Consider the following 72,089-nt stretch of genomic DNA (forward strand, 5'->3'; position numbering starts at 1 on the left):
CCCTTTGTACACATCGCCCATCCCTCCTATCGATTCAATGATCTGGTGAAGTGTTCAGATTGTGTCGAAAATGGTGGTTCACCTCCATCGACGTCATGAGAAGTTCATTGAACCTTATCATTTAGAGGAAGGAGAAGTCGTAACAAGTTTACCGTAGGTGAACGTGTGGTAGGATCATTGATAGTAGGGGTTTTCTTTTTTGGTTTGGGTTGGTTGGGTTTAGATTGCAATGTGGGACTGTGTGGTGTGTCTCTGGGGGAGTAGGCTTAGTGTTTGACGGGAACATTGTTGGTTGCTTGTCTTGAGGTAACACTTGCTTTTTCATGTGCCTGCTTATAAGCCATGCTTGTGAGCTGTCCCACCCATCCTTTGTTTTTCTTTCCCCCAATGTGTTTCCGTATGGGGTTCAAAAGATTGTTTCTTGGGGGCCCTTCCGACAATCCATTTGGCCGGGCATGGTTGTTGTAGTTGAGGTGCTTGGGAAATACGATGGATAAATTTAAACTCATTCGTAGCAGGGTGCTCAGTCTTTTGTTCATTGCAAGGCATGGCCAAGGGTGTAGGCCTCCATAGTTGGTTCTCTCGAAAAGGCGACGGTGGTTGATGTGTTGCTTGGGTGAGCTTTTTCGCTGGTGGTTGGGTCGAGGGAGTGGTTGCACACGCGCCTGGTAGCTCAAACCTTCCATGAGGGGAAATTGTCAAGGTGGGGTCAGTATGGGATGGATGAAGAGTGGTTCAACCTGTTGGGCTAGCCACCCTAGTCCTCCCGACCGTTCCTCGACATGCCATCATGGAAGGGTTGGGTTTCCAGCGAATTAAAAACCCTTCCCTTGGTTTGACCTCCATCAAGATCACAATTTTCCCTGCCAATGGGCATGAGGGTGGAAATCTTATCTCGCGCCTTTGCTGTCGAGGGAATTCATCATCCTCTTGTGAGCCACTCCCCTTCTAAGGGAAAAAGAAGTAGCGGGTTGTGTCTTTGTTCCTCCCTTTGGATTGTGGGTTTTTTGTGGGACTTGGTCATTTCTTTGTTTCGTGGTGTGCACTTTGTGGACGTCCCTCTCTTTAGTGGCCTTGCACCATCGATGTATTTGTGGCCCATGGCTTTCTCCAGCATTGAGTGTCGGCCCGTGACAACTCCACTTTAGAGTTTGATTCTTGACCCCAATTGACTCTCTCGTTGGAAAGGTTGTTGGGTGTTTTGTACATGGAGGGGTGCAATAGAGGGGTGGGTTTGTTATTAGTTGTCTATTTTTTGTTTGAAGCCTTGTGTCTAGTTGGCGGGTTGTTTACTTCTCAGTAACGTGCTCCAGACACTAGTCTCATCGCGACGCTTGTATTTTCTAGTGGTCAAGTTTAGGTTGTGATTTGTTTGCTTCGTTGTTTGATTGTTGTTTGTTATTTTGTAAGCTAGAAAGGGTGTTGTGCCATAATGTATGTGGGAAGGTGTGAAGAGGTGGGATGCTTTTTGATTGGGTTGCTTGTTTGATTTCTTTTTGGTTAGCGGACATCTACTTGGTGTGCTGTTGAGATTCTCTCTTTTCTTGGGATCTTTGTTTCTTTGGTGTTGTTTTCTTCCCTTCTTCCTTTTGCCCTTAGCTTTATGGAGAAGAGGTGGGATTGTTGTGGATTGGTGTTCGGGAATGATGAAAAGCAATGCGAGTTCCCGGGGTGGCCACCCTAGTCCTTCTCGATCGCCGTCCCCTGCAGTTCCACCCTTTTTGTGAAGCCACGGGGTTTGGGAAGCTTGTTCTCTGTTTGAGCCTCCCCTTGTGCTCTGATAGCCATGTGTTGATATCTCTTGCTTTCAGGTTTTTTTCTTCCCTTCTTGCTTTTGGCCCCTAGCTTTATGGAGAAAAGGTGGGATTGTTGTGGATTGGTTTTTAGGAAGGATGAAAAGCAGTGCGAGTTCCGTGGGTGGCCACCCTAGTCCTTCTTGATCGTCGTCCCCTACAATTCCCCCCTTTTTGTGAAGGCATGTGGTTGGGGAAGCTTGTTCTCTGTTTGAGTCTCCCCTTGTGAGCGGGTAGACACGTTTGATATCTCTCCTTCTTTCATGTTTTTTTCTTCCCTTCTTCCTTTTGGCCCCTATCTTTACCAAGAAAAGGCGTGATTATTGTGGATTGGTGTTCAGGAAGGATGAAAAGTAGTGCGAGCTCCAGGGATGGCCACCCGAGTCCTTCTCGATCATCGTCCCCTACAGTTCCCCCGTTTTTGTGAAGGCATGGGTTTGGGGAAGATTTTTCTCTGTTTGAAGCCTCCCCTTGTGAGTATCCCTTTCTTTCAAGTTGTTTTCTTCCATTCTTCCTTCTGGCCCCTAGCCTTACAGAGAAAAGGTGGGATTGTTGTGGATTGGTGTTCGAGAAGGACGAAACACAGTGTGAGCTCCTAGGGTGGCCACCCTGGTCCTTCTCCATCGTCATCCCCTTCAATTCCCCCCTTTTTGCGAAGGCACGGGGCTTGGGAGGCTTGTGTTTTGTTTGAGCCTCCCCTTGTGAGCCGGTAGCCACACAGATGCTTCAGATTTTTCCATAGGAGGGTTTCTTATGCAGGATGGGCATTCGGTGGTGTACGAGAATTAGAAGTTGCAGGATAGAGAATGGAGGTATCTAGTCCATGAGAAGGAGATGACTACAATCATTCACTATCTTCATATGTGGAGGCATTACCTGATTGGGAAGTCATTTGTTGTCAAGACAGACAACGTTGCATCACAACTGAAACTTTCTGCAAAGCAAGCTCGTTGGCAGGACTTATCTGTAGAGTTTGACATGAATTGTGAGTATAGACCGGGAAGACAAAATGCGGTAGCTGATGCCATTAGCAAGAAGGGACAACTTGTAGCTCTGGAAGGAGAAAACTGGGCAGCTAGGAGTAGGAGTCGAATTCAGATGTCAGAAGAGATGCAGAATAATCTCAAGGAAAGTGTTAAGACCGATACTCATGCGTAGAATATAGTGAAGCAGATAAAAGAGGGGAAGACATGAAAGTTCTTTCTACGAGATGGATTCTTGTTCTTTGGAAACCGACTCGATATTCCAAAGTAATCTGGGCTTAGGAGGCACCTTTTGAAGGAGTGCCATGACTCACTATGGGTTGGCCACCCAGGGAAACATTGTTCTTTGGTATTATTGGAGAGTGGATTCTTTTGGGAAAAGATGCGGGAGGATGTAGAGGAGTATGTACATATGTGCATCATTTGTCAGCAGGATAAATCAGATAATCAGAGGCAAGGAGGTTTGTTGCAGCCTTCACCGATTCCTGAGAGACCATGGATGAGTGTCTTGATGGAATTCATCACTTAGTTGCCATAAGTTCAGGGGTATAATGGGATAATGGTCGTGGTTGATAATTTTTCCAAGTATGTTGTCTTTGTTCCAACAAATATACCTTGTGGAGGCGAGCAAATTGCAGAGTTGTTCTGCAAGAACATAGTGAAGTATTTGGGGATGCCATTAAGCATCATGTCAGACTGAGATCCATGATTTACAGGCAGATTTTGGACCACATTATTCAAGTTAGTGGGGATAGAGTTGTTGATGAGTTTGAGTTACCATCCACAGATAGATGGATAGACCAAGAGGATCAATGCACTACTGGAGGATTACTTGAGACATTATGTGACAGTTGATCAAAAGAATTGGCTTGAACTCTTGGATGTTGCTCAGTTTAGATACAACATACAAAAGAGTTCTACAACGAGGTACAGTCCATTTGAGTTTGTGAATGGACAGATGCCAGTCACACTACATACCGTAGTGATAGGAGGTTTGTTGAGGAGTCCTCATGCAAAGAATTTCATGAAGGCTTGGGATGAGACCTTGGAGCTGGCATGGTTGCTCTTGCATGAAGCTACAAGGAGAATGAAGAAATGGGTAGATAAGGGAAGACAGGATGTACACTTCAGTGTGGGAGTTATGGTTTTCTCAGGATTACCAGAGAGTAGTTTCAGCCACCTAACGGGACTACGAGCAAACTGACATGGAAGTATGAGGGACCATTCCGAGTGAAGAAGAGAGTGGGGGAAGTTGCTTATGAGCTGGAGCTTCCACACCATATGCACATGAAGCATCCAGTTTTTCATATGAGTCAGTTGAAGAGATGCAGGCTAGATGCTGATCATCCATAAAGAGTTGAACCACCGAGAGGACTAGCCATGATTGTGGACAAGATGAATCTAGAGTTGGAAAATATTCTGAGTTTCCAAACTATAAGGATTGGTTGCCACATGAAACGAGAATTTCTTGCGAGATGGAAGAATGCACCGGAGGAAGAAAGTTGAGAAATGGAGGACTCATTTTGGATATGGAAGTGGAAGATTGCGAAGTATGACAGGAAGCTACTGAGGAGAGCTAGATTGTCGAGGGCGATAATGCTTTCGGGTGGGGGAGAATGTAATGCCTTGTGGCTGGCAAGTCACCCATGAGCACCCACAGATCAATGAAAGTAATGCGCAAGGTAGAAAGGTGACCAAAGGGTGAGACATCTCATGTGGACAAAGTTTGTTGCCTCACTTATACATGGGTGAGTTGGAGACTTGCACCGTGGGCCGACCAAGCAATGTTGTGAAATGGGTGAGTGATGGTGGGACAGTCCCGTGTGATGGGAGGGCCGACCAACATTCGAATGAGTTTTCATAACCAAGCATGAGTCAGCTGGGCAAGATGAACGAGTCAGCTAGGTGGCACGACTCGCCCACCCGCCATATGAATAGTTGGTGCGGTTGGGGAGACAAAGCATTCGATCATTCAAACACATTCACACATCAATGAACTCGTGGAGAGCGTGGAGCAATTGCAGTGAGGGTACAGATAACCACAGGTTATGTGCCCGCTCATCAGGTAGGCGGACACAGACTTCACACAAAGATTTGGTGATCGGGTGGCACAGGTCATGGGCTACACGAAGGCGCCCGCCCGTCGATTGTGTATGTGGGTGGAGGGCCGCACGAAGGTGCTCGATCGCCAGTTGGTAACTTGGGTGGAGGGTTGCATGAAGGCGTCCGCCCAACATTTGACACGAGCTTGGGTGAGGAGTTTGGGTGGAGGGCCACATGAGGGCATGCCCACCCAACTCGGGCAAGAAGTTTGTTGGTCAAACGGTGAAGTGTGGTGGTGCGACCACCGTCCAAGGCGTCCACAAGGTGGGTGCTCGACACAGGTAAAATGCAGGTGGAGCTTTGCTCCCGGTCATTTGTAAATTCTTGAATTACATAATAAAAGATTATTATTGCATATGAATGGTGTACTCTTTGTTGTTTTATGCATGTCTATGATGATGTTATAATGTTAATGGATTCCACACATTAATATTGTTAATGAAAGATGATGAATGTTAGGCATAGTTCGCAAAGTAACTTAACAATGGAACATGTTAGCTACTTAGGCCGTGCTGCACCCTTGCCAATTAACAAAAAAAGAATTGGGGGCATGACAGTTATGGTTGTGTGGGCACCCATGTAAATTTGTTTGGGCAGTTCGTTTGAGGGCGTCCGTGTCAACTTGTTTGGGTGGGTCGTTCAGGCGGGTCGGGCGAGGGTGTCTATGTAAACTCGTTCAGGCGGGTCTAGCGAGGGTGCACCCGGGCGAATGAGCTCGTATCAAAAATACTAAGTTGTGACCCGAGGTTGGCTTTGTGCACATTTGTGCAGCTTGTTTTCCTGGCTCTCCCTTGTCCCTTCGTTTCAGTCGTTTTAGTCATTTGAGGGCGTTTGTGTCAACTCATTCGGACGGGTCAGGCGAGTGCATCTGTGTAAACTCATTTGGGCAGGTCGAACAAGGGAGTCTGTGTGAACGCGTTTGGGCGGGTCGGGCAAGGGTGCACCTGGGTGAACGAGCCCGTATAAAAAATGCTAAGTTGTGACCCAAGGTTGGCTTTGTGCACGTTTTTGCAACTCGTTTGCCTGGCTCTCCCTTTTCCCTTCGTTACTGTTGTGTGGGCACCCATGTAAACTCCTTTAGTCGGTACGTTTGAGGGCATCTGTGTCAACTCATTCAAGCAGTTCATTCAGGTGGGTCGGTCAAGGGCGTCCGTGTAAACTCGTTCGGGCAGCTCAGGCGAGGGCGTGCCCGGGTGAATGTGCCTGTATCAAAAATGCTAAGTTGTGACCTAAGGTTAGCTTTGTGCATGTTTGTGTAGCTCGTTTTCTTGGCTCTCCCTTGTCCCTTCATTTGAGTCATGTGGGCACCATGTAAATTCATTCAGGCGGGTCGTTTTAAGGCATCTGTATCAACTCGTTTAGGCGGGTCAGGCGGGGGTGCGCCTAGGCGAACGAGCCCATATAAAAAATGTTAAGTTGTGACCTGAGGTTGGATTTGTGCACATTTGTGCAACTCGTTTTCCCAGCTCTCTATTTTCGCTTCGTTACGGTCATGTGGGCACCCATGTAAACTCGTTCGGGCGAGTTGTTTGTGGGTGTCCGTGTCAACTCGTTCGGGTGGGTCGTTCGAGCGGGTTAGGCGAGGGCATCCATGTAAACTTGTTCAGGCAGGTCGGGCGAGGGCGCGTGTTGGTGAATGAGCCCATATAAAAGATGCTAAGTTGTGACCCGAGGTTGGCTTTGTGAATGTTTGTGCAGCTTGTTTTCCCGACTCTCCCTTGTCCCTTCATTACGATCGTGTGGGCGCCCATGTAAACTCATTCGGGCAGGTCGTTTGAGGGCGTCCATGTCAACTCATTTAGGTGAGTCGTTTGAGGGTATCTATGTCAACTCGTTTGGGTGGGTCATTTGAGGGTTTCCATATAAACTCATTCGAGCAGGTCATTTAGTGTGAGGGTGCGCCCAAGCACACAAGCCTGTATCAAAATTGTTATGTTGTGATTAGGGGTGGGCTTTGTGCACGTTTGTGTAGCTTGTTTGTCCAGCTCTCCCTTGTGCCTTCATTTTGGTTGTGTGTGGGTGCCCATGTAAACTCCATCGGGCTGCATTGGGTTGGGTCATGTCGTGTCGTGTCATGTGAGGGCACCCATGAAAACTTGTTCGGTTCGGTCATGTTAGGTCATGTGAGGGTGCCCATGTAAACTCATTCATTTCTTGCTTTTTTTGTGAAAAGTGAGTTGGTAATTGAGACGTTTGTTTGGTTCTTCCTGAAGGATGGCCTTTGGTCATTTGTAGGGTGGCTGATTCTCATGTACTCTTCATCCCCACTCGGTAGCACCTGAGCAGTAATGTTGACCATGCTCGTCTTGGTTCCTTGGTTAGATTTTCCTGTTAAAGTTGGGTTGGTAATTGAGTAGTTTTTTTAGGCTTTCCTAAAGAATGGCCATGGGTCATTTGTAGGGTGGCCAATTTTCGTCTTCTTTCCATCCCCACTCGATAGCACATGAGCGATAATGTTGGCCATGCTCATCCTGGGAGGCATATATGAAAAATTCCCCTTCTGCTCTCCAAGTCCTTGGAGTTGTATGGATGTTGTGGTGTGGCTCCCGGGCTTGTCTTGGTCCCTCATGCCCATCCAAATGATACAAGTGACAGGTTTTCTTTCCATGTGAAAGGTTGGGGTTGGTAATTAAATTGTTTTTTCAAGTTTTCCTGAAGAATGGCCTTGGGTAATTTGTAGGGTGGCCGATTTTCTTCTTCTCCCCATCCCCACTCAGTAGAACATGAACGGTAATGTTGGCCATGCTCATCCTGGGAGGCATATGTGAACAATTCCCCTTCTGCTCTCCAGGTTCTTGGAGTTATATGGGTTGTTGTGGTGTCGCTCTGAGGCTCGTCTTGGTCCCTTGTGCCCATCCAAATGATACAAGTGACAAGTTTTCTTTCCGTTTGAAAGGTGGGTTGGTAATTGAGTTGTTTTTTCGAGCTTGCCTGAACAATGGCCTTGGGTCATTTGTAGGGTGGCCAATTTTCATCTTCTCTCCATCCCCACTTGGTAGCACATGAGTAGTAATGTTGGCCATGCTCGACCCGGGAGGCATATGTGAATAATTAACCTTCTGCTCTTCAAGTTCTTGGAGTTGTATGGGCTGTTGTTGTGTGGCTCCTTGGCTCGTCTTGGTCCCCTCATGCCCATCCAAATGATACAAGTGGCGGGTTTTCTTTTCATGTGAAAGGTGGATTGGTAATTGAGTTATGTTTTTAGGTTTGCTTGAAGGATGGCCTTGGGTCATTTGTAGGGTGGCCGATTTTCATCTTCTCTCCATCCCCACTCGGTAGCAAATGAGCGGTAATGTTGGCCATGCTCATTTTGAGAGGCAAATGTGAACAATTCCCCTTCTCCTCTCCAAGTTATTAGAGTTGTATGGGCTATTGTGGTGTGGCTCCCGGGCTCATCTTTGTCCCTTGTGCCCATCCAAATGATAAAAGTGACAAGTTTCTTTCCATGTGAAAGGTGGATTAGTAATTGAGTTGTTTTTTCGGGCTTGCCTGAACAATGTCCTTGGGTCATTTGTAAGGTGGTTGATTTTCATCTTCTATCCATCCCCACTTTGTAGCACATGAGTGGTAATGTTGGCCATACTCATCCTGGGTGGCATTTGTGAAAAATTCCCCATTCTGCTCTCTAAGTTCTTAGAGTTTTATGGGTTGTTGTGGTGTGGCTCCTTGGCTCGTCTTGGTCCCCCCGTGCCCATCCAAATGATACAAGTCATAGATTTTCTTTCTGTGTGAAATGTGTGTTGGTAATCGAGTTGTTTTTTCAGCTTCGCCTAAACTATGGCCTTGGTTCATTTGTATCATGGCCGATTTTCATCTTCTCTCTATCCCAACTCGGTAGCACATAAGCGGTAATGTTGGCCATGCTCGTCCCAGGAGGCATATGTGAACAACTCCCCCCTTCTCTCTAAGTTCTTGGAGTTGTATGTGTTTTTGTGTTGTGTCTCCCTAGCTCGTATTGGTCCCCTCGTGCCCATCCAAATGATACAAGTGATAGGTTTTATTTTCATGTGAAAGGTGGGATGATAATTGAGTTGTGTTTTCGGGTTTGCTTGAACAATGGCCTTGGGTTGTTTGTAGCGTGGCCGATTTTCATCTTCCCTCCATCCCCACTCAGTAGCACATGAGAAATAATGTTGGCCATTCTCATCCTGGGAGGCATATATGAACAATTCCCCTTCTGCTCTCTAAGTTCTTGTAGTTGAATGGGTTGTTCTAGTGTGGCTTCCTAGCTCGTCCTAGTCCCTCTACCTGTCCAAATGATACAAGTGATAGTTTTTATTTACATGTGAAAGGTGGGTTGGTAATTGAGTTGTTTTGTCGGGTTTTCCTGAACAATGGCTTTGGATCATTTGTAGGGTGGCCAATTTTCATCTTCTCTCCATCCCCACTCGGTAGCACATGAGCGGTAATGTTGGTCATGATCGCCCCCATCCCTCTTGCCAATCCGAATGATAAAAATTTTAAAAGTTTGCTCGACGCTCCTTTGAGCCTTCATTTTTGTGGTCCTAGATGGAAACCCCAAAACTTTGTCGTGCCTATGTCACTATCATGCCCCTCGGTTGTTGCGAATAGAAAATTTTGATTGGGTTGGGTGGCCATGTGTGGCTCCATTAAAATTGGCTCTGTTTATATTGTTCACCTCCTCCCTATTTGGTGGGAATGTTTTTGCTTTTCGTGTGAATGGTGGGTTGGTAATTGAGTTGGTTTTTCAGATTTGCCTCAAGAATGGCCTTGGGTCATTTATAGGGTGGTCTATTTTCATTTTCTCGCCATACCCACCCAGCAGCACATGAGTGGTAATGTTGGACATGCTTGTCCCAGGAGGCATATGTCAATAATTCCCATTTTGCTTTTAATTCTCGGAGTTGTATGGGTTGTTGTGGTGTGGCTCCATGTGATGGTTAGCCTCTTCATTGTTTGGCTATTTATGGTGCTAGTTTCTTGTGCTTGTACTCTTTCTATGTTGGAATTGTCTGTTGAGATTCATACATTTAAGAGGAACGTCAAAGGGTTTTGTTTGTAAACCACCTACCCTCCCTCTTGCTTTCTTTTTCCATCAGGTGATGTGAGGCACTGTTCTCCTTATTGTAAAGTTAAGGGTTGGCATTTCTTTCAAAGTGAACATTGTCTGTGGTTTCATTGGATTTGACGTTTTGATAGATGTGTTGGTCCATATGTTTGATCGAGTGGTCGACTTTCTCCTTGCATCTTGCATGCATGGCAAGCTTTTGCAATTGGAAATGTTAAGTCACAATGTTTATGGGCATTTGTTGTTTCAATTGTGTGTGCGCTCGTGGTCCAATGGGGAGGAGGCTTGCTACGTCAATGGTGGGGGATATCTGGAAGAATGATTTCAAGGTGGAATGCTTTGACCTCCCTCCTCTATGTGGAGGTGGCCATAGGTGAAAATTATTCATTGTCCACTTGGTAAAGTTGTGGGAAATATCCTAGGTTTCCTGTACGTAGGGTGTGTGGGGTACAAAGCTTCCTGACCCCTCCTCCTATTTGGATATGTTATTGTATTATGTAGAGAGCCTCTTGATTTGCACTTATTTCCTTCCATTGCCTTTGCATTGTGGTTGCCGCAGACGGTCAGGTGATGGAGGTCCACTGTTGCTGCTGTCCAAGTGGACTCTTAGGTGACCTCGATGCGGGGCAGGGAGGGTCAGGGGGCAGCATTTCTAAGAGATTTTGTGGACTTGTTTGGTCTTGTTTTATTTCCTTCCATTTCCTCTGAATTGAGGCTACCATAGGTGATCATGCAATCGAGGTCCATCGTTGCCGTTGTCCGGGTGGACTCCTAGGTGGCCTTTGTGCAGGGAGGGGAGGGTTGGGGGGCATTTCTAAGGGAGGTTGTGGGATTAGTTTCTCTTGTATTATTTCCTCCCCTTGCCTTTGTGTCGAGGCTACCACAGGCGATCATTCGATCAAGGTCCACTGTTGCTGCTATCCGGGTGGACTCCTAGGTGGCATCAGTGCAGGGTGGGGAGGTTTGTATGGCCATTCTATGATAGGATTTATGGTCGGTCGTACTCTTTTTATTTCCTTCCTTTTCCTTTGCATCAAGGCTGCCATAGGAGATCGGGAGATTGAGGTCCATTTTTGCTGCTAACTGGGTGGATTCCTAGGTGGCCTTGGTGTGGGGCAGGGAGGGTCAGGGGGCAAAATTGCTAAGAGAGGTTGTGGGCTTGGTTGGTCTTGTTTTATTTCCTTCCATTTCCTTTGCATTGAGGATGCCGTAGGCCATCATGCGATTGAGGTCCATCGTTGCTGCTATCCGGGTGGGCTCCTAGGTGGACTCTGTGCAGGGAGGGGTGGGTTGGGTGGCATTTCTAAGGGAGGTTGCAGGCTCTGTTTGTCTTGTATTATTTCCTTCCCTTGCCTTTGTGTCAAGGCTACCGTAGGCAATCATCCGATCGAGGTCCATTGTTGCTACTATCCACGAGGACTCCTAGGTGGCATCGGTGTAGGGCAGGGAGGTTTGTATGTCCTCTCTATGATAGGATTTGCGGTCAGTCGTCCTCTTTTTATTTCCTTCCTTTTCCTTTTCATTGAGGCTGCTACAGGCAATTAGGAGATCTAGGTCCATCATAGTTGCTATTTGGGTGGATTCCTAGGTGGCCACTATGTGGGACGGGGAGGGTTGGGGCTCATTTATAATATAGAGGTTGTGTGGTTGGTCATTCTCCATTTATTTCCCTTGCATCGAGGCTGCCGCAGGCGATCGGGAGATCAAGGTCCACCGTTGCTGCTGCCCAGGTGGACTCCTAGGTGACCTCAGTGCACAGCGTGAAGGCTTTTAGAGGCATTTCTATGGGAGTGGGTGAGTGATCGCTCATTTTCTTGTTGGTTTGGGTGTGGTTTCAAACACCAGAGTGGCCTTGGTGCATTGTGGCTCAACAGGTCTACACATTTGTTCGCCATTTCCTTGGCATGTTGCATGTGCAAGGCATAGAAGTTTTACATGATATTTTGACATCTCTTTGACTTGATGGGTGTTCAGGTTGGCTCTTGGTAAGAGAGTGCTTGGAATGCCCTTCGAAGTGGGAGGGTGTTGCTCGGTTGATCCTGCCAGTAGTCATATGCTTGTCTCAAAGATTAAGCCATGCATGTCTAAGTATGAACTAATTCAAACTGTGAAACTGCGGATGGCTCATTAAATCAATTATAGTTTTTTTTATGGTACCATACTACTCAGATAACCATAGTAATTCTAGAGATAATACGTGCACCAAGTCTTGACTCTTTGCAAGGGATGCATTTTTTAGATAAAAGGCCAGTGCAGGCTTGCCTGCTTCTCCGGTGAATTATGATAACTCGACGGATCGCATAGCCCTTGTGCTGGCGAGGCTTCATTCAAATTTCTACCCTATCAACTTTCGATGGTAGGATAGAGGCCTACCATGGGGGTGACAGGTGACGAAGAATTAGGGTTCGATTCCAGCAGGCGTGAAAATTACCCAATCTTGACATGGGGAGGTAGTGACAATAAATAACAATACTGGGCTCATCGAGTCTGGTAATTGGAATGAGTACAATCTAAATCCCTTAATGAGGATCCATTGGAGGGCAAGTCTGGTGCCAACAGCCTTGGTAGTTCTAGCTCCAATAGTGTATATTTAAGTTGTTGCAATTAAAAAGTTTGTAGTTGGATCTTGGGTCGTAAAGGTCGGTCCGCCTACTTGGTGTGCACCTGCCCTTCCATCCCTTTTGTTAGTGGCATGCTTGTTACACAGTAATTTGTCACTGTCTTCACTCCAGTCTTCCTACTGTGTCATGTGTCCAAGTTGTACATGCTAATATTAGACAAATGCTCTCTGATGCTGCCAAATGACCCACTTTTCCAAAGGTTTCTACCTCATCACATCTGTTGGCTTAATAAACACACTGAAGGGCGCTCCAAAACAGCCTGGAAGCACTGCCATCGCGGAAGTACACCTGATTCCCACGATGGTCGGATTTTATGTGCTAGCGAAACTGTAGCTTGTAATATTCCACGATGACATGACTGGCTACATTATTCAATAGCGATGTCAGTGCAGAAGGACAGTTATGTGCCCGCGATGAACCAGATTGGGAAAATTTGTTCCAACTGTCGGCCTTCCATATGACTCCAGACCTGGTTGTTGGCCTAGTTTATGTCGCCCTCCTTTCTCTAGTGGGGTTGTTCCGTCATTTGTGCTACCCTCCTATCACACGGAATCAGTCAAGGGTGCGGACACAGCTGACCTTCCTAGAAGTCTAAGACATTCTAATGACAAACAAAACAAACTGGAGCTATCCTTCTCTAAACATACATTATGATATGAGAAATCAAGTGTTTCGTTCTTACCTTTGTCCAAACGCTGTTGTAGAAGTCCAAGCTTTGTTGATCCGGATGAGCTCCTCCCGTTCTCCGAAACCTGCAATCATCAACAGTCGAACAATTCAATAGCACCTGATTATAACATAAAACAAAGCATATTCAACATATAGACCAAGGAGTACATGAAATAACCCATTAACAACAAGCTATTGAGAAGAATGGACCAATTTGAATTAAAGGTAATCAAAAGGAACCATTACAACCTGAGCCTTGGTGTTGTGCAAGCTCCTTCCAGGGTCCACAAGAGTCTTCCTCTACTTTGACAAAGCTCACCCACTTCCAAATAGAACAAGTAAGGGTGACAATCTCTCCTCGCAAACTTCTAAATGGGAGTCCTAATTCCTGTAGCATTTACCCTTAGAAATCTATAGCTTTCAACCTTCTTCCTTCTGGCTCAATGCCTCTTTTTATAGTGCTCAAGAGGAAGTTAATCAGGTCCACCATCAATGGGATAGTCCCCTCTTTGGATGGGATCACTCCCTTATTGATGGGATAAGTTCCTCTTTGATAGGAGTGCATGAACCATCTGGAGGCGCTCAATATTCATCCAATAACCTTCTAGAAAGCTCTAGAAGTGACCACAAGTAAGTTTTTGAAGATGAAACTCGCGCATTTTAACCTTTTCAGAGGGACGCACCTGCCCCTTTAGATACAGAGCGTCCTTGGACGCAGACCTTGTGAACAAAAGGTGCGTACCCGCAGGCAAGGCTTGAGAGAACCTGCGTACCCAGAGATAAACATATTTTATAAGGACTTTCTCTCTTTCTTGGATTTTGACATGAATAGCAGAGGCCTAAGACTTGCTCAAAAGGGTAGTATGACTGTTGATTGAGCCATACTGACTGTAAATAGCCATGGTGACATTTTTTAGTGTAACAGATTGCCCCCTAAAGTGCGAAGCCTGGAATAGATTAGGGTTTTGTATTATCTAGGAAGGGTGAAGCGCTTTATCATTTCGAGGATTATCTCGTGGAGAACCTGGTTGGAACCTGCAATTTTCAACACAAAATACATGGATAAGATTATATCATCACTGAGGTAGGCATTCCCATACTCAGATAAAAACTTTAACTAACAGACTAAACTACTCTGATACAGAAATGATTTTGTAGTACATCATAATCATAGACTTTTGTAGACACAGTATGGGCGCAGCCATCTGTTTATGATTAGTCTACTTAGATAATGAATACAAAACTCCTCGCAGCCTGGACGGTAAAGATTTGATCCAGGGTCTTCATTCCTACTTCTCGAATTGGTACGATTCTAGCCATGCGAATAAATGAGTCGATGTCGAACATGGTAGAAACCACTTGATTACCAGTCGATGATGTGAACTGTTAACAAGCGTGAGAGAGACCACCAGTAATGTCAATGGTTCTCAAAGTACCCAATACAATCCATGAGATGTGAATGAATGAGTTGGTGTCGAACATTTCACGGAATCCTTCGATCGAAAGTCAATGATGTAAACTGACGTCAAAGGCGAGAAACCTGCCATTGATGCATGCAGACCTCAAGGTACTGACGATTTCTAAGTCATCTCTCTAGATAATGTGATGATGTCGATAGAAAGAGACTCGTTGCAGGCAAGCCCACAACACGAAATCATTGTTCAAGTTGAAGAAATATTGCTGTAAGGACTGACTCAGGGATGGTCAAATGGATGACAAGTATTTTGCAGATGAAAGTTTTGTTTGCAGACCTCTTGAACACATAACGACACGACAAATGGTTTGGTGCTAAATATCTCAAAGTTAATCCCCGGAACCCGGTTAAAGACTTTCAAAAGCGGTTTGATTGACTGTGAGGTAAGAGATTTCCCAACCCAGGTGAATGAAAAGTGTCGTGTCCAAGAGTGGTAATAAAGTTTCTTTTGAGACAAAAGGTAACAAATAAGCTCATTCTTCTCTCTTTTCCCCCACCATTTCTGGCAAGTACCTCTTTATTTTTAACAAGCTTGAGGAGGATAACATATGCTTGATTATAAGCTCATCCTTCGGACGAGTCCAACCTAGTTTTGATTCGAACCCTAGGAAGGAGTGGTTCGTTCCTGTTTGTAATTGAACAGGTCCTTTACTGTGGAATGTTTAACGAGCCCAGTATAGGAGAAACTCGGTGTTTTTCAATTTTAGAGAGTCTGAAAAACTTAAGGAAACTCCAAGTTGAACTTTTTCGTAAATTTGTGTCCCTCAAGCCCGAAAAAGTATAAAATAATACCTGGGGGAACCGCTTGATCTTGCGACCAAGGAGTACTTTCATGGTTAGTGTCACTGACCTGAAAAGTAAAAAGCGATCAAGGACACGTCGTTTTATTTCCATATCGAGTTTGAAACGACAAAAACACGACTATCTTTTCCTGATTTTACGGTCAGAAAAGAGCTATAAGGGGACCGTCTTTTAATTCCGTTTTAACGAGTGTAAAAGAAATGCTCGACAATCTTTTCATGTTTTAGGAGTCAGAAAAGGGCTTAAAAGATGACTCTGATATTTTGTTTGTGAAAAATGACATTTTTTTCTCTAAGTCCCTTTGTCCTGCACAAAAGCGACACATTACTCATACCTGTTTAAGATAGGCAAAAATTCATCGAAAAACATCTTTTCATGGTGAAAAATGAACAAATCCATCCAAAAAACCTATAAAAAGACTTTTTACCATGTCATTTTTACCGTTTGACTGTTGAGGTTGAAAAAGGAGCTTTTGACAAGAAACTTCCCGTGGTCGCTGCGGAAAATCCGACCGTTAGAATCGAATGCCGTCTCTTCCAGGTATTTCACAACATCCTCCTTGTCAATTTCATCCGTTTAGAATTTTGTTTTAAGTTTCATTTTTGATTTTTAGGGGGTTTTGGGTTTTGGAAACCGCCCTGCGGGGAACGCAGCTTTCCTAAAGGCTGACCTGCGTCCCCCGACTTTTTCCTACACAGGGAAAAGGTCGGGGGACGCAGGTTGCCTTTAGGCCACCTGCGTCCCGGCGCACTGTGTGCCAAACGCGGGGTGCGTCCTCCGCAAAACGCGGGTTTTGAAACCCCAAACTCCCAAACCAACCAATGAAATTTCTCAAAACTAATTTTAATGCCTGTTTAATCATGTGTAGGGCACTTATCATGTCGGATTGGAGAGAAAGAGAGCATGAGGAGGTTGATGAAGCTGCAATCAATCATCAACCCTCCCTCGATGCCCTAAGAGGATGTGGTTTATACAAATACTGGTCCATTCCCGGTATGAGAGCTCAGGTAAGGTTCTTGGAGTGGCTGGTCGAGAGGTGGAACGTTCAAGAACAATGCTTTTATATCGGCGGGCAAAAACTCGAGATAGAGCCTGCTGACATTTACTTTCTTACTGGCTTGCCGAACAGAGGTGAGCAACTCAATCTGGCTGGGACTAGGCCGGGTGGCCAATCCCTTGATAGTCTCCGAGCAGATTGGTGCCTTCCTGATCGAGAGCACAAGAAAGGCATAGAGATCAAATATGTCTCTCAACGTGAACTCATGGTCTTGGCTTTCACTGTGACCAGAATTTGTGGCTCAGCCACTTTACATATTGCTACTGGGTCTCAATTTCGGATGGCAATTGATTGTCTCCAAGGCACCATTTTCAACTGGTGTGATGCACTGTTGGCTAACTTGAAAGTCCAACTGACCAAGGCAAAGACCGGCAGACTAAAGACCTTTGGATATGGGCCTATAGTCGTGAGCTTTGCCTTAGAGAGGGTACCAATGCTGATCCCTCAGCATCTCACTGTTGATATTTCGGGTCCTCAGGAGCCAAAGCTGGTACGATGGGTTGCTGTGATGGCCCGGCATCCGGACGAGGGTGCGGCAGTTGTTCGATTCACTGACAGTTATTTTCACTGGTTAGAGGACCAAGTGTTTGCGATCCAGGATTTTCCGTATGCCGGAATAGATTTTCGAGGTGATCCGGACATGGTTCTTCCACAGGGAGAACAATGGGATGACAGAGGTACTTTATTTTTCACGAGTTTTCAAATTATGTGTTTTTTTTTTTTATATATATATCGTCTCAAACTGACAGTAAAGTTTTCAAAATGCAGATGTTGGTCCACAGCGTCCAGCCAACCTCCAGCTTTTTGAGAGGCGACATCCAGTTGCACTGCTACCGGCCCCACAGGACGCGGCGGCTGCGGAGGTACTGACTGAGTTGGAGCATGATCTACAGCGTCTGACGGCAGATATACCAGAGACATCTATGGACGATATTCCTATCAGACTGCAGCGCTACGTAGTCGCAGTCCCTGGACCGTTGAGGAGATTTTTGCGCAAGGTAGCTCGTGCAGTGGTGTCGTACAGGGAGCACCACTAGTGATTAGCTAGTCACTTTGTAGACACATGTGACATTTTTGTCTTTTTGTACTTATCATTTTGCCGATCATAAGGTGTTTTTCAACCTATGATCGAAGACGATGTATATTTTTTGACACACTCCTATCTATATATATATCACTCTTACCGGCTTATCTTGTTTAACATGTATGATGAAATGTTTTTTAAATTTATTTGCATTATTATCGTAAATGTCTGTCCAACACTCGAGAAGCAATTGCATCTGCTAATGTATTTAAGGACCTTGGAATATGCTGATATTCAATGTAATCAAATTCACGTTCCAAGAGACGTACTCTCAAAAACAACCTTAATAACACAGGATTTCTAATGGCATAAACTCTATTAAGTTGTAATACAACAAGTTCAGAATCTAACCTCACTATCAAACGTCGAATTCCAAATGAAATAGATTCGGATAATAATTCAACCACTGCACTGTATTCTGCAATGTTATTCGTTGTTTGACCGAGGCTTACCCCATGCATAGAAACTAACTCGTCAAAGGGTGAATAGATAACCCAAGCTGCGGAAGAGATATTCCGTGTACTATGACAAGCACCATCAGCGAATCCAATGTATGTTTGGAGGGGCGTCGACATCTACAATATCAAGAGCAAAACCAAGATAAGCTAGAATACTGACGAAAAACACACTCACTAAGCTAAGTACATTGACTAACTAACAATCAAACTAGCTAGAAAGAAAACCTAACCTAACTAAAAATCTCCATACCCACCATTTAAGCATAATACCTCTTTAGGTAAAGCCCATTTCTGGGTTTATCCAAAGAGTCCCCATCAAAATCTACTAGCTCATAAGCCCCTTTTGCTAGCTTTCGCTTTACAATATAGGGTCCATGCCACATAGGAACGAATTTTCCAGCACCTAGCTTATCGTTAGCTTGATCATATAAGAGCACTAGGTCTCCCTCCGAAAAACTTCGAGGAGTCACATTTCTATCATACTGAGCTTTCATTCGCTTCGCGTGAGTCTCGATTGCCAATGTAGCGTCACGTCGAGTCTCATCTAATTTAGCTAAGTACAATAAACGTTTCTCCTCTTCGGAAGTAGCTGGAAGTAATTCGACAGCCATTTGAAGTGATGGGATTTCACATTCAATGGGTAACACTGCTTCTAAGCCATAAACTCGCTGGAAAGAAGTGAACCCTGTTGAGGTTTTCACTGAGGTTCGGTATGCCCATAGCGCCGAAAATAACATGTTATGCCAATTCGACCGATGAATACCAATGGTTCGTCGGATCATGATAACCAGAACTTTGTTGATAGACTCAACTAAACCGTTGGCTTGCGGATAATAAGGAGTAGAGCTGTCATGGCGCAAACCAAGCTGGCTTGTAAGTTCAGTCATCATGGTGTTTCGAAAATGGCTTCCATGGTCAGTAATAATTGCTTGTGGGACACCAAACCTAGTTATTATATGATTGAATATGAAAACTGCAGCTGTTTTGCCGCTTGCGTCGAATGTAGGCATCGCCTCGGCCCATTTAGTGAAATAATCAACCGCGAGGATGATATACGCATGCCCCCCGGCCGAGTGAGGGTTACAAGTAATAAAGTCGATACCCCATTTGGCGAATGGACCAACGGCAATTATAGGGTGGAGAGGAGCAGGTGGTGCGCGCATCTTTCGATCAAACACTTGGCAGTTGTGGCACTTCCGGACTGCAATGATACAATCTTTAAACATAGATGGCCAGAAGTAACCAGCGCGCAACACCTTCTGAGCTGTGGCATACCCAGACATATGACCGCCACATGCTCCAGAGTGACAATCATTCAAAACTCTCTCAGCCTCTTCGTGAGTTAGACAACGTCAAAAAACTAAGTCTGCCCCCCGACGATAAAGTGTATCTCCAATAATTTTATATTGCTGGGATTGAAACCTAATTTTCCGCCGTTCCTCTTTGGAAGCTTCAGGCCGAAAGGTTTGGGTTTGGAGATAGATGATTATATCCCCGAACCACGGATCTAAAGTACTGATAAGAAACAAAGATTCGTCCGCAATGGACTCTTCTGCCACAGTCTCTGTGTCAGTACGCGGGAAATCACACATCAATTCCACAAAAACTAAAGATTTCTTAGACTTGGACTTCTCGAACTCCAAGTCGAACTCTTGCAGGATAACGATCCATTTAGAGTACTTGCCCCCTAGCAATTGTTTTGTCAAAATGTAAATCATAGGGTTGCAATCCGAAATGACTGTAGTTTTACGGAGAAGAATGTAGTGACGAAAACGCTGGACAACTTGAACGGCTGCCAGGGCCAATTTCTCCACATGTGAATATTTTAACTCAGTGGGATTTAAGGTTTGACTAAGATAATATATCACATGTTCAGCTCCGAATTCATCTTCTTGAACTAACACCATCCCAATGGTGGAATGTGAAGCTGCGAGGTATAAGAAGTAGTCCTGGTTGTAGTTGGGAGGATGCAATAACGGTGCATGGGTCAACGCGTGTTTAAGTGCATCAAAAGATTGTTGGGCAATCTCGTCCCAAAAGAATTGAACGTTCTGTTTCAACAACCGTGTAAAACCTTTAGTGACCTCGGCGTAGTTTGGGATGAATCGACGTAAAAAATTCGCTTTCCCTTGCAAAATTTGGAGTTGGCGCAAACTCGAAGGAGGAGGCAATTTGATGATCGCTTCGACTTTCGAGGGATCGATGCGAATGCCGGCTTTTGAAACAACAAATCCCAGCAATCGACCTGTTTCTATACAGAAAACACACTTGTGGGGATTCAACCGAATTCGATAATGCCTACACCTCATAAAGATTGCTCGTAGGTGGTCAAGGTGATTAGCTCGTCGTAAAGAATGAGCAGGCAAATCATCAAGATACGGTTGCACAATGTACTTGATGTCGTGAAATGCGTAAGACATCGCCCGTTGAAAAGTGGCTCCGGCATTCTTAAGCCCAAAAGGTAATTTGCAATAAGCAAACGTTCCCCATGGACAAATGAATGCCGTTTTTGGTTGGTCGGCAGGTAGAATATTGATTTGATTATAGCCCGAAAAACCATCCATGAAGGAAAACATTTCACTTCCGGCACAATCATCAATAATTTGATCGATATAAGGCGTAGGATAGTTGTCTTTTGGACAAGCTCGATTGATATCCCTATAGTCGATACAGATTCTTATTGTTCCTTGTTTCTTATTGACGGGAACAATATTGGATACCCAATCCGTTAACAGGATCGGATAAATGAAACCTGCTTTCAACAGCTTTTTGACTTCTGCTTTAATCGCAGCCGCTTTTCGAGGGTGAATCTGACGCAACCGTTGCCGAATGGGTTTAGCATCCGGGTAGGTTTTGATTTCATGAACAACAATGGCAGGATCGATTCCCGGCATTTCCTCGTAAGACCATGCAAACACATCGCGGAATTCTTGGAATAGGGCCTTGTAAGTTTGGATTTCTTCTTCTGTACATGAGGCACCTATATGAATGTTCTCCTCAATTCCGGGTTTCACTGAAATATCAATGGGAATAGTACGAGAAATATTCCCTAAATTCAACTCTGAATCAGAATGTTTCGTTGGATCCTGAACGTCTTTGACATATTCAGCGGTAAAGATAGATGAAAAATCATTTTCAAACGCATCATCCTTAGGTAAAAACGAAGATCTGTGATGGAGATCTTCCCATGGTAGATCGTCTACACTTAGGATTTCGCGAAGTTGTTCGTCAGATGACATGACTTCGGGAAACGCTATCCGTTCTAAGTTTGAGGTGAAAAGTGATTCTTCACTGACCACATTCATTTGGTCGACTTCAGTTGAATGAAAGTCGGTAAAAGACATAAGAGCTTCATAAGCAATTTCATACGGACTCAACGACATAACATCACCGACTGAGTCTAACTCAGAGTCAGATGGAACATACCAAGGATCATCATAAATAATGTTTTCTGACGTGATCATATGAATTGTTGCAAACGAAGGTTCTACGCTGAGTGGAGGGAGAGGAAAGGTTCCCAGTAAACCAGAATCCTTAACTAAACCTACACCAACGTCCCTATAAGGGATTGTCGTCTTACCGACATGCTGGATACTCTCTGAAGAGGCTGGGTCGGATGAAAAGTATGTCAGCTGATCAATTGTCATGATCTTACCGTTGTGTGGAAATTTAATTACTCTGAAGACCGATGAAACGACCGTTGTCATAGCATATGACCAACTTCGACCCAAAAGAAGGTTGTAGTCTAGAGGGGCATCAACCACTTCCACATCCAGACTAACGGTTTTACCTTCTACCCCTATAGGCAATTCTTGTAAAATACCAAACGGACGGAACCCACGGCCATCAAAGGCCTTAAGGATGGTGGGGGATTGGTTCAACGAAGGAGAACCAAGGGATCTCCAACATTGAATGGACATAATACACGTAGAAGCTCCCTCATCAATCACAGTGCGATGAATAGGCCTGTTTTTGACTATCACTGGAATTTGGAAAGCCATTTGATGGGGGAGTCGTGGTGTACTATTTTCTAAATCGAAGATCATTAGATTCGGATCCTGAACGTCAACAGCTCCTATAGCCGACAAAAGCAATTTTCGTTGTGCTGGACATGATTGCAGCACTTCTAACGCCGACATTGCTGAGGGTGAAACAGCTAAGTCCTCAACAATGTTGTAATTCTGGGCCGCTCTCGCATGTGGATTGAAAGCAGACCTTCGAAGTACACCCTTGGCGGGCGGTTTAATTACTAAGTTTGGGTTAGGTTTCTCGATCTGTAGTGGATCGGAACCAGGAGCTGAGGTTGATGGGTTAGAGTGAGAAGATTTTGCTTCCTTGCCATCAACATGATTCTTACTACCATAATCTTTCGATCGAGTCGCAATCCTCACATGAGACATCATCAAAATGGGTTCTTCACTGGCATTCGAGGAAGAACCTATCATCTTATTCTCCTGCTCCGGAAATGGATTTTTTAACACAGCAGGAGTGGGAGAACCTTTGACTATTTTCACTACCTCGGCCCGATGAGGGCAATCCCTCGTAAAATGATCCTCTTCACAAATAAGACAAGGATATCGAGGTTTGCGCTTTTCGTCATTGGTTTCCGACTTTTCAGTTTTCTCCTTTGGAGCCTTGTCTGCTTTAGCCTTCTTCTTTCCTTTCTTCTTCCCACCGTTCTTTGATTTGGCCGTAGATGACTCTACAGCGTGAATATCGGCGGTAAGTTCAGGAGAAGACTCTCCTGTCGGGGAATCGGGCAAAGTGATAATAGGAGTAGTTGAAGCCTTGGAAGACTTCTTCTTGCTCTTTGTATTCACGATACCAATCATACCATCAGCGGCATGAGATCCCGAAGGAGCAGCAACGATTTGGTTCGACTTTGGAAGATCCGGAATCTTCTCGTGTAATGTACCCGACTGCGTGTAAACTAAGTCAAGGTATTGTGCCTGAGCAATGACTTGCTCCTCAGTAACTACTCCGGCCTTAGCTACATCTTCAGTAATTCTTGGTAATAATGATTTAACAAACCATTCAGCTAAGATTTGGTCCAGGATAAAAACTTTCAGTAGCCTTCTTCGACGTCTCCACTCATGGATGTGATCTGAAATATACGTGGAGGTTGATTGTTTTAGTGAAGTTAATAACTCTGTACCGTTATCGTATCTGACTGGTAACTGAAAATGAGTTAAGAACGAAGTAGCTAACTGGCTAAAATTGTAAAAAGAGGCCCGTGGTAACTCAATGTACCACTTGGCCGCGAGACCAATGAGTGTACGCTGAAAAAGACGTAAACGGATCGAATCATCCGAGATGGAATTTGAAGCACACCAGAGGTGGTAAGTCATCACGTGATTGGACGGATCCTCTCCAGACTTACCTTCGAACTTGGGTATATCGCTGGGCAACTTATTTGGCATTGACGGCCAGAACGGAAGATATTGAATTGGATCGTTCGTTAGGCGCATCAAGTCTGGTAAATCCAAAGTTGCGATAAACGGTAACTGCCGGTTAGGATCTCTAAAACTCTGGGTCACAATACCGGCCCCAGGAGGAGGATATCCAGGATAACGAGGAACAGGAGTCGCATTTGGGATATTATATCCTCCTGGAAAACCAGGATTAACCGGACCGTACTGGGGTTGCTGAGGTTGTTGATAAGTGTACCCAGGATACGGTTGATATTGGTAAACCGGTTGTTGGACAGCTTGCCCAGGTTGATACTGTCCCTGGTACGGAGGTTGAACAAATTGAGGTTGAGTAGTAACAACCGTACTTATACCAGGTTGGCCTACAGGCATCTAGACTATGGTTTGAATCGTAGATCCAGACAATGGTACAGATGTCTGAGGAGTGGTTACAGGGACAGTAGAAACCGGAGCCGTCGATACTCCAGAAGTAAGTATGGTAGATGTGGCGGTAGTTGCTGCAGCCGTTTGAGATGGAGTACTAGGTGCAATTGGCGGCTGAGTAACTACCGAAGTTACAGGGGTTTGAACACCTGACTGGACAGGTTGCGGTTGCTGGGGTGGACCAGGAACTACAGGTTGTCCTGCTTGGGGTACCGGCTGTATACTGGGCTGCAACATCTGTTGACCTTGAGACGGATCCCATACTAACATTCCAGGGTATTGACCCATAATAGGTTGAGGGTACTGAGATCCATAGCCGGATTGAGGATAGGATTGATAATTGTAAGGTGCAGTCCCATATGATTGCCCTTGAGGTGGTTGATAACTTTGACCTGGGTATTGACCCTGAGGTTGATAACCTTGAGGTAAATACGGGTACTGGGGTTGACCTTGGGGTACATATTGAGGCTGGGGTTGACCTTGAGGTATGTATTGCCCCATAGGAGCGTACTGACTGTGAGGTTGCCCCCTAGACACGAATGAAGTACCCTGAGGTTGCCCCCCAGGCATTAACGAAGGCTGCCCCCCAGGCGGTAATTGGCCACCTTGAGGTTGGGTAACGAGAACTGAACCTGACATCATGTAAATGTCTCCTACACTCAATGGTACATTACCACTGTTTCCAACTAATAACCCATGATCAATGGGTTGAGGAGATGCTCCCGCAAAGGTACCAGAAAGAGATTGATACCCAGTAGGAACAGAAGGACCGCCATGTAAAAAAGGTTCAGGACTTTGTGTAAACACAGATGACTGACCAGACATATTTACAGGAGTATGAATTCCTCCAGGTGGAAAAGGAGTACGAGGGGTAGAAAAACCTAGCCCAAAGTTGTCTAAATAATTGGTTAACGAAAGGTACCAAGTGGTACTTCTAGGAGGACTGTAAAAGATGGATTCACGCTCCCTTAGATCAAGGGTAATTTGATCTTCAGGATCAGAGACGCCTATTTCTTCCTCTGGAACAAGTTCTTCTATAGCAATCAAACCAATAGGAAGATTTTTGGTGATAATTCTTTCTATTCTCGGTGGATCAGGAACACTAGGAGTCGGAGTAACAGGTTCGGATATTTCTGGTTCTTCGCCTATATCGCTAGCAGACGAAAAACTACCAACAAGTTCAGAAACTGTAACAGCTTCGGGATTATAACCTGTCTCTAAACTTTGGTAATCTGGATGGACTACCAAGGAAGATTCTCCTTCTTCAGGTGAACCTACTCTACTGCCACTAGGAGGGGTTACAAGGACCTTTAAACCTTCTAAATTACTAGGGTCGTCTCGAGGAGGTTCACCCCTAAGTCTACGAGATCTTCTCAACAATTCGGCCACAGAAACAACTTCAGGAGACTGGCCCCGAATTCTACGGGACTGTCTCGGTAATTCCGCCACAGCTAAAAACTTTTAACTACTACACACAAAAACAAAATAAAATTTCAAATCAAACCACCTAAAGCCTCTAAAGAACCAAACAAATTGAATCACACGCCTAAAGAATCTAGAGCGTCAAACCAAACACAAACAGTATCTTCCGGACCAAAAGCGCTAGTTGGTGATTAGGTCCAACCTCGCAGGATTCAGTACAGAAATGGCGGGTGGAACAGTTACGCCGACAACCTGCTTAATGAATAGACTAGACCAAGTTCCTCCACTTTAACCGTCTCGAAGTGAAGTGAACCCCCCTGAAAATCCAAGTGAGTATAGCCGACGTCTACTCCAGGTACAGTGGGACCTTCCCTCCACCGTCACCTTGGGTAGAATCCTAGAGATTATGGTCACTAAGGTTACCAATGGCCACAAGTACACCTGGGGGAACAGTCTAAACTCCGACAGCACGCAAGGGCAGAGTAACAAGCTCAATCCCCTTACCGTCTCCTTGACAGTAATCCAAGGTTTACCGATAAGTGACCCCTGGCTCCTCGACAATGGTTAATCCGAGGTTTACCGTTTGTAATACGTACTGTCTGGCATCGTTCCCAACAAGGGGGGAATGATCCCCTCATTGGTTCGGACACGAGCTCGTGCTTCTCCTTTAAGAGGAGCTTTCCCAGACTGTAAATGTAACAATTGGATTTGATTCTATCACAAGATCGACTACTTGTTTGTTTTACTGCCTTGGAGAGTTAAGTACTCACCTACTCCAAGACACTAGCCTAAGCTAAGTTGGTGCTTCAGAGCCCTAGAAAATAAAAGTTACTAGTTCAATTTTACTTTAAGCGTTACTTTTAAGGTTGTTCTTTAAAGTCACAAGGTGATGGAAGTGAAACCAATGGTGTATAGACTCGACTCCAACCACTATAAAGATGCACCTAAGATGATCTGGACTACTTTTGCTTTTTCAATGAAAATATTTAGCTAAAAGAGTTGAGAGAATGCAATTTTTAGAGAAAACAACTTCTTTAGAAAAGACAATCAAAGAAACAATTCTCTTTTTCTTTTTGAGCACACAAACATAACCACTCTTTACTTGCACGAAAAGCTCTTTTTCTTTCAAAAACTTTTAAAGCTACTTGAAACAAAACTTTTCAAAGGAGATATTTTTGTATTTTCTATTTTCAATAAAGCATGTAAACCTACCTTTAACAAAAAACAATCTCAAAAGCTATAAAACTATGAAATTTTGACTCACAAGCAAACCAAAAGAGAGATTACTCTAAGTAAACCTAACAAGGCAAAAGCTCATAAAGGCGATTCTAGGATGTTTTACTTGATCAAAAACAAATCAAGGGCTAGCTAATGCAGAATCAAAAGACTAGTAAAAAAAAAATTCAAATCATTTTGTTCTTTTCGTAAAATGGAATTCAAGACTTAAATAACAAGTACTTCGAAAATGGCCCAAAAGACAACTTGATGGTAAGTTACTTCTATAGGTAGGCTTTTAGAATAGGTCTGACTTCTTAGAAAGTTGACAAAACCAGAGAGATCTAAGGCTTTGACAATTCCTACCGCTAAAGTCACTACAAGACCTACTCAAAATCAAACCCTAGGGCTTACACTTCGACGAAATCCACTAAAACACTTAATACTAATGAAACCAGTTCAGGTGAAGATTCTGGACAAGGGACTGATGAATCTGGGCAGAAAAAACAAAATCTAAGAGCAAAAAGGGCAAAAAATGGAATTTTCTTAAATTTTGGCAGGGGACGCAGGCAACCCGTTAGCACAGGTGCGGGCCCGCTCTGTGCACACAGAAAAAGTGCGTCCAGGGACGCACTGTGCAGCACTCAGAGGGTGCGTCCTACTGAAAAACTCAAGAAAACCAAAAATCAAACTAATCCTAAGCTAACCCACCCATAGACAAGATCACAGAGCCAAAACCAGAAAAATAAATCAATTTTCTCAAAGCAAAGTTCAAACAAAAGAAAGGACTCTTTTCATTAATGGAAACTATCCCCAGTGGAGTCGCCAATTTGTCACACGAAATCAGTCAAGGGTGCGGACACAACTGACCTTCCTAGAAGTCTAAGACATTCTAATGACAAACAAAACAAACTGGAGCTATCCTTCTCTAAACATACATTATGATATGAGAAATCAAGTGTTTCGTTCTTACCTTTGTCCAAACGCTGTTGTAGAAGTCCAAGCTTTGTTGATCCGGATGAGCTCCTCCCGTTCTCCAAAACCTGCAATCACCAACAGTCGAACAATTAAATAGCACCTGATTATAACATAAAACAAAGCATATTCAACATATAGACCAAGGAGTACATGAAATAACCCATTAACAACAAGCTATTGAGAAGAATGGACCAATTTGCATTAAAGGTAATCAAAAGGAACCATTACAAACTGAGCCTTGGTGTTGTGCAAGCTCCTTCCAGGGTCCACAAGAGTCTTCCTCTACTTTGACAAAGCTCACCCACTTCCAAATAGAACAAGTAAGGGTGACAATCTCTCCTCACAAACTTCTAAATGGGAGTCCTAATTCCTGCAGCATTTACCCTTAGAAATCTATAGCTTTCAACCTTCTTCCTTCTGGCTCAATGCCTCTTTTTATAGTGCTCAAGAGGAAGTTAATCAGGTCCACCATCAATGGGATAGTCCCCTCTTTGGATGGGATCACTCCCTTATTGATGGGATAAGTTCCTCTTTGATAGGAGTGCATGAACCATCTGGAGGCGCTCAATATTCATCCAAGAACCTTCTAGAAAGCTCTAGAAGTGACCACAAGTAAGTTTTTGAAGATGAAACTCGTGCATTTTAACCTTTTCAGAGGGACGCACCTGCCCCTTTAGATACAGAGCGTCCTTGGACGCAGACCTTGTGAACAAAAGGTGCGTACCCGCAGGCAAGGCTTGAGAGAACCTGCGTACCCAGAGATAAACATATTTTATAAGGACTTTCTCTCTTTCTTGGATTTTGACATGAATAGCAGAGGCCTAAGACTTGCTCAAAAGGGTAGTATGACTGTTGATTGAGCCATACTGACTGTAAATAGCCATGGTGACATTTTTTAGTGTAACACCTCCTTGGAGATAAGCTCACTCTTCCACCTTTCATGGAGACTCCTTCTCCTATTTAAACTCTCACCATTGCTATGTGCTGCTAGTTTTGGAGTTCTTAGACTTTGGAGTGGTTTCTGATAGTACTTTTAGTGCTTGTGAGTTTTCTAGATAGCTGGTGTGAGTGTGACAAGTGTGGGAGCGTTGATAGCTTGAGGAAGGTTGTGAAGTGCCCTTAATCTTGTGTAAAACTTGTGAGTGAGAGAGAATTGTATGTTGGGAGATCCATCTTCAAAGAGTGAATGCTTGAGGAACATGTTCGCTGGATCCCTCTGAGAAGGCTTGTGACGTCAAGACTTTGGTTGTAAGCTTACTCTTATTTCATTATTAATGCAATCAATGAAGTTTTCCTATGTCTTGTATGTAATGTACTTGATAGCTCATGACTTCTTGACTTTGTGAGTAAATAGATCATTGTTGTTTCGGTTACGTGCTTTGTTGTATTTCCTTTGCATTGTTTCAGGTTGATTACTCATTAGGAGAAGGAAGCGGAAGCTGGAGCAGTGCAATGGAACTCCATCGACCACCAGTTGAGGTAGGCCTCCAACTATGACTGTTTAAGGAAAGCTATTGTTGATCTGTCCTTGTTTGTGACTAGACCCACTCTAGGGCTAGAGGGGTTGCCTCTATCCATAGAGGGAACACTATCCTGTAGGTTTTTGATGCAGGGTAGTGTTCCCTCTGTGGACAGAGGCAACCCCTCTAGCCCTAGAGTGGGTCTAGTCACAAACAAGGACAGATCAACAATAGCTTTCCTTAAACAGTCATAGTTGGAGGCCTACCTCAACCGGTGGTCGATGGAGTTCCGTTGCGCTGCTCCAGCTTCCGCTTCCTTATCCTAATGAGTAATCAACCTGAAACAATGCAAAGGAAATACAACAAAGCACACAACTGGAACAACAATGATATATTTACTCACAAAGTCAAGAAGTCATGAGCTATCAAGTACATTACATACAAGACATAAGAAAGCATCATTGATTGCATTAATTATGAAATAAGAGTAAGCTTACAACCAAAGTCTTGACGTCACAAGCCTTCTCAGAAGGGATCCAACCAGCATGTTCCTCAAGCATTCACTCTTTGAAGATGGATCTCCCAATACACAAGTCTCTCTCACTCACAAGTTTTACATAAGATTAAGGGCACTTCACAGCATTCCTCAATCTATCAACAATCCCACACTTGTCACACTCACACCAACAATTTAGAAAACTCACAAACACTAACAGCACTATCAGAAACCACTCCAAAGACTAAGAACTCCAAAACTAGCAGCACATAGAAATGGTGGTAGTTTGAATAGGAGAAGGAGTCTCCATGAAAGAGTGAAAAGTGAGATTATCTCCAAAGAAGGTAGCACAAATGACAGAATAGCCACACCAAAGAAAGGAGGGTGACATAAACTAGGCCAACAACCAAGTCTGGAGGCATCTGGAAGGTCGACTGTTGGAACAAATTCGCCCAATCTGGATCATCACGGGCACATAACTGGTCTTCCGTGCTGACATCGCTATTGAATAACGTAGCTAGTCATATCATTGCTCAGGATTACAAGCGATAGTCGTGTTGGCACATAAAATCCGACCATCGCGGGAATCAGGTGTACTTCCATGATGGCAACGCTTCTGGACTGTTTTGGAGCACCCATCAATGCGTTTATTTAGCCAACAGATGCAATGAGGCAGAAACCTTTAGAAAAATGGGTCATTTGGTAGCATCAAAGAGCATTTGTCTAATATTAGCATGTACAACTTGGACACATGACATAGAGGAAGACTAGAGTGAAGACAGTGACAAATTACTGTGTAACAGATGCCCCCTAAAGTATGAAGCCCAAGAGAGGGAGGGGTGAAATACTTTACGAAACTGACTGAACTAGAACACCATCTGGAAGAACCTACACACAAGTACAACTGATATCTCTGATAATGAAGTACATGTAGTCTAGGCATGGGCACAACCATCCAAAAGACATACGAAATAGGTCTGTGTTATGGACAAAGCCATCCAGCTAATGATACCATGATGATGATAAAGGTATGGTTGCAACCATCCATGAAGACTCAGGTATGGTCACAGCCATCCATCAATGAGTCATGTAATCATAAAACCAATCCACATAGCCCGAACATGTGTAATCTAAGTTTGGGGTCTTGAACCCATCCAATCATAGTACAAATTCTAACATGCGAATAAACATGTTGAGGTCGAGCATGATAGAACATCGCTTGATTACTGGTCAATGATGAAAATTGTTAACAAGCGCAAGAGAAACCACCAATGATGCCAATGGATCTCAAGGCACTAGCACAATCCACAAAGTGTGAAAAAGGAGTTGAAGTCAAACACTCGTGGAATCACCCAATCGATGACCAATGATGAAAGTCGATCATTAGGTGCGAAGAACTTGCCATTGAGGCATGCAAGCTCTAAGGTACCAAAGGGGATCTCTAGATCAATTTCCTGGATAATGAGCTAATGTTGACAGGAGACGACCCATTGTAGGAGGGCCATAATGTTTCCCCCATCAACGGCACGAGATAAGGAACAAGTGGTAGATGGCGAAACAGAGCATCAGAGGAGAAGGCGAGGGTGTAAACTATAGAAGTATTATACTCTTGAACATGTCAACGACACGACTCCGGAGGGTGGTAGCATTCAGGTACCAAGGGATTAGAGGCTCGATGTAGATGGCATGAATCAGATGGAATGAGGCTAAATGACAACCCAAACCCGTGGAGGGCCAAATGACGATGTATGGATGTCCTAACCTGACAAGAAGAAAAAGTGTTCATGTTCAAGAGTGACTAGCTGCCATAGAAAATCAATGATAAACCTATTGTTAAGTCCAACCTAGTAATAATTTAATGAGCCCTAGGAAGGAGAAGCTCGAGTCTCATCATGGTGATGAGTCCAATGTCGTCAGGGTTTAACGAGTCTGACATAAGTAAAACTCGGAGTCTTTTTCATGTTTAGAGAGTTTGAAAAAGACACAGAAATGAAAACTCCAGGGGGGGTCTTTTTCGTAAGTTTGTGTCTCTCGAGCCCGAAAAAGTATAAAATGATACTCAAAAGAACCACCCAACCATTACGATCGAGGAGTACTTTTTGTAACTAGTGACTCTGACCCGAAAAAGTAGAAAAGCAGTCAGAAGCACGTCATTTCGTAACCGATAACGAGCTTGAAACGACAAAGGTCCGACAATATTTTTTTGTTTAAACAGTCAAAAAAGAGCTTAAAGTCGACCACCTCTTATTTCTTTTAACAAGTCAAGAGGGAAAACTCAGTAATCTTTTCATCTTTAAATGGTCGGAAAAGAGTTGAAAGTAGACCTCCATTTTTATTTTCTTTCACGAGTCAAAAAGGAAAAAAATACTTGACAATCTTTTCATATTTTATGAGTCAGAAAAGGGCTTAAAGGTGACCCAACCTAGAGGAACGAGTGGTATAAAGGGTAGAAACTGGTTCTGGCAATGGTGGAACTGCTTAAAACATGTAATGGTCAATAAGTTGGCTAATAAAACCACTCATCGCTACGGTCCCTCAAGATAGGAAAAACAACCAAGTGAAAGCATATGATTGGCCAAAGAGATGGTGGCAATGGAATGAAACAACCAAGGCTCATCTAGCATAATTTGGTGGATAAAAATGGCAATCATGAGGTGTAAATTAGGTATGGGTTCATTTTTACACAAGCTTGAACCATGGAGAACTCTGCTTGGATTTGGTTTTATGTTTTTACAAGCTTGAAACAACAAACTATGCTTGTTATAAGTTCACATGCCCCCAGCACAATGATGCAAATCGAGGTGCATGCCCCCCAAGCTTCATTGCATTCAACGAAGTGGATGGAATGAAGGTTCAATTTCAAGATCTGGGAAAGACTCGACTTGGATTTTACGAGATCTTAATCAAAGACTCGATGTGGAAAAGGAGGAGTTGTTTCATTTTTTAATGAGGTTGACACAGTGAAAGAACTATCCTCATAACCCTTGTTTCATTTTTTAACGAGCTTGACACAAGATCAGGAATTATGATCGTCACTCCTTGTTTAATTTTTTAACGAGGTTGAGACAGGAACAAACTATCCTCGTCACCCTTGTTTCATTTTTTAACGAGCTTGACACAAGACAAGGAACTATGCTTGTAACACCTGGTTTCATTTTTAACGAGGTTGAGACAGGAACAAACTATCCTCGTACACCTGTTCATGAGCCACACGAGAACATGGCTCCCAAGAGGTCTTCACGGGATGGAAGAAACACACTCTGGGAGGAATACATGTCATGATGCACCAATGACAAATCGGGTTCCAATTCCCCTAGTACATGATGTACGAGACCATCTACATGATCATCAGCAAAGGCAGATTAAAGAACAATAATTGATCTATGGTCACCATTCTTCCATTGTGTGGAAAACAAACCACACGGAAAATTGAAGAGACGAGGGCCCCCATGGCATAAACATAGTCACGGCCAAGGAGAAGACTGAAATCTAAAGCATCTTGGACAACCATGATGTCTATATAGATTGTTTTCCCACCCAAAGTAACAAGAAGCTTTGAGAGGATCCTTAAAGGTTGATTAGTTTCTCCGTCAAACGCCAATAGATTCTGTGTGACCAGAACAAGCTATGGGGAGCCCAAAGCTTTCCAAGTAGTGGAGGGCATAAGACTGACAGATTCACCCTCATCCAAGATAGTGCTAGGTACTGCCTTATCATAGGCATGTACTGTAATCTCAAAAGGCACATAGGACAAAAGGCGGAAAGCATTCAAGTGACTCCAATCGAAAGTAACGGCCAAAATACTTGGTGGGGGAATCGTATGATTTCCCCAATGCTCTACAGGAACTGAGGAAGGACTCCCTAGATTAGCTGGGAGAGGAGAGTCATTTTCGGACTGTGGAGAATCTGATGAGATGAGAAGAACATGAGCATGATGCTCTTTCGAAACAGAGTGATCAACAGGTGGTGAACCCAAGTTGACACTCTCTCCGACCAATGGTTGGTCTGGAACAAGCTTAGCATAGCCAGGCTCGGAAGGAGGAGGACAGACAAGAGAAGAATCTAAGTCAATCTCTTTGTCAGTCGGGAGAGGGTCTGAAGAGAGCCTTTGATAACCAATGGGAAGTTGGGGTAAAGAAGTTGTAAGGCTTTCCAAAACGGCAGAAGCTTTATCCATGAGTGGACAAAGGTGAAGGGGATGGTTTCCTTCACATAGCCTACAAGGGAATCAAATCTTCCCTTTCTTCTTACCATTGCCAGTTGATAGGTTGGCATCGTCATGAGCTTCAGAGGATGATGAGGGATGGGCCAGATCATGAGACCATACTTCTAGGATCCTAGGAAAGCCAAGACAATCACGAAGAAGATGGTCACCCTTGCACAATTTACAAGGAAACTTAACCTTCCATGAAGGAGCAGAAGGTATTCTAACCTAAGATGTACTTGGAGTAGTAGCTGCACAGGTGGCCTCACATTTATCGAATGTCTTCTTCTTCTTCACCTTCTTCTTCTTCTTAGTTTCCTGGTTACTAGATGTGAAACTTTCACCAGGCGGAGGAGGAGAGGAGGAGGAAGAAACAAGGGAAGAAGGCGTAGGCTCAACCTTGGAATCATCATGTCATGGTTCAGACAAAGTAGATGGTAGAATAGGAGTTATGACACTTGGGACCACCGAGGTTGAAACTAACCATACGGGCAAACTGATGGTTAACCCAGCAAAGACAATGTTGCCATATACAGAGCACCGACATTTCCAAAAGAAGGAAATGGACTAGGATTCCTATTTGGGGAAATACCTTGGCCAGTAGACTCAGGGACTATTGCCATCAGGAATGAGTTTGAAAACAATCGAACTGTAATGAAGAACTCTAACTGTGACCAGGAATATTTTGTGGGCAGTAAGTTTTATGACACGGGAACAAAACTTGACATTTTCATGTTTCAAGAGTCTAGAAAAGGATGAAAAGGTGACTCTATCTCTTTCGAGGTTTAATGAGCCTGAAAGGACAAGTGCTTAGATGGAACTTTTCTTTTATGGAGTTTGAAAAGGAAAAAAGTGACTACTCTGGAGAACTAGGCAAAAGGTTTACCAGACAAATCCGTAAAACTGCATATACACCTTGGCAATCATATGAAAACCAAGGACTTTCCGTACGACAATCAATCTTCCGGAATGCTATGCTCGGTGCGTTACAGCTTGTAAGGAGGCATACACAGCTTCCTATGGATAAAGGATGATAACCTAGTGGGGTCGCCCAACATATACTCGATGGTACATGGGAGCACAATTTCGTGCTAGACCACTATTGAGTCACACAAGCAGGAATCACCCAACCTTGAGTGGAAACAAAAGTGACTAAGTTTAACGACACCGGTGCACGTCTCTAGCCTAGACCTCTAAATTTGTGCGTTATGTTCGAATGCATTGTTAGATTTATTTAGTTCAGTTTAAAGTTGATCTTGAATTATGTTTTAGTTTCCAGGCCCTACTGTATGTATATCAAAAACCTAGGATGCAGCTAGAATGAGTAAAACATCTTTCATTTCGATGAACACCTACTTACAGAAAGGTAGAGAGTTCATTTCCAAACCAAGACAAGTGAATGCAAACACTAAGAAACACAATGCATCAATACATTAATCTCACGATGCATCGATACTACTAATGAAAGATTTAAAATTTGCTTTCCAATTTCTCAAACATGAAAATTCGTAATGCAAATGTACTTTCACTTTCATATGCTAAATGAATGAAAACTTTTAATTATTATTTTTTTTGCGAATTCAAAGAGACAAACAAACAAGTGTGAACTGATCGATCCAAACAATTGTGATCTATGCTTGGTAGTGAAGAAATCGAATCAACATAAAAAATTGGTTTAATAATCGACACTAAAAATCAACGAACAATTAAACAAGCAGTGAAAAAGCCTCAAGCAAATCAATAAGATGGTTGTGGATGAACCTTGAATAGACAAGTAACCCAAGCAAACGGTTTCTCGACGAAACTTCTAAAGGGATAGGTCACATGGTCTAAAAAACACAAGACTCACTCAATGAAATCAAAGATACAGTGCCCCTAACCAAAAGCAATTTAAAACAAGCTAATGAGAGACAATAAACAATAGGGGATAAGCAAGATTGATTAATTCAGGAAGTAAAGTTATAAAAAAAACTTTTCAGGAATCATCGCAAGTTATACACTGACAACTAGAGATGACATCGCAAGTTTAGGTACCATCGCGAGTGATGGACAGACAATTAGAGATGTTAGCGCAAATTTTACACAGAAAACCCGAGATGATCGCGGAAAACACCTATTTTACACGATGATACAATTTCAAGAGTCGTATCAGGAATTAAGCTAGCAACCTGAGATCATCGCAGGTAAAAAGCTACAAAGTTGCGATGACATCGCGACTGTTAGGCTTTTTTCTGTGATGATGCAAAAAACAATGACAAATGAACAAAAAATCCCGAACCAAAACCACTCAACCCTTCAATCAAATAGAGGTATTTCCTAGATCAACCCAGGAAACTCAAAAGACTGATAATTAATCCCCAAACATCAAGAGAGGCCAAAATCAAAATCAAAACAAGAGCAAACAAGGCCAAACTCCCCAACGGAGTCACCAATTTGTGATGCAGGAAAGTGTTCCCTTTGTAGACAGAGGCAACCCCTCTAGCCCTAGAGTGGGTCTAGTCACAAACAAGGACAGATCAACAATAACTTTCCTTAAACAGTCATAGTTGGAGGCCTACCTCAACCTGTTGTTGATGGAGTTTTGTTGTGCCACTCCAGCTTCCGCTTCCTTCTCCTAATGAGTAATCAACCTGAAACAATGAAAAGGAAATACAACAAAGCACGTAACCGGAACAACAATTATCTATTTACTCACAAATTCAAGAAGTCATGAGCTATCAAGTACATTACATACAAGACATAGGAAAACATCATTGATTGCATTAATAATGATATAAGAGTAAGCTTATAACCAAATTCTTGACGTCACAAGCTCAGAGGGATCCAACTAGCATGTTCCTCAAGCATTCACTCTTTGAAGATGGATCTCACAACCTTCCTCAAGCTATCAACAATCCCACACTTGTCACACTCACACCAGCTATCTAGCAAACTCACAAGCACTAACAACACTATCAGCAACCACTCCAAAGACTAAGAACTCCAAAAATAGCAGAACATAGTAATGGTGAGAGTTTAAATAGGAGAAGGAGTTTCCATGAAAGGTGGAAGAGTGAGATTATCTCCAACGAGGGTAGCAAAAATGACGGAACAACCCCACCAGAGAAAGGAGGGCGACATAAACTAGGCCAACAACCAGGTCTGGAGTCATCTGGAAGGCCGACTATTGGAACAAAATCGCCCAATCTGGTTCATCGCAGGCACATAACTGGCCTTCCAACGCTGACATCGCTATTTAATAACGTAGCCAGTCATGTCATCGCAGAATATTACGAGCTACAGTTGTGCTAGCACATAAAATCCAACCATCATGGGAATCAGGTGTACTTCTGCGATGGCAACACTTCCGGTTTGTTTTGGAGCACCCTTCAGCACGTTTATTAAACCAACAGACACGATGAGGTAGAAACCTTTGGAAAAGTGGGTCATTTGGCAGCATCAGAGAGCATTTGTATAATATTAGCATGTACAACTTGGACACATGACACAGTAGGAAGACTGGAGTGAAGACAGTGACAAATTACTGTGTAACAGTGCTCCTGGCCTTAATTGGCTGGGTCACGGCTGTGGTGATGTTACTTTGAAAAAATTAGAGTGCTCAAAGCAAGCTTATGCTTTGAATACATTAGCATGGAATAATGTGATAGGAGTCTGTTCCTATTGTGTTGGCCTTCGGGACCAGAGTAATGATTAATAGGGACTATCAGGGGAATTCATATTTCATTGTCAGAGGTGAAATTCTTGGGTTTATGAAAGATGGACCACTGCGAAAGCATTTTCCAAGGATATTTTCATTAATCAAGAATGAAAGTTGGGGGCTCGAAGATGATCAGATACAATCCTAGTCTCAATCGTAAATGATGCCGACCAGGGATCAGTGGATGTTTCTCTAAGGACTCCGCCAACACCTTCTGAGAAATCAGAGTGTTTGGGTTTCGGGGGGAGTATGGTTGCAAGGCTAAAACTTAAAGGAATTGATGGAAGGGCACCACCAGGAGTGGAGCCTTTGGCTTAATTTGACTCAACACGGGGAAACTTACCAGGTCCAGACATAGTAAGGATTGACAGATTGAGAGCTCTTTCTTGATTCTATGGGTGGTGGCACATGGTTGTTCTTAGTTGGTGGAGCGATTTGTCTGGTTAATTCTAATAATGAATGAGACCTCAGCCTACTAACTAGCAACGCAGAGGTTCCGCTTCATGGCCAACTTCTTCGAGGGACTATATCCATTTAGGCCATGGAAGTTTGAGGCAATAAAAAGTCTGTGATGCCCATAGATGTTCGGGGCCGCACACGCACTACACTGATGCAACCAACGAGTTTTTCTTCCAGGTTTGAGATGATCGGGAAATCTTCTCAAATTGCATCGTGATGGGGATAGACCATTGCAATTATTGGTTTTCAACGAGGAATTCCTAATAATCGTGTGTCATCAACTCATGTTGACTATGTCCTTGCCCTTTGTACACACCGCCCGTCGCTCCTACCGATTGAATGATCCGGTGAAGTGTTTAGATTGCGTTGACGATGGTGGTTCACCATTGTTGATTTCATGAGAATTTCATTGAACCTTATCATTTAGAGGAAGGAGAAGTCATAACAAGGTTACTATAGGTGAACCTGCAGAAAGATCATTGATATCAAGGGTTTTTGTTTTTGGTTCAGGTTGGTTGGGTTTCGATTGCAATGTGGGACTGTGTGGTGTGTCTCTAGGGGAGCGGGTTTGGTGTTTGGCGGGAACATTGTTGGTTGCTTGTCTTGAGGTAATGCTTGCTTTTTCGTGTCTATGCTTGCAAGCCATGCTTGTGCTTGTCCCACCCATCCTTTGTTTTTCTTTCCCCCAATGCTTTTTTGTAGGGGGTTCCGAAGCTTGTTTCTTAGGGGCCCTTCCAAAGATTTGTTCAGCCGAGCATGGTTGCTGTAGTTGAGGTGCTTGGGAAATACGATGCATAAATTTATACTCATTCGTAGTGGTGGTGCTCAGTATTTTTTTCATTGGAAGGCATGGGCGAAGGGTGTGGGCCTCCATAGTTGGTTCTCTCGAAAAGGAGGCGACGGTTGATGTGTTTCTTAGGTGAGCTTTTTCGCTGGTGGTTGGGTCGAGGGAGTGGTTGCACGTGCGCCTGGTAGCTTAAACCTTCTGTGATGGGAAATTGTCAGGGTGGGGTCAGTATGGGATGGATGAAGAGTGGTTCAACCCATTGGTTTGGCCACCCTAGTCCTCCCGACCGTTCCTCGACAAGCCCTCATGGAAGGGTTGGGTGTCCAGGGAATGAAAAAGCCCTCCCTTGGTCTGAGCTCCTTCGAGATCATAATTTTCCCTGCTAATGGGCATGAGGGTGGCAATCTTATCTCGTGCCTTTTCCATCGAGGGAATTCCTCGTCCTCTCATGAGCCACTCGCCTTCTAAGGGAAAAAGAAGTAGCGGGTTGTGTCTTTGTTCCTCCCTTTGGGTTGTGGGTTTTTTGTGGGACTTGGTCATTTCTTTGTTTCATGGTGTGCACTTTGCAGACATCCCTCTCTTTAGTGGCCTTGCATCATCGATGTATTTGTGGCCCGTGGCTTTCTACAACATTGAATGCCAACCCGTGACAAATCCTCTTTGGAGTTTGATTCTTGACCCTCGTTGACTCTCTCACTGGAAAGGTTGTTGGGTGTTTTGTACACGGAGGGGCGCAATAGCGGGGTAGGTTTGTTAGTAGTTGTTTATTTATCATTTGAAGCCTTGTGTTGGGTTGGGGGGTTGTTTACCTCTTAGTAACTTCTCCAGACACTGGTCTCATCGCAGCCCTTGTATTTTCTAGTGGTCAAGTTTAGGTTGTGATTTGTTTGCTTGGTTTCTTGATTGTTGTTTGTTATGTTGTAAGCTAGAAATGGTGTTGTGCCATAATGTATGTGGGAGGGTGTGAAGAGGTGGGGTGCTTTTTGATTGGATGCCTTGTTTATTTCTTTTTGGTTAATGGACATCTACTTTTCGTGCTGTTGAGCTTCTCTCTTTTCTTGGGATCTTTGTTTCTTTGGTCTTGTTTTATTCCCTTCTTCCTTTTGCCCCTAGCTTTATGGAGAAGAGGTGGGATTGCTGTGGATTGGTGTTCGGGAAGGAAGAAAAGTAGTGCGAGTTCCTGGGGCGGCCACCCTAGTCCTTCTCGATCACCATCCCCTACATGGGGTTTGGGAAGATTGTTCTCTGTTTGAGCCTCCCCTTGTGATCCAGTAGCCATGTTTGATATCTCTTGCTTTCATGTTGTTTTCTTCCCTTCTTGATTTTTACCCCTAGATTTACGGAGAAAAGGTGGGATTGTTGTGGATTGGTGTTCAGGAAGGACGAAAAGTAGTGCGAGTTCCAGGGGTGGCCACCCTAGTCCTTCTCGATCATCATCCCCTACAGTTCCCCCCTTTTTGCGAAGGCACGGGGTTGGGGAAGCTTGTTCTCTGTTTGAGCCTCCCCTTGTGAGCCAGTAGACATGTTTGATATCTCTCTTTCTTTCATGTTGTTTTCTTCCCTTCTTCCTTTTGGCCCCTAGCTTTACGGAGAAAAGGTGGGATTGTTGTGGATTGGTGTTCAGGAAGGATGAAAAGCAGTGCGAGTTCTTGGGGTGGCCACCCTAGTCCTTCTCGATTGTCGTCCCCTGTAGTTCCCCCATTTTTGCAAAGGCATAGGGTTGGGGAAGCTTGTTCTCTGTTTGAAGCCTCCCCTTGTGAGCTGGTAGCCACAGTTGATATCCCTTTCTTTCATGTTTTTTTCTTCCCTTCTTCCTTCTGGCCCCTAGCTTTATGGAGAAAAGGTGGGATTATTGTGGATTGGTGTTTGGGAAGGATGAAACATAGTGCGAGCTCCTAGGTGACCACCCTAGTCCTTCTCGATCGTCATCCCCTTCAATTCCCCCCTTTCTGTGAAGGCACAAGGCTTGGGAGGCTTGTGCTTTGTTTGAGCCTTCCCTTGTGAGTTGGTAGCCACATTTGATCTCTATTTCTTTAACCTTGTTTTCTTCCCTTCTTCCTTTTGGTCCCTAGCTCTACGGAGAAAAGGGGGAATTGTTGTGGCCTAGTGTTCGAGAAGGATTAAAAGCAGTGTGAGCTCCTGGGGTGGCCACCTTAGTCCTTCTTGATTGTTTTTCCATGTATTTCCCCCCTTTTTATGAGGGCGTGGGGCTCCGAGAGATTGTTCTCTGATTGAGCCTCCTCCTATGAGGGGGGTAGGCACCTTTGTTTCTCTTTCTTTCATGCATTTTTCTTCCTTTCCTCCTTTTGGCCCTTAGCCTTACATTTGTTGGGGGGTGCCCCTATTCAGTGTTGTGGTGAATTTTTTGGTAATACGTGGAAACGACTCTCAACAACAGATATCTTGACTCTTGTTATGATGAAGAAAATAATGAAATGTGATACTTAGTGTGAATTGCAGAATCCCATGAGTCATCAAGTTTTTGAACGTAATTTGCACCCGAGGGTTCAGTCGAGGGCATGTCTATCTAGGCATCGCATCCAATTCAAACACACTCCCTACAATGTGTTAGGGAGCAGCAGAGCTGGTCGTCCATGCCCAATGTGGTGTGGTTGGCTGAAATACCTCAAGCGATGTTTCGGGGCGTGCATCGGTGAGCGGTGATCTTGTCCCCTTAGATGGGCAGTCAGTGTTAGCTGATGCGGGCTTTGTGTGGCATTGCTCGAACTTGCTTTGCTCTCTCTTATCCTCCCATCAGGTAGGCTGGATTTAGCTCCAACTTTGCGACCTCAGCTCAAGCGAGAAAACCCGCTGAGTTTAAGCATATAATTAAGCAAAGAAAAATAAACTTACAAGGATTCCCCTAGTAGAAGCAAGTGAACCAGGAAGAGCCCAGCATGAAAATTGGGCGGCAACGTTGCCTGAATTGTAGTTTGTAGAAGCATCGTCACCGGCGGACTTGGGCTAAGTCCCTTGGAAGGGGGTGCCTGAGAGGGTGATAGCCCCATCGGGCCAGGACCCTGCCGCATCATGAGGCATTGTTGGCGAGTCTGGTTGTTTGGGAATGTAGCCCTAATTGGGTGGTAAATTCCATCCAATACTAAATATGGGCGAGAGACCAATAGCGAACAAGTACCACAAGGGAAAGATGAAAAGGACTCTGAAAAGAGAGTTAAAGAGTGCTTGAAATTGCTGGGAAGGAAGCGGATGTAGGTTGTTGATATATCTCGGTCGGATGTGGAATAGCTCAGGTTGGTCCGCCGCTCGACTTGAGGTGCAAACCAACACGGGCTACTGCATTGTCACAAGCGCAGGTGGATTACTATTTGTTAGTTTGGCATTGCAGTGGTAAAGGAATGAAGTGTTCACCCTTATGGTGGGCCATGTGCACCTGCGCACTCGTGGTGTTGGTTGGCAGGCTTTCCATTCGACTTGTCTTGAAAAATGGACCAAGGAGTCTAACATGTGTGTGAGTTGGCGGGTTTGAAAACTTGTGAGGTGCAAGGAAGTTGACGGGTGAGATCCCCTCTCTAGGGGGATGCATCATCAACTAAACTTGAGCTTATGCGAAGGGTTTGAGTGTGAGCACACCTGTTGGGACCTGAAAGATGGCGAACTATGCCTGAGGAGGGCGAAGCCAAAGGAAACTATGGTGGAGGCTCTGATACACAGTAAGTTGTCACTGCCTTCATCCCAGTCTTCCTACTGTGACATGAGTCCAAAATCATTCATGTTCATGCTCTCTGATGTTGCCAAATGACCCACTTTGCCAAATTTTCTACATCATTGTGTCTGTTGTCCAAATAAACGCGTTGATGAGCGCTCCAAAATAGTCCATACACGCTGCCATCGCGGAAGTACACGTTATTCCCGCGATGGTCGATTTACATATGACAGTGCAACTGCTGATTGTATTTTACAGCGATGACATGACCTTCTCTGTTATGCAGTAGCGATGTCAGCGCATCAAACCAGTTATGTACCTGCGATGATCTAGTTTGGGCGAGTTTGTTCTAACAGTCGGCCTTCCAGATGACTCCAGACCTAGTTGTTGGCCTTGTTTATGTCACCCTTCCTTCTCTGGCATGGTTGTTCCATCATTTGTGCTACCTTCCTTGGAGATAAGCTCATCTTCCCACCATTCATGGAGACTCCTTCTCCTATTTAAGCTTTCACCATTGCTATGAGCTGCTAGTTTGGAATTCTTAGTCTTTGGAGTGTTGCTAATAGTATTGTGAGCTTGATAGATAGCTGGTGTGACAAGTGTGGGATTGTTTGAGAGCTTGAGGAAGGTTGTGAAGTGCTTTTATCTTGTGTGAAACTTATGAGTGAGAGAGACTTGTATTGGGAGATCCATCTTCAAGGGTGAATGCTTGAGGAGCATGGTGGTTGGACCCTCCTAGGAAGGCTTGGAACGTCAAGACCTGGGTTGTAAGCTTACCCTATTTTATATTTAATACAATCAATGATGTTTTCCTATTTCTTGTATGCAATGTACTAGATAGCTCATGATTTCTTGACTTTATGGGTAAATAGTTCTTTGTTGTATCTGGTTATGTTCTTTGTTGTATTTCCTTGCTTTGTTTCAGGTTGATTACGCATTAGGAGAAAGAAGCAGAAACTGGAGCAGTGCAACAGAACTCCATCGACCACCGGTTGAGGTAGGCCTACAACTTGAAATATTTAAGGGGAATTGTTGTTGATTTGTCCTTGTTTGTGACTAGACCCACTCTAGAGCTAGAGGGGTTGCCTCTATCCACAGAGGGAACACTTTCCTGCTTCACAGGCTCGTAGTGATACTGACGTGCAAATCATTCATCTAACTTGGGTATAGGGGCAAAAGACTAATCGAACCATCTAGTATCTGGTTTCCTCCGAAGTTTCCCTTAGGATAGCTATAGCTCACATGCGAGTTTTTTCGGGTAAAGCAAATGATTAGAGGCATCAGGGCTATAATGCCCTTGACCTGTTCTCAAACTTTAAATAGGTAAGAGGGTGCAACTGCTCCATTGAGCCGCGCCGTGGAATTGAGAGCTCCAAGTGGGCCATTTTTGGTAAGTAGAACTGGCGATGTGGTATGAACCAAAAGTCAAGTTACGGTGCTGAATTGCACGCTAACCTAGATTCCACAAAAGGTGTTGGTTGATTAAGACAGTAGGACGGTGGTCATGGAAGTCAAAATCTGCTAAGGATTGTGTAACAACTCACATGCCGAATCAACTAGCCCCAAAAATGGATGGCACTGAAGCACGTAACTTATACTCGACCGTTGGGGCAATTTCCTAGCTCTGATGAGTAGGAGGATGTGGGGCTCATTGAGAAACCTCAGGCGCAAGCTTGGGTGGATTGGCCCCTAGTGCAGATCTTGGTGGTAGTAGAAAATATTCAATTAAGAACTTTGAAGACTAAAGTGGGGAAGGTTTCAATGTGAACAACACTTTGACATGGGTTAGTCAATCCTAAGAGATGGGGAAGCCTTGTATCAAGGGTGCACTCTGCACGAGCATCGAAAGGGAATCAGGTTAATATTCCCGAACCGGGACATGGTGGCAGGCAGCAACATTAGGAAATTCGGAGATGTCGTCAGGGGCCCTGGGAAGAGTTATCTTTTCTTTTTAATAGCTTGCCCACCCTGGAATCGGTTCCCCCGGAGATAGGGTCCAATAGCTAGAAGAGCAACACACATATTGCGATTTTCGGTGTGCCCTCGGTGGCCCTTGAAAATCTGGAGGACCGAGTACCATTCATGCCCGGTCGTACTCATAACTGCATCAGGTCTCCAAGGTGAACAACCTCTAGTCAATAGAACAATGTAGGTAAGGGAAGTCAGCAAAACGGATCTCTAACTTTGGGAAAATGATTGGCTTTGAGTGCTGGGCCTAGGGGTCTACGCCCTCAACTCCTGGGCTATCGGCAGTCTGCTCGAGCTACTCTCGTAGTGAGGGCAGGCAGGCACGTGTCAATTGGGCTACAGGTGTAGAATTCCCCATGCTGGGGGCTTTTCCCTAGCCGTCAAACAATCGACTCAGAACTGGTACAAGCAAGGGGAATCTGAATGTTTAATTAAAACAAAGCATTGCTATGGTCCCTACAGATGCTGACGTGATGTGATTTCTTCCCAGTGCTCTAAATGTTAAAGTGAAGAAATTCAACCAAGTGTGGGTAAACGACGGGAGTAACTATGACTCTCTTAAGGCAGCCAAATGCCTCTTCATATAATTAGTGATGCACATGAACGTATTAACGAGATTCCCACTATCCCTATATACTATCTAGCGAAACCACAACCAATGGAATGGGCTTGGAAGAATTAGCGGGGAAAGAAGACCCTGTTGAGCTTGACTCTAGTCTAACTTTGTGAAATGACTTGAATGGTGTAGAATAAGTGGGAGCCGTTTTCGGTACAAGTGAAATACCACTATTTTTAGCGTTATTTTACTTATTCTATCAGGCGGAGACGGGGCATTTCCCTTGTTTTTGGCCTTAAGGCGCATTTCGGTGGGTCAATCCGGGCAGAGGAAATTGTTAGGTGGGGAGTTTGGCTGGGGTGGCACATCTGTTAAAAGAGAACGCATGTGTCCTAAGATGAGCTTAATGAGAACAGAAATCTCGTGTGGAACGAAAGGGTAAAAGCTCATTTGTTTTTTATTTTAAGTACAAATACAAACCATGAAAGCATGGCCTATAGATCATTTAGATTCTTGTAATTTCAAGCTAGAGGTGTCAGAAAAGTTACCACAGGGATAACTGGCTTGTGGCAGCCATGCGTTCATAGCGACGTTGCTTTTTGATACTTTGATGTTGGCTCTTCCTATCATTATGAAGCAGAATTCACCAAGTGTTGGATTATTCACCCACCAATAGAGAATGTGAGCTGGGTTTAGACCTTCATGGGACAAGTTAGTTTTACCCTACTGATGAACTGCACCGTAATATTAATTCAACTTAGTATGAGAGGAACCATTGATTCACACAATTGGTCATTGTGCTTGGTTGAAGAGCCAGTGGCGTGAAGCTACCATGTGTTGGATTATGACTGAACTCCTCTAAGTCAGAATCCATGCTAGAAGTGGTACATGTCACTCTTCGACTATATCTCGACCCACAGTAGGGGTGTCGCTTTGTCGCCCCCAGGGGCCCATGTCATTTGCAAACTGTGACTGTGAAGCATTTCAGTCGGGGCAGCTTTTTAGTTCAATTCCAAACAGTCATTGAGAAGAATCCTTTGCAGACGACTTAAATACACGACGAGGTATTGTAAGTGGTAGAGTTCCCTTGCTGCCATGATCCAATGAGATTTATCCCTTGGTCGCCTCGATTCAGAGCTTCACTCTTGTCGCAAACAAATCTGGACAACCCTCATGCTCTTGCGCCTTTGCCTCTTCCTCCAAATTACAATTTTTTTATTGCTTGGGGGCGGGAAATTTGGGGTTTGCACGCTGCGACCAAAAAGGTGCTAAAGCCCAGGAAAATTGGGGTTTCCATGTTGTGCTCCAATGCCCAAAATTTTGGGGTTTCCAAGTCATTCCCCAGCGCCTAAAATTTTTGGGTTTCCGTGTTGCGCCTCGGCACCCAAAATTTGTGGTTTCCATGTTGCGACAAAAAAGGCACCCAAGCATGGGAAAAATTGGGGTTTACATGCTGTGCCCTGACACCCAAAATTTGGGGTTCCACCCGGCGCCTAAAATTTGGGGCTTCCATGTCACGCAAAAAATTTGGGGTTTCCACCCAGCGCCTAAAATTTGGGGCTTCCATGCCATGCCAAAAATTTGGGGTTTCCACCCGGTGCCTAAAATTTGGGGGTTTCGCCCAGCGCAAAAAAAAATTGGGGTTTCCATATCATGACCAAAATTTGGGGTTTCCACCCAGTGCCTAAAATTTGGGGCTTCTGCCCAGTGCAAAAAAATTTTGGGTTTCCATGCCGCGGCCAAAATTTGGGGTTTCCAAGTCGCGCCTGGCGCCCAAGCCTGGGAAAACTTGGGGTTTCCATGTCGCACCACGACCGAAACAGGAGGCACTTAAGCCTGGCTAAACTTGGGGTTTCCATGTCATGCCCTAGAACCCAAGCCCATGAAAGTTGGGGTTTCCATGTCGTGCCATGACTGGTGGCACCCAAGCCTGGGGATATTCAGGGTTTCCACGTCGTGCCCTAGTGCCCAAGCCTGGGAAACTTGGGGTTTCCATGTCGCGCCACGATTGAAACTGGCGGCGCCCAAGCCTGGGGAAACTTGGGGTTTCCATGTCCCACCCTTGATGGAACCGCGGGTTTCCGCATTTTACAACACGATGGAAACGCGGGGTTTTCAACAATGCCCCAACAAAGGGAACTTGGGGTTTCCATGATGATGCAAACCAGCTCGCAAGTCTCGAGAACTTGGGGTGTTTAGAAACCAGTGCCCAAATCTGGGGAACTAGTGGTTTCCATGTCGTGGCACGGCCAGAACCACTGATGGAAACCACCCAAGTCTAGGAAACATGGGGTTTACATGTCACAACACACCCTGAATCACCCGAGAGTCCGTGGAACTTCAGATTTCCATGTCATGGGGTGACGAAAATCCGCCAAAGTCCGGGGAACTTAGCATGTCCATTTTTCAGCATGATGGAAACTACTACCCAAGTCAGTGGACACACGGGGTTTCCATTTCGTGTCATGACAAAAATTGCTACCCAAGTCTGGGGAGCTTCGGGTTTCCATGTCATCGCATGATAAGGAATGACTGCCCAAGTTTGGGGAGCTTTGGGTTTCCATGTCATCGTGTGACAGGGAATGACTACCCAAGTCTACCAAACATGGGGTTTTCCATTCCGTGGCATGACGGAAACCGCACAATTATGGGAAACTCATGGTCTTCCATGTCCCACCATGATAAAAACTATGACCTCGGTGCAAGGAACTTGGGTTTCCATGCCCTAGAATGACAGAGAACCACCTAAGTCCGCAGAACCCGAGGGCTTCTGTTTTGTGGCATGAGGGAAATGACTAATTTTGGGAACCTCTGGGTGTCCATCTCCCGCTCAGGCGAAAACCGTGGCCATGGGTCGGGGAACTTGGGTTTCCATGTCGCAATACATCCGAAATCGCCCATGTTTATGGAACTCATGGTTTCCATGTTGCGGAATGATGATAAACTGCCCAAGTCTTACGAAGTTCTGGTTTCCATTTCGTGGTGGGGTGGAAACCGCTTGCTTGGTCTATCTCTGGAACTTGGGGTTTCCATGACTTGTTGTGACGGGAGCCATCCAAGTGTAGGGAAAGCAGGGTTTCCCTGCCCCGCTATGATGACAGCTACCCAAGTGCGTGAAATCTAGGGTTTCCATGTCCCATTGCACCAGAAACCTCTACCACATACGTGGGGGGGGGGGGGGGGGGCGCCTGGGGTGTCAGGTATTTGAGTCAGGAGTGCCCGAGAGAGTCGAAAGATTGAACCTATAGTATGGGCACCAATGTTCAGTTATATGTGACTTGGGTGAGCATTCAGTTATATGTGAAGACTTGGCACATAATTTGCTTATGCGTGATGGTGATGGGCGCACTCATAGTAGGTGGGCCATGTTGGGAATGGTGCACGCCCCTTGTTACTTGCATGATGGGCAAGTCACTGATGGAAGGTGTGCAGGAGACCCTTGTTGGGTGCCCGGATAAAAGAGGTAACCATGTGCAGATGAGTTAGGACGCGGGTAGGTGTGTGACATGTGATGATGGGTATAATAAGCTAAGTGTTGGAGCCGATCCATGGGTGCAATGATGCACACGAAGGGACGCGACAGTTCATTGGAATGTGGTGTGCCGAGGTTATGTGGCAGGTCAGCCAGGCATGCATGTTGATGCAGCCGACACTTGTTATCCCTTAGAGACACGGCCCTTGGGTGAAAGGATGCGTATAAGTAAGGAGGATGGTGTTTGATGAAGGGACATCAAACTCAAACTTCCACATCACAGAACAAGTGTGAAGGAAGGAGTTGGGAAAAAATGGAAGGAAGAGAAGGATGTGGGTAAGAGGGCTACACCAGCGGGTGGATTATAGCAGGTGGGTCAGACTTGGGAGTTCTAATAATTTCCCAACTACAAAGGAGGTTGGGCAAGTTCCTTGTCAAAGGAAACTTGGGCATGTCTATTACAGACATTTTTGTGCCTTACAGCATGAAGCTTGAAATGTCCATAATCTAAGGGATCCAAAGTCCCTAAACATGTTGTTCCTACCCCTAGAGGACCAAGGTCAGCAAACCACAGCACTGAATAAAAGTTCTCCACCTGAAAACACTCAAAAACAAGGCAATTCTGGATCATGTCAACTGCTCCACTGAGCATCTGCGCTGAATGTCAACTGCTCCACTGTCTACTTGCGTTGAATGTCAACTACAAAGAAGGCTACCTGCGCTGGGAGAGTTTGGACATGTGGCACAGTCATTCCTCAAGGTGTCAATGCCCAGGAAGCTTCCAAAATGACACTTGGATCAGGGAATTCGACTGGTGATGAGTAAGAGGTTCTAGATCTCCAAGTGGAAGCAAGAACCTCCAAGTGGACTCAGGAACTGAAGAATAACTGAAGTGAGAGAGGACATTAGTCAGCGTCATGCTAGCCTCAAGCTGACTCATCCTTTCTCCAAAACTCCTATATATAGATCTCTCTCATGAGGTCTAGAGAGGCTGGAATCTTGTGAATGTAAAGAATTGTTGTTGGTTTGAGTTTAGAAATATTGGGTGATTTGCTTTGAAGGAGGTGAAGAGAAGATTTATTTCTGCTGGGAAGGTGATGCTAGATTGGGCCTCTATGGTTGTATCACTTCCTGAACTTTACTTCTTCCATTAATAAAGCATTTAAGGTTCTTCTATATGCATGTGTCTCAATGATGTATTGTTATACTTGTGTATTTGATTTATTCTAATCCTTGAATCAATTATGAATGTATGCTTCTTTTAGTTTCCCTCTCTTGTCATTTTGCAGGATCTTGGTGTAGCTGGGCCAGTGAAAGAGCAAGGAGCTGGGGGCAAGCAGCAAGGAGAGAAGATTGGATCAATCATTAGCGGAAGACATCGGTTAGTGGATCTCTTTCTCCCCTCTTTTACATCTCATAAAGAAGTAATCTCAAATAGCTTTGCTTTGATTGTTGCTGAGGTACTATCACCCTTAGAGTGGGATAGGGTCATTCCGTATTGGATACTTTTCCCAACAACAAATTGGCGACTCTACTGGGGATCGTATCTTGTTGGTTGTTTGTGTTTTTGCTATTCATTTCCTAAACACAGGGAGTACCGAATCGAACTGCATTTGGATCTTTCAAATGCAAAGTAGAGGGCAGCTACTCTAGCTCCGTTTCTGGGCATGTTTATGATTTGAAGAGTTGATCCACAAGGACTCTGAATAGCTCTTAGTGATAGCTTTTCATCCTTTAGTGTGTACTTGATTGATAGCTTTGATTTGGCCAAAAACTGTTGATTTTTGAGCAATCTGTGACCCAGAACCTGAGAAAAACGAAAGTTTCTCTCTTCATTGCAGGCACTGTGAAGGGAGTCTGCATTTCATCGCAGGTCCCGAAGGGGCTACCTGCGCTGAATGTCAAACTGACAGTGTTCTACCTGCGCTGAACCAGTGTGGCCTTGTGCAACTGGGGTTCTCTGCTTTCTGTTGCCCTGTTTTCATCCCTGTTTTTGCAGCCTGTTATCAGTCAATGTACCTATCTGAAACCACCTTTCTTTGCCACTATTCTGCCTCGGTTGTATAAAGAAACTGTATTTGTTCTTTGTGTATTTCTTACATCATTTGCAGTTTCCCATAACGAAAGTGAACTAGTCTTGTTGTGGCCTCTTAGATCTAGACCTGTGATAAGTGTCGTTCTGATCTTAAGAGTTAGTTTGTTTGCTGTTCATAGCTGATTGAGCTTTTGTTTTCGTCGTATGGTTTGAATTTATGTATTTCTAGTGTTGAAACAAGTAAATCTTAAGGTGTCTTTCGATTTTGGACAAAATCTTGTTTGCTTTCACTTGAAATTGAACTCAAAGTTATACAACATCTTTCTTTTTGTAGTACATCAACATTAAGGAAGAGAAAAGAAATACCTGCATTGTGCATTTTGCATTTGATAAGTTTGCATGTTGATTTAGGAAAAAGTGCATTAGTGTGTGCTCTATGATCTGTGTGAAAAGATGATGTCTTTCTTTTCCCTCAGTAGTTAAGATTTTCATAAGTTGAAAAGATTGAAAAAGCTTGCTTCTCATCTTTAGACTGCATTTAGGAATTTGTATCATACATCTCGTGGTGAACCTTGAAAGGCAAACTTTAAAAAGATCAACTTAAAATATATTGAATGAACCTAATAACGCTTTGAAACATAACGCAAACACATAGAGGTCTAAGCTAGAGACGTGTTCCGGCGTCGTTAAACATAGTGACTGTCGATCTCGAAGAAGGTGGGTGATTCCTCCTGAGAGTCGGTGGCACTAATACGGACTTGTGCTCCCACGTACCGTCACGTATATATTGGGAGACCCCTATAGGCATATATCTTTTATCCGTAGGAAGCCGTGTCGGCCGCCCTACTGATCGCAATGTAGTGAACACAACATTCACGAAGATCGACCACCCGTACCGTAAAACGTATTCTGTGGTTTTGCGAAAAGTTTGGCACACCCTCTGCCTAGATCTCCAGAGTAGTTTCTTTTGGCCTTTTTCAAACTCTATAACTGAAAAAGTCCATCCGAGCATTTTTCACTTCGGGCTCGTTAAAACATCGAAGGAGACTAGAGTCATCTTTAGCTTTTTCTCGACTCTTTAAAACTAAAAAATCAAGTTGTGTCTAAAAGCGTCTGATAAAATTCATTCAATTCGGAAACAAAAATTTCCCCTTTTAATATTTAGGTTGATCGAGTAATCCACAATCGTGGAAGAAATTCAATTGAAACCCCGTCATTCGCGGAGGCTTACGAGTCAACCGTCTTTGTCTCCGGAATCGAAAACAGTACGGACAAAACGAACTCGTTTAACCGGTTCAAAATCTCCTATAAAAGTTAGAACAAGTGTTCCAGCTATATCTGAGGTTCCGGTTACTCCGAACATTTCTGGAAACCCTACCTCTATAGAAGAAGTTCAACAGCCACAGAAGGACAGTAATACTGATCCTAGTCTGGGGGCAAATACTTGTATAACTGAACCAATTCCATCTGTAACCAGTCCAGAGAGTGTTGTTCCTCAAACAACTGTCGCTGTCGAAACAACCACTTCTTCGTCACCAGAAATATTTTACGGACCTGACGGTCTTCCTCTTCCACTGGGTTTGATTGCGATAGAGGAAATTGCAGAAGATCCGCAAGCAAGTACTCCAAACCATTTTGGAGTCGGGGTCACTCTATTTCCTTCATCAGAAGTTAATCCACCACAAGTGGAGGTTCCTGTAGAATCGCTAGGAAATCTATTGGATAGACTTAAAATGTCTGAACAACCATCATCATCTAGGACTGTGTCAAACGACACAGCGACAGCAGAAGCCCCTGCCGTCACTCCAACGATGTTTGACGGCATACCATCTGTCCCGACTAGCTCGCAACCGCTAGAAGGAGTCCACCAAGGGATTATGACGACAGTGTGGTCTGTTCCAGTTTGTTCATCCGGAATAATATCCGGCAACTCTTACGTTGAGACTCGACAGATTGATCCTCATGGAGGTCAATTTGGGCCATCCAGTCCTCAAGGACAAACAATCCCTCTGAGTTTCGGATTGATACCGTATGGGGGGCAGTATGCCCTTTCATTACCTCCTCCGGGAGGATATCCATACGGCAGTTCTCAACAGTATTCAGGTTATACTGGAATTGCATCAAATAGTTGGGTACCTATGCTACCTCAACAACCAAGGGTTGTATATTCTATGCAACAGTGTGTACCTATGACGAACATCCCGACCACACTGGCTATTGTAACTGTGTCACAAGTTCAAGCGATACCTGTTGCATGTCAACCTCAGATTTCTCAGGTTGTAATGCAACAGCCACTTGACCATGAGTCACAACCACAATCGCCAACTGGTGGGGCGACAGAGGTCCAAACGGGTACAATTACCCCACACCTTGGTCCAACGGTGAGCATAGCACAACAGAACATGGCTTCACAACCGTGGCTAGTGCAATACCAACAACCACAATTCCAGCAGGTATACCAAGGTTCTGAGCAGCAGATCTTTGTGAACAGTGGACAACCGTATATCCAAAACGGTCAAAACCAACCACTTTACAGTGGTCAAGTACACCAACCGTATCAGTCATACCAACATCAATTACATTATGCTGGTATGCAAAGGCCCACTTCTCAAGCGATTCCATCGTACCCTAGTTATGCTTCGCCTAACCTGAATCAACAGTTACCATTCGTGGCAACTTTAGAGTTACCCGATTTACATCGGTTAACCAACGATCTGATTGCTTATGCCCCTTGGTGGCCAGCGATTCCTCATAAAATTCCATCTAACATTCCTAAATTCAATGGAAATCCAAGTGAAGACCCATCGAATCATGTGATGACTTTTCATCTTTGGTGCTCGTCAAACACCCTAAACGACGATTCGATAAGGCTTCGCCTTTTTCAGAGGACATTGACAGGTCCAGCGGCTAAATGGTATATTGAATTACCTAGAGCCTCGTTCGACAATTTTAGTTCCCTAGCCACGACTTTCTTAACCCATTTTCAATTACCGATAAGGTATGAAATGGGAACAGAAATATTAACCAACTTCAAGTAGACAACTGCCACCCATATATCTGATCATATACATGAGTGGCATCGTCGTCGTAGGATGGTGAAAACATACGTTCCCGATCAGCTGTTAGCTGAATGGTTTATAAAGTCGTTACTTCTTGCTATAACGGAAGATGTGGCCAAGGGGGGAGTCGTAACAGAGGAGCAATTTATCGCTCATGCACAGTATTTGGACTTAGTTTATACTCAGTTTGGCACGCTCTACGACAAAATACTTGATGCTCCTAGACCAGAATTTTCAATTCCTCCTCCTCCAAAATCCAATAGTGACTCTCATGCCGGTGATGGCGTGATTGGCACGACAAACGCGAAATCGATAAAGGCTTCGTCTAAGAAAGCCCGTAAGAATTCGGATCAAAATGCAAAAGAAGAAATTCTTGCTTCAGAAGTAAATGCCATATCAGTAGATAAAGGCAAAGAAACCAATCAACCAGGAAGCAAGAAGAAGCAAAACAAAGGAAAGAAGAAGAAACAGGGTGAGTCATCTCCTGGAAAGAATTCTTCGAACTCTCCTGGGAAAGGAAAACCAAAAAGTCCATGTTTTATATGTGACGAGGATCATTGGACAGCAGACTGTCCGTACAAAGCTGAGCTAAAAAGATTCTTAAAGAATTCACAAACCCCAGCTGTGTTAACTGATCCGTTTCCGAATCCAGGTCAAAATCTGGTTGATAGTAGAAATGCTTCCCCGTCGCAAGTTCTAATGTTGTCAATCTCTAAGCAACAAAATGATGCTTTGATTTCGACAAGGAACAAAGATTACGGGAATCCGCAGCTGTTGAATGGCAAGGAAAGAGATCAACCAAGCAGGTCGACGACAACTTCGGCAGAAGTTGTGCCACCATTCATTACAGGAAGCATTCCAATGATCCATGGAAGCAATCATCCTCTCCAAAATATCGGAGTCATTTTCCTAAAAGACCCTACTTTAATGGGTACTTTTGCCCTACCGCCTCCAAGTAATCTGGCAGAAATGGCCACAGTGGAATATGAAACCTTCTATTTCTAATGGATCTAAAACTTAGAGGATAGTTCTTTACTGTGTCAACCTCATTAAAAAATGAAACGACCCCCTGAAGTCTAGGGGGCATGCGCCTCGTTTGCATTATTATGCTGGGGGCATGCAAAATTAATCGAGCAGTTTTAGCACATAGTTCATGCTCATTAAAAAATAAACATAAGATCGAGCAGTTTTACCGCGGAATTTATGCTCGTTAAAAAATAGAAAAGCGAGAATCGAGCAGTTTTAGCATAAAGTTCATGCTCGTTAAAAAATAAACGCAAGATTCGAGCAGTTTTAACGCGGTCTTCATGCTCGTTAAAAAATAAATATAAGCAGTGAGCAATGTTTCCTCCAGAGTTTAAGCTCATTTTTAAATAAAAAATGAACCTATCCCGGTAAATAACCACTGTGATCATAAATTTATCAGCCATAAAAAGCCTTGGTCTTTTTTTGCACCTACCACCTCCACTTTCATTTGGCCGATCGTTCACCTCCATATGATTGTTTACCCATTTTGAGGAACAGCTGCGAAGAGTGATTTCACCTAGCCATCCTTGTGACACTGTCGTGATTGGAAAATTCCAACCTGTACCTGGAATATGTTGCTATCCATGTTTATCACTCATTCCTCAAAAGACGAGTCTTCTTTAAGCTCTTTTCATCTGACTTGTAAAATATGAAAAGTTTGCCGAGTTTTGGCCTTCCAGCTCGTTAAAGTGACCGGAAGAGCTATCCCTCCTCTAGATTTTAATCTTTTTTGGACCTGAGGGATTATTGCACAAAAAGGTCGAGCGCTTGTTTTATTCAGCTCGTTAAAGTTATCGAAAACTCATCCCTTCTGTATTGTTTTATACTTTTTCGGACTTAAGGGATTAGATGACGAAAAAGGAATTTTGGAGTTGAATTTATGTACCTTTTCAGACTCTCTAAAAATGAAAAGGACCGAGTTTTCTTTGTCGTTAGACTCGTTAAAATGATTAAATAGCGACAAACTTGTCTTTAGACGAGAACGAGTTTCCCTATCGCTAGGCTCGTTAAAACATAGCGATGGGCTTGCCTGAAGGGCAGGTTATAGAACAAGCATATGTTATCCTCCTCAAGCTTGACAAAAATAAAGAGGTACTGGTTAGAAATGACTGGGGAAAAATTGGGAGAACCTCAAAGCTTTAATGGTAGCAAGTCGCTCTTGAACATGACACTTTTCCTCCGTACCACATCGGGTTGGGTTGTTTCATTCACCGGTCTCATCACCATGGTCTCGCCAAACCATCCAAATTTGGGGTAATGCTACCAATCCATCGCATCAGTGTCGTTATATGTTCAAGAGATGTTGTTCAGAAAGAGTCAACCGTGTCCCATCCACTACCATACATCATCTTTCATCCTTTCATGACCGCCACCCTAAATCATATTTCACAGATTGTTTTCACCTCCATTAAAATCATTAGCTCCGTTCCGTGTCACTGATGTGGGATTCATTAAGGCCCTCCTTTGACAGATCGCTTCTTGTCGACTTCAGCTCATTATCCAAGAAGTTGATCTAGGAACACCCCCCTCAGTACTTTGAAGCTTGCATGCCTCAATGGCAAGTTTCTCACTTCCGGCGACAGGTATACATCAATGACTTTCGACCAGAAGATTTTGCGTGGTGTTCGACGCCAAGTCCTTTATTCACACCACGTGAATTGTACTGCAGTACCTTGAGGGTCATTATCATTATCGGTGATTCCTCTCGCGCTTGTTAATGGTTTACATCATTGACCGGTAATCAAGCGATGTCTTTCCATGTTCGACTTCAGCGCAATTCTCACATGGATCGACTTGTACTTAGAGTGAAGATCGAACGAGTTTGAAGACCCTGGATCTAGTTTCATCCATCCAGGCTGCGATATATATTCAGGAAATATAAAGACATTTGACATGTACATCATTGCAGCAGATGATCATCCTACTCAAAGGATGATAATTTTCACCAAAATTATCAGTCTACCATCAGACGATCGTCTGTTCTATGTACCAAAATGTATTTATAAAGCTGAGCATGGGAATGCCCGCCTCAGCTAGATCATGAAAGCAGTATGAAAAATAATGTATTGTATTGTATATTATTACAGGTCACCTCTCAGCGATTGAATGAACTTCGGATCCTCCTGATAAAGCATTTCACCCGATAAACGACCTCATACTTTAGGGGGCAACTGTTATAGACATTTTTGTGCCTTACAGCATGAAGCATGAAATGTCCATAATCTAAGGGATCCAAAGTCCCTAAACATGTTGTTCCTACCCCTAGAGGAACAAGGTCAGCAAACCACAGCACTGAATAAAAGTTCTCCACCTGAAAACACTCAAAAACAAGGCAATTCTGGATCATGTCAACTGCTCCACTGAGCATCTGCGCTAAATGTCAACTGCTCCACTGTCTACCTACGTTGAATGTCAACTGCAAAGAAGGCTACCTGCGCTGGGCGAGTTTGGACATGTGGCACAGTCATTCCTCAAGGTGTCAATGCCCAGGAAGCTTCCAAAATGACACTTGGATCAGTGAATTCGACTGGTGATGAGTAAGAGGTTCTAGATCTCTAAGTGGAAGCAAGAACCTCCAAGTGGACTCAGGAACTGAAGAATAACTGAAGTGAGAGAGGACACTAGTCAGATTCATGCTAGCCTCAAGCTGACTCATCCTTTCTCCAAAACTCCTATATATAGATCTCTCTCATGAGGTCTAGAGAGGCTGGAATCTTGTGAATGTAAAGAATTGCTGTTGGTTTGAGTTTAGAACTATTTGGTGATTTGCTTTGAAGGAGGTGAAGAGAAGATTTCTTTCTGTTGGGAAGGTGATGCTGGATTGGGCCTCTATGGTTGTATCACTTCCTGAACTTTACTTCTTCCATTAATGAAGCATTTGAGGTTCTTCTATATGCATGTGTCTCAATGATGTATTGTTATACTTGTGTATTTGATTTATTCTAATCCTTGAATCAATTATGAATGTATGCTTCTTGTAGTTTCCCTCTCTTGTCATTTTGCAGGATCTTGGTGTAGCTGGGCCAGTGAAAGAGCAAGGAGCTGGGGGCAAGCAGCAAGGAGAGAAGATTGGATCAATCATTAGCGGAAGACATCGGTTAGTGGATCTCTTTCTCCCCTCTTTTACATCTCATAAAGAAGTAATCTCAAATAGCTTTGCTTTGATTGTTGCTGAGGTACTATCACCCTTAGAGTGGGATAGGGTCATTCCATATTGGATACTTTTCCCAACAACAATGTCTTCCTCAATCAAGGGGAAGAGATAGACACAACATTCTTGTCTTCACCTGGCAAGAAAGAATGGGAGGATTGGGTAATCATCTGGCATCTGATGCTCTTTGAGGATGTGTAGGCAAGAGGAGCAATATTATTTGAAGGCTGGGAACCCAAGACAAGAATTGTCCTAGAAGGTCATACTCAGGGAACACCTGGGTGGGTATGTACCTTTAGAGCAAGGATAATTTTAGGGGCGAATCTTCGCCCTTTGGCGAAATTAAGGGGTTTTAAATTTTTAGTGGGCGAATATTTTGTATCATAGTACGTTTTTACAAATCACCTCAAATAGCCCACCTTATTTTAATGGAGAGGGTAAAAAAGGTAAATTTAGCCCTTGAAATTAGGACTTACAACCTTCCATTAGCCCATTTTCAAGAATAGGTTTTATTTAAGTGAATCCATTCGCCCATTTTCAAGGATAGGTTTTATTTAAGTGAATCCTATGGGCCAAATACCATATTTATAAAAGAGGTATGGTAAATTAATAAAAATATAAATAAATGAGAGGTATGGTAAATAAATAAAACATTTTTTATATTTACTCCATAAGTCACCTTATATACATGTAAGGGTGTAAACAAATAAAAATATAAGTAAAATGGAGGTATGGTAAATAAATAAAACGCCTTTTTATACTTACTCAAAAGGTATGGTAAATAAATAAAAATATAAATAAACTAGACGTATCGTAAATAAATAAAACCTCTTTTTATATTTAGTCCATAACCCTCGTTCTATTTATGAAGGCTCAAGAAAGAGGTTTTATTTAAGTGAATCCTGTGGGCCAAATACCATATTTGTAAAAGAGGTATGGTAAATTAATAAAAATATAAATAAACGAGTGGTATGGTAAACAAATAAAACATTTTTTTATATTTACTCCATAAGTCACGTTATATTTAAGAACACTCAAAAAATTGGTTATATTTAGGTGAAACCTATGGCCAAAATACTATGGGACAAATACCATGGACTAGATTGTTATTAATACCATGCAAAAAACCATTATTAACCCTAATATTAGAATTAATAAAAATAAAAATGGCACATGGTATTGACCCATGGTATTCACCAAAATGGCACATGGTATTGACCCATGGTATTGACCTGGAATGTAGCCTATTTAAATGGGGGAATTAAACCAGCATATAGCCTATGCTAAGATTCACTAGGAATTTACAAAGTTTTATTATTTAGTGAAAAACTCGCCAAGATCTTACAAGATTTTATAATTGAGTAAAATATTCGCCATGCCTGGTGAGAGATTCGCCAAAAAATTATATATACATATTATATTATTGATAAAATCGCCTTTCATTTTTCCTATATACCATGGAGATTCGCCCATTTATTATATTTATAAATCTAGGTGGGGTTCTTAAAATTTTCCATGCTTTAGAGACAATGACTAAGGTGTTTGTAAGCCATTGGCCTTGCCAACATTGTGCTATGATCTTATGAGAGATAAAGTTGTTAGTCAAGGCCTTGCTATGAAAAATGTTGGCTCATATGATGCTATAACAGATGGGTTGCCAATCCAGTTTCTCTTATGTGAGCTATTCAAGATTTAAAAATAGCCAAACACCTTGTAATGATTTATGAATACCTCCCTAGTTAAGAGGGGGTGTTGAAGAAAGTGTAACTAGGTTCGGTCTTCATAAATGTACTTTTGATATTTGTATTTATTCAAGAAAAGAAATATATATATATATATATATATATATATAGATATATATATTTATCATTGAGTTTCTTGCTCATTGAAATAGGCCTAACACATGTTAAAGTGTTATAAAGAGTCAAAAGAAAATGTTGAAGACCTTAAGGGCATGTTAGAAAAGGTATATTTATGTATTAGAGTCAAAGATATTCCTACCCTCATGCCTTCATTTGGGTCATGCGCCCATTCAAACCCGAAATTTCCTTTGGACGGGCTAGGTCATCCCGTGTCGTGCCATGTGTGGGTGCCTAAGCACACGTGGTTGTGCCGAAAATGCTAAGTTGTGAGCACCTGTGTACCTTCTGCACATTCGTGTAGCCCATTTTCTCGACACTCCCTCGTTCCATTGTTTGGGTCGTACACCCATGGAAACCCCAAATTTCATTCGGGTGGGTCGATTCGGCTTGCCCAAGGTGGATCGGGTCATGTTGTGCTGTGTGTGGGTGCCCGGGCACATGTGGCCGTGCCAAAAATTCTAAGCCGTCACCGCCCGTGTGTCTTCTGCATGTTCGTGCGGCCCATTCGCCTAACACTCCCTCGGGCCTTCGTTCAGGTTGTGCACCCATGGAAACCCTAAATTTCATTTGGGCTGTACACACATGGAAACCCCAAATTTCATTCGGGCGGGTCGGTCGTGTCATGTTTGGGTGCCCGTGCGAACACATTCGGGTGAGTTGGGTCGGGTCATGCCATGCCATGTGTGGGTGCTCGGGAACATGTGGTCGTGAAAAAAATGCTAAGATGTGACCACCCGTGTGCCTTCTACACGTTCGTGCAACCCATTTGCCCAATGCTCCCTCATGCCTTCAGGTCTTGCACCCATGGGAACCCCAAATTTCATTCGGGTTGGTCAGGTCGTGCCATGCATGGGTGCTTGGGCACACGTGGCAGTGCCAAAAATGCTAAGTCATGACCCCCCATGTGCCTTCTACACGTTCATGTTGTCTGTTTGCCCGACACTCCCTTGTGCCTTCGTTCGGGTCGTGCACCCATGGAAACCGCAAATTTCATTCAGGTTGTGCATATAAGGAAACCCGAAATATTGTTCGGGTTGGGTCATGTTGTGTCATGTGTGGGTGGCCATGCAAACATGTTCGGGCAGGTTAGGTCAGCTCACCCAAGGCCGATCGAGTCGTGTCGTGCTGTGTGTGGGTGTCCGAGCACACGTGGCTGTGCCAAAAATGCTAAGTCGTGACCGTCCATGTGTCTTCTGCACATTTGTGCGGCCTGTTTGCCTGATGCTCCCTCGTGCCTTTTTTCGAGTCATGCACCCATGGAAACCCCAAATTTCATTCAGGTCGTGCACCCATGGAAACCCCAAATTCCATTCGGGCGGGTCGGGATGTGTCGTGTGTGGGTGCCCTTGCAAACACGTTGGAGCGGGTCGGTTCGAGTCGGGTCGGGTTGTGTCATGTCATGTGAGGGTGCCTCAGGCACATGTGGTCGTATAAAAAATATTAAGTTGTGACCAGGGGTGGACTTTGTACACATTTGTGCTGCCTATTTGCCCAACTCTCCCTAGTGCCTTTGTTGGTCATGTGTCGGAGCCCATGTAAACTTGTTCACGCAGGTCGTTCACCATGTAAACTCATTCGGGCAAGTCTTTTGCCCGTGTAAACTCATTTGGGTGGATTGTTTGCCTGTGTAAACCCGTTTGGGTAGGTTGTTTTCCATGTAAACTCATTCAGGTGGGTCATTTGAGGGCGTCCATGTAACCTTGTTCGGGCAAGTCGTTTGCCATGTAAAATTGTTGAGGCGGGTCATTTTCCATGTAAAATCATTCAGGCGGGTCGTTTGCCGTGTAAACACGTTCCAGTGGGTCATTTGCCATGTAAACTCATTTGGGCTAGTCATTTGAAGGCACCCATGTAAACTCGTTCGTGAAGGTCATTTGCCATGTAAACTCATTTGAGTGGGTCATTTGAGGGCAGCTGTATAAACTTGTTCAGGCGGGTCGTTTGATGGCACCCATGTAAACTTGTTTGGGCGGGTTGTTTGAGGGCACCTGTGATCCAGGTGGATATTGGTGGCCACCTGCCAAGTCCACCTGGACCCCCACCATTTTTTTTCTCAGCATTTTCAGTTTCCTTAATTGTAGCACAACTTACTATTTTTAGCAGTTTTTCGGGTCGTGAACTTCCGGAGCCGTTTTGAGGCCCTAAACGACATTTTTTGGGGAATCCGAGGGCAACATGGGTCCATGGAATGGACCGATGTTGCCCGTTCCAACAATGGTAGTGCTCGGGTAGATCTTTCTAACGAGCTATTATACGTGTCAAACGGAGATCGTATGCCAAAGTTACGACCCCGGGAAGTTGATGTACCAATTTACCCCAAACGGGGCCCACAGTTTGGCATTTCATCTCTTAGGGTTAGGTTTTGGAATGTGAAGGGCTTTCCATTGTTTCTCAACAATAAATAGGCCTTCGAGCCTCATTGTAACACAGTTCAGAGGCATGTAGCCACCACATCTCTTCTCAGAGAGAAGATACCATCGCCCTAGCTGGTTTATTTCCATTTCTGGTTGTAAGCATATTTCAGTATTTTCCATTAATGAAATGAAGTATTATTTCCGCTGCATATTTGTGTATATGGTTATCTCTGTAATTTTTTGCGTTCCTGTTTAAATCCGGATCAGTGGTATCAGAGCAGTCTGCTTTTTCTCTATTTTTCTTTGCATGTCCCCAACAAGGTCGGGATATAAGGAGTTAGGGCTTGAACTGGTTGAACCTTTGCAAGACCAGCCTCGCAAATCCCGACGGCCTCCCATGGAGGATGAGAAGAAAGACGAGGGGGCAGGAGATCCCATCAAAATCTTGCTCGAAGAAGCCCTCGAGCGACAGTGGAACGCGATGATGGACAACTTTGCCCAGATCCTTCAGCGGCTACCCAGAAGCGACGCATCGGCTTCCAGCAGCTACTCTGGAAACGCCACACCCTTTAAGATACAAGTTAATTTTGAAATCCCCATATTCGAGGGTCAGATAGATGCAGATGCCGTAGATAAATGGTTAAATCTGCTAGAGGGTTATTTTTCTGTTCATGAATTTTCGAGTCGGGAAAAGATTATTTTTGCTCTTCTCAAAGCAGCCCCCCACATCAAGGACTGGTGGGAAACCTACTGCGAGCAGAAGGATGAAAGTACTGGCTCACTATTTTCAGTCGCACCCACCTAGGATTCATTCCGGGATGCCATCAAGGAGCAGTACTACCCTGTTGGAAGTTATGAGTATGAATACATAAAGTGGACCAAGCTGCGGCAGGGAAGGGACCAAGACGTGCCAGAGTTCACCAATATTTTCCATACCCTTCGCACAAAGTTGGGTATCAAGGATTCGGAGCAACATTTGATACTCAAATATCGTGGCTGCCTGCACAAGTACATCCAGGAAGAAATACAATTCCTGAACATCTCCTCGCTTGACGCAGCATACCGATATGTCGTCAAGGTCGAGTAGAAGTTTAAACAAAAGAAGCGAGACTTTGGATCTGCGAATCCAAAGCAGGGGAAAGGTGCCCCTAAACCACAGAACAAAGGACAAAGCCAAGGCGGGACAGCCCAAGACAACCAGCCGAAGCTACAAGCAAAGAACAACGTCACGAAGCCGAGAAAGGACACTGGAAAATGGTGTGAGTTCCATAAGAGCTCCACTCACAACACAAGTGAGTGTCGGGCCAAGCAGTCACTGGTGGCTGAGCTAAAGGTTTCAGAATCAGATGCATGTTCCGACTCTGAGTCAGAACCCGATAAGGGGGATGAAAAATGGAAGCAGATCATTGATGCGGATCCCAACGCCACTGTTGCTACCGCCAAGATCCAGAAAAATGAACCCGAAGATCCAGAGGAGGAGGAGCGTCTCTTCCACTCCCAGATGTGGGTAAAGGGCTCCCCGATACAGTTCATTGTTGATAGTGGGAGTCAAAAGAACCTCATTTCGGTAGAGGTCGTGAAGCGGTTGGGCTTACCGACCATAGCACATCCACAACCATACACCATTGGGTGGCTTCACCAAGGACGGGATCTTCGCGTGAGCTAGCAGTGTCGCCTTCCATACAACATCAAGCCCTTCACGGATGAGGTATTCTGTGACATTGCTCCCCTTGAATTTTGTGATGTATTACTAGGACAACCTTACTTGTGGAAGCGACATGCTGTGTATGAATAAAGGCCCCGTGCTGTTATTATTACATTGGGAAATAAGTTGTACAGGATACCAGAGGTAGCACCGCCCACTGCCCTCTCTTTGATTTCTGCAAAACAATGCAGTAAGATCATTTCCAAAACCAGGAAATTTGTTTTCCTGATGATACGCCCTCAAGGAAAGAAGAAGACAGTGGCTGCGGCCTCTAAACGGGGTCCCTCTGCACGACAACTACAGATGGACAAGGTTGTGGAGGAGTACGAGGACATCTTCACCTCCCCTGCAGGGGTTCCTCTACACTGTCAATTCAAGCACTCCATCGATCTGACCCCAGGTGCGCTGCTACCCAATGGACCAATTTATCGGTGCTCCGTTCTAGAGAACAATGAAATCAAGAGGCAGATTCAGGAGCTCCTGCAGAAAGGTCACATCCGTCCGAGTTCATCGCCTTGTGGGAGCTCGATCATGTTGGTACAGAAGAAGGATGGGACGTGGAGACTCTGTATTGACTATCGGGCGCTGAACAAGATCACTGTCTGTAATAGGTACCCGATCCCGCGGATTGATGACCTCCTAGACCAACTAAAGGGGGCGAAATATTTCAGCAAGATCGATGTGAAGTCAGGATATCACCAGGTACCAATCGAACCCTCTGATGTGTGGAAGACTGCCTTCAAATCCAAGGAGGGCCTCTTCGAATGGTTGGTTATGCCTTTCGGATTGACGAATGCTCCTGCAACCTTCATGAGGCTAATGTATGACATCTTGCGGCCATTCACCAACTCCTTTGTAGTAGTATACTTGGATGACATTCTGATCTTCAGCCAGAGTTGGGAAGAGCACCTCCACCACATCCGACAGGCTCTCCAAACACTGCGACAACACAAGCTATGTGCCAATTTGGAGAAGTGCGCTTTTGGCATGACCCAGGTTCACTATCTGGGATACATCATTGATGAACAGGGGGTGCATGTCAATCCAGCCAAGATCCAAGTCATTCGGGATTGGCCCTCTCCAACCACTCTAACAGAGCTCCGCAGCTTTCTAGGTCTTGCCAACTTCTACCGCAGGTTTGTGTTGGGGTTTTCTCACATTTCTTGGCCCTTGAGTCAAGTCACCAAGGGAGGGGCGAAAGCAAATTTTTTTTGGTCGGAATCTCAACAGAAGGCATTCATGGAGTTGAAGGATCGCCTCTGCACGGCACCAATGCTCGCGTTACCAGATTTACAACAACCATTTGAAGTCAAGACAGATGCCTCTGACTATGCTATTGGGGCAGTCCTTACTCAACATGGACATCCAGTGGCATATCACAGTGAAACACTTTCAGACATAGTCCGGAAGTACCCCACTTATGATAAAGAGATGTATTCCATTGTACATGCCTGCCGACAATGGAAGTATTACATTTTGGGGAAGGAAACGGTCATCCACACAGACCACCGACCCCTGTAGTTCATACAGACCCAAGGGAAATTGCAGAATGATCGCCATCAGAAGTAGTATACATACCTGCAACAGTTCCACTTGAATATCAAGTATAAGAAGGGCAGCACCAATAATGTTGTAGATTGCCTCAGTCGACCACCGATCATGGCGTTAACCACCGTGCTCAACTCTTGTGGACACGAGACTTCTGATTGGCCACTTCTCTACAAAAGCGACCCAAAATTCGGCCACACATACCAGACACTCTTGGAGGGTCGTCATGTTCCAGATTTTCACCTCCAGGATGCCCTATTATGCCACCTCGATCACCTTTGTGTTCCTTCAAGCGAGCGTGCCAAGATTATTTGGGAAGCACATTACAGTTGGGCTGTTGGGCATTTCGGGGTCAAGAAAATAGTGGCAGTACTGCAAAATTATTTCTATTGGCCGAATCTTCGACAGGATGTTGGGAAGTACATCAGATCATGTACTGCCTGTGCCATTGCCAAACCGACCTTTAAGAAGCACGACCTCTATACCCCGTTGCCTACCCCTAGTCAACCTTGGGAATCCATCTCCATGGATTACATCTCAGGCCTTCCTTCCACCAAGCATGGAAATGACTGCGTTTTTTTGGTCGTCGACAGGTTCTCGAAGATGGCCATTATGGTGGTCTGCAAGAAGAATATCACAACAAAAGCCACTGCTAAACTCTTCTTTGAACGAGTATGGGTTCACTTTGGGATCCCATAGTCTATCATCTCAGATCAGGACAGCTGGTTTCTCAGCACATTTTGGTCCAGTCTTTGGTCAATGCTGGACACCAAACTCACGAAGTCCACAGCCTTCCATCCTCAAACTGATGGCTAGACAAAGGTGGTCAATAGGATGATTGTGCACATTCTGCGCATGTATAACTCAAAGCATCCATGCACATGGGAAGAGAGCCTCCCCTATGTTCAGCACAGCTACAACCGAGCTCTTCACAACTCCACTGGCCATAGCCCTTTTCAGGTGGGTTTGGGATTCCAGCCACTATGCCCCATTGATGTGGCCATGACACTTGCAGCTACTCACATAAATTCAGCTCATGTCCAGTCTGAAACAGATAAGGCCACCAGCTTCATTGAGCACATCCAACATATTCGCCAGCAGGTCCATGACATTCTTGAGAAATCAAATGCCAAGTACAAGCAGCGACATGATCAACATCGGGTGCCACACAAGTTTCAGGTGGGCGACAAAGTCTGGTTGCATTTGCAAAAGGAACGCCTTACTGGAGCCTATCAGAAATTGAGACCACTCTGATATGGTCCTTACACCATTACTAAGGCTATGGGAGACAATTCATTTGAGCTCAGCATTCCTCCATTCCTTGGCCTGCACCCAGTGTTCAATGTGGACCGCCTTCGGCCATACCTTCCACCATTGCTAGACACATCCGACATTGCAGAACAGCTCAAACCCACAGAATTAAATCCAGATTGCATGGAACAAGTTGCAACTGATCAGATCATGGACACACAGATCAAGAACACTCGCCAACAGAATATCCAACTGTATTGAGTTGTCAAAGCAGGCCAACTCCTTCAGCGGGGCAAGTGGCTCACCAGGGAACAGGTTCAGCAAAAATTTCCTCATCTCATGGAGGAGCTCAACGCAATGGGGACCATTGCTTCCTAAGGGGGGAGGAATGATCCAGGTGGATATTGGTGGCCACCTTCCAAGTCCACATGGACCCCCACCATTTTTTTTCTCAGCATTTTCAGTTTCCTTAATTGTAGCACAACTTACTATTTTTAGCAGTTTTTCGGGTCGTGAACTTCCAGAGCCGTTTTGAGGCCCTAAACGATGTTTTTTGGGGAATCTGGGGGCAACATGGGTCCATGGAATGGACCGATGTTTCCCATTCCAACAATGGTAGTGCTTGGATAGATCTTTCTAACGAGCTATTGTACGCGTCAAACGGAGATCGTATGCCAAAGTTATGACCCCGGGAAGTTGATGTACCAATTTACCCCAAACGGGGCCCACAGTTTGGCGTTTCATCTCCTAGGGTTAGGTTTTGGAATGTGAAGGTCTTTCCATTGTTTCTCAACAATAAATAGGCCTTCGAGCCTCATTGTAACACAGTTCAGAGGCATGTAGCCACCACATCTCTTCTCAGAGATAAGCTACGATTGCCCTAGCTGGTTTATTTCCATTTCTGGTTGTAAGCATATTTCAGTATTTTCCATTAATGAAATGAAGTATTATTTCCACTGCATCTTTGTGTATATGGTTATCTCTGTAATTTGTTGCGTTCCTGTTTAAATCCGGATCAACCTGTGGAAACTTGTTCCGGCAGGTCGGTTGTGGACGCCCGTGTAAACTCATTCTAGCAGGTCATTTGCCATGTAAACTCATTCAGGCGAGTCGTTTGCCATGTAAAATTGTTCGAGAGGGTCATTTGAGGGCACCTGCGTAAACTTGTTCGGTCACGTCGTTCAGTATCAGGGCATACCTAGGCACATGAGACCTTCTAAAAATTCTAAGTTGTGACTCGTGGTGCACTTTGTGCATGTTCCTGCAGCTCGTTTACCTGGCTCTCTGTTGTGCCTTCATTTTGGTAGTGTGGGTGCCCATGTAAACTCATTCGGGCGAGTCGTTTGAGGGTGTTTGTGTAAACTCATCATGGTGGGTTGTTTGAGGGCGTCCGTGTAAACTCATTCGGGCAGGTTGTTTGAGGGCGTCAGTGTAAACTTGTTTGTGCAGGTCTTTTGAGGGTGTCTGTGTAAACTCGTTCAGGCGGGTCGTTTGAGGGCGTCTGTGTAAACTCATTCAGGTGGGTCATTCGGGTGGGTCGTTCGAGGGTGTATGTGTAAACTCATTTAGGTGGGTCATTCAGGTGGGTCATTCGAGGGCACTCGTGTAAACTCATTCGGGCGGGTCATTTGATGGTGTTCATGTAAACTCGTTCAGTGAAGTCTTTCAGTGCACACCCGGGCACACGAGCCCATATCAAAAATGTTAAGCTGTGACCCCTGGTGGGCTTTGTGCACATTCATGTAGCTCGTTTTCCTGGCTCTCCCTTGTGCCTTCATTTCAGTCGTGTGAGCACCCATGCAAACTCTTTCGGGTGGATCGTTTGAGGGTGACCGTGTAAACTCGTTCGAGCGGGTCGTTTGAGGGCATTCATATAAACGCGTTCCGGTAGGTCATTTGAGGGCATCCGTGTAAACTCATTCGGGTGGGTAGTTCAGGCAGGTCAGGTGAGGGCATCTGTGTAAACTCATTCGGGCGGGTCGGGCAAGCGCGCCCGTGTAAACTCATTCAGGCGGGTCAGGAGTCTGTGTAAACTCGTTTGGGTGGGTCGGGCAAGGGCATCTGTGTAAACTCAATTAGGTGGGTCGGACGAGGGCATCCGTGTAAACTCATTCAGGCGAGTCGTTCGAGGGCATCCATGTAAACGCATTCGGGCAGGTCGTTCGGGCGGGTCAGGTGAGGGCATCCATGTAAACTCATTCGGGCGGATCGGGTGAGTACATGTGTGTAAACTCATTCAGGTGGGTCAGGAAAGGGTGTTTGTGTAAACAGATTTGGGCGGGTCGGGTGAAGGCATCTGTGTAAACACGTTAGAGCAGGTCGGGAGAGGGCATCCGTGTAAACTCGTTCGGGTGGGTCGAACGAGGGCATGCTCAGGTAGACGAGCCCATATAAAAAATGCTAAGCTATGACCTTGGGTGGCCATTGTGCATGTTCGTGTAGCTATTTTCCTGGCTCTCCCTTGTCCCTTCATTTCGGTCATGTGGGCGCCCATGTAAACTCTTCGAGCGGGTCATTTGAGGGCGTCCATGTATACTTGTTCAGGCAGGTCATTCGGGCGGGTCGAGCAAGGGCATCCTTGTAAAATCATTTGGGCAGGTCAGGCGAGGGTGTCCATGTAAACTCGTTCGAGTGGGTCAAGCGAGGGCGCGCCCGGGTGAACGAGCATGTATCAAAAATGCTAAGTTGTGACCGGAGTTGGCTTTGTGCACGTTCATGCAGCTCATTTGCCCAGCTCTCCTTTGTCCCTTTGTTATGGTCGTGTCGGTGCCCATGTAAACTCATTCGAGCAGGTTGTTTGACGGTGTCCATGTCAACTCATTCGGGCGGGTTGTTCGAGTGGGTCGAGTGAGGGCATCCGTGTAAACTCATTCCGGCGTGTCGGTCGAGGGCACACTCAGGCGAATGAGCCCATATAAGAAATGCTAACTTATGACCTGCGTTTGGCTTTGTGCATGTTTGTGTAGCTCATTTGCATGGCTCTCCCTTGTCCCTTCGTTACGGTCATGTGGGCGCCCATGTAAACTCATTCGAGTGGTTCGTTTGAGGGCATCCATGTCAACTCGTTCAGGCGGGTCATTCAGGTGTGTCGTTCAGGTTGGTTGGGTGAGGGCATCCATGTAAACTCATTCGGGTAGGTCGGGTGAGGGTGTGCCCAAGCGAATGAGCCCATATCAAAAATGTTTAGTTGTGACCCGAGGTTGGCTTTGTGCATGTTCGTGCAGCTCATTTTCCCAACTCTCCCTTATCCCTTCGTTTCATTCATGTGGATGCCCATGTAAATTCATTTTGGCGAGTCGTTTGAGGGCATCCGTATCAACTTGTTCGGGTGGGTTGGGCGAGGGCATCCATGTAAACACGTTCAGGTAGGTTAGGTGAGGGAACACTTGGGTGAACGTTCCCGTATAAAAAATGTTAAGTTGTGACCCAATTTTGGCTTTTTCCATGTTCGTACAGCTCGTTTTCCTAGCTCTCCCTTGTCCATTCATTTCAATCGTGTGGGCACCCATGTAAATTTGTTCGGGCGAGTCATTTGAGGGCGTCCATGTCAACTCGTTTGGGTGGGTCATTCGGGTGGGTCGGGCGAGGGCGTCCGTGTCAACTCGTTTGGGCGGTCATTTGGGTGGGTCGGGTGAGGGCATTCATGTAAACTTGTTCAGTTGGGTCGGGCGAGGGCGTGCCTAGGTGAATGAGCGTGTATCAAAAATGCTAAGTTGTGATTCGAGGTTGGCTTTGTGCATGTTCGTGCAACTCATTTTCCTAGCTCTCCCTTATCCCTTCGTTACAGTCACATGGGTGCCCATGTAAACTCGTTCAGGCGGGTCAGGCGAGGGCGTCCGTGTAAACTCATTCGGGTGGGTTGAGCGAGGGCGCACCTAGGAAAACGACCTCGTATCAAAAATTCTAAGTTGTGACTTGAGGTTGGCTTTGTGCACGTTCGTGCAGATCATTTGCTTGGCTCTCCCTTGTCGCTTCATTTCAGTCATGTGGGAACCCATGTAAATTCGTTCGGGCAGGTCATTTCAGGGCATCCGTGTCAACTCATTCGGGTGGGTCATTTGGGCGAGTCAGGTGAGGGTATCCGTGTAAACTCGTTTGGGTGGGTCGGGTGAGGGCGCGGCTAGGAAAATGAGCCCGTATTGAAAATGCTAAGTTGTGACCTCAAGTTGGCTTTGTGCATGTTCGCACAACTTGTTTGCTTGGCTCTCCCTTGTCCCTTCATTACGGGTGTGTGGGCACCCATATAAACTCATTCGAGTGGTTCGTTTGAGGGCATCTGTGTCAACTCGTTTGGGCATGTAAGGACCTACTATTCTTACCATGACCACCAGGGTGAAGTACGACTCATTTGGTGAGCGAGCGAGTTGGAGACATGGACGAGCAAAGGACTGAACCGAAGTGTGCGAAGAGACATAGTAATAATGTGCATGAGGAGGTTGAGCGATGATGTTTATAGCGTGGGGAGCATGTAAACTAACCCATGGGCCGACCTTGTATGCATGGAGACCTAGGCATTGGATTGTTGGCTGACCAAAAATAAGAAGTGAAGTTGTGATGATATGATGGTATTTCACATATGGTGGACGAGTCGGCTTGGGCAGCTCGACTCGCCCCACCATCCGTATAAGTAAACGAGCATTGGAGATTGGAAAGGCATCGAATCATTCGAGCAAGCCTTTTGGTGGAAAAGTGAAGTGTGAAGGAGTGTATATCCATAGCAAGGAAGGTGCAGTTCTAATGTGCCCACCCTTGGGCAGCACCACACAGAGATAGCACGCAGACTTGGGTGAAAGGCGAGGGTGCAGGTGAAGGGAATCATCATTCGGTGGAAGGAGCGTGGGTGGTGACTCCAGTAGGTTATCCGCCCGTCATGTGGAAGGTGACTCGGGTAGGTTGCCCGCCCGTCGTGCAAGAGGAAACGCGGGGTGACTTAGGTGAGGTCGCCCTCTCGTCATGTAGCGGTAAAAAAAGTTTGGTTGTGGAGTGCGGTTGGCAGCTCATGTGAGGGCGCGCCCACCCATCTCGGGAAAGGAACTCAGTTGACACATAGTGGTGTCGCAAGTTGTAAATTTGGAGAAGTATGAAACTTGGGGTTTCCAAGTATACTTGTGAACATTTGTAAAAGTGGATTAATATAATATATTCGGGCAGACTCATTGTTCAGGGAGTTGCCCCTCCCTTTATACTGTGAAGTTGTCTTGTTGTTTATAATTGTTGATGATAATGAATGGGTATGGGTGTTCATTGGTATAAAGGAATAATAATAATAATACTTGGTTGAGAAACACAAACTAAGTAGGAAAAGTGATTAGACATAGTCCATGAACATAAGTATTGGTGAAAAGAAATTGTTTAGTGGTGTCGCACCTCAGTAAGAGCGGTTGGAAGTCTACCGTACAGTTGGTATCAGAGCTAGTCTGAAAACTTGGTGAGAAGTTTTGCAGGGAGTTGGTGAATGAAGAGCAGGTTTGCTCGTGACAAAGTGACAGTGGAAACTGGTACTTGCAGGTGAAGGATGTTGGTTTCACACAAGTGGAACAAGAACTGGTTCGGTTTGTAGGGTACAGGTGAATCTGGTGGATGATCGATAGTCGATCACAAAGAAGGAAGAAGGAAGTGGCGATGGCAGGTGAATCTCATGTTGTATCGGGTGAATATAGCCACAACGCAACCGAGGCTTTCATAAACAAGATACTAGAGAGAATGGAGGCATTGGAATCTTACTAGACTACAAAGATGGATCTAGTCATGAAGGAACTAGAGGATCATATGTAGATGAGGGAAGAGTTTGATGAA

General features: G+C 44.5%; 1 non-coding gene and 3 pseudogenes across 1 annotated transcript; all 4 read left to right on the forward strand.

Annotated features, from left to right (window-relative positions):
• LOC149262837 (18S ribosomal RNA) overlaps nucleotides 1-180 on the forward strand; it is a 1,809-nt pseudogene extending 1,629 nt beyond the window's left edge.
• Nucleotides 181-36,882: 36,702 nt separating this feature from the next.
• On the forward strand, nucleotides 36,883-38,337 carry LOC149262838 (18S ribosomal RNA; annotated as a pseudogene).
• A 2,688-nt stretch (nucleotides 38,338-41,025) lies between these two features.
• On the forward strand, nucleotides 41,026-41,179 carry LOC149262839 (5.8S ribosomal RNA). Its single transcript, XR_016261236.1, has one exon. It is a non-coding gene; the product is annotated as a 5.8S ribosomal RNA (ribosomal RNA).
• A 247-nt stretch (nucleotides 41,180-41,426) lies between these two features.
• LOC149262840 (25S ribosomal RNA) lies at nucleotides 41,427-45,965 on the forward strand (annotated as a pseudogene).
• The last annotated feature ends 26,124 nt before the right edge of the window (nucleotides 45,966-72,089 follow it).

The sequence above is a fragment of the Pinus tabuliformis genome, chromosome 6 (genome assembly GCF_031772625.1).
Source record: "Pinus tabuliformis cultivar Carrire ecotype Pingquan chromosome 6, CPIR1, whole genome shotgun sequence".
In the NCBI taxonomy this organism is placed as follows: Eukaryota; Viridiplantae; Streptophyta; class Pinopsida; order Pinales; family Pinaceae; genus Pinus; species Pinus tabuliformis.